The following is a 72,089-nucleotide window of genomic DNA, read 5'->3' as shown; positions in this document are numbered from 1 at the left end:
GAATTCTCTACCACAAGAGGTGGTTTCTGCGGGTAGTATGGTGGCTTTCAAAAGACTCTTAGACTTACATCTCAAGGATCAGAACATTCAGGGGTATGGGAGATGATTACAGCCACACATGCCTACACAGGTTGAACTGGATGGACTATTGTCTTTATTCAACCTCACCTACTATGTAACTATGTAACTATGGGATGGGACAGGAGGAGGACATGGGGCTGGAGGAGGAGATGGAGGACATGGGATGGAGGAGGACATGGAATGGAGGAGGAGGTGGAGAACATGGGACTGAAGGAGCAGGAGGACATGGGATTTGAGGAAGAGAAGAAGGGCATTGGACTGGAGGAGGACATGGGATGGAGGAGGCCATGGGACTAGAGGAGGAGGAGAAGGAGGACATGGGACTGAAGGAAGAAGAGGAGGAGGACATGGGACTGGAGGAGGAGGAGGACATGGGATGAAGGAGGACATGGGGCTGGAGGAGGAGGTGGAGGACAAGGGAGTGGAGGAGGACATGAGAGTGGAGGAGGACATGGGATGGAGAAGAACATGGGATAGAGAAGAACATGGGATAGATAAGAACATGGGATGGAGAAGGACATGGGATGGAAGAGGACATGGGACTGGAGTAGGACATAGGACTGGAGTAGGACATGGGACTGGAGGAGGACATGGGACTGGAGGAGGACATGGGACTTGAGGAAGGCATTGGACTGGAGGAGGACATGGGGCTGGAGGAGGGGAAGGAGGAAGAGGAGGACTTGGTCCCAGAGAAGGAGGAGGACGACAACATGGTGGGATTGCCAGTGGACGGATTCAGCAGGACGGCGAAAGGGCAGGCCCTTGGGAGTTTTGGTTATCAGGTCTGGGGGGCCCAGGCTTAAAACTGTGTAGGGGGCCCCAAAATTTCTGATGGCTGCCCTGATTATCATTTCTGAATGACGATATACACTTCATGAGTTCTTATTGTTTCTCTCCTCCAGTCTTCCTGACCATCAATGTAGAGAGGCACTTTTCCACTGATCCCCATTGTAAGAGGAGCACTTTTCCACCGGCCACCAATGTAAAAAGACATTCCATTGATCACTAATATAAGGAGGTATTTCTCTGCTGACGTCCAATGTAAATAAACACTACAACTTTCGCAGTCTCCAAGGTTGATTTACTAAAGGCAAATAGACTGTGCACTTTGCAAAGTGCTGTTGCACTGGGAAATTTTCTTCCTTAGACGAAGTCTAAGATAGGCTTAGACAAAGGGGTTGATTTATCAAAGGTAAATAGACTGTAACCCTTAAAGGAGAATTATAAAAAAAAAAAAAAGATTAGTTAAACCCACAAGTGTTTTATTTTTTTTTACCACTACGGTTCCTTTATAATGGCTTTTACCAATGCAGCAATTTAGAAATTGGATGAAAGGTTTAGCACTGGGAAACATGTTTTGAAAGATAAAAAGTGCATTTTATATCCAACTATATCCACTTCAATACAGGGCACTTTCACCCCCTTCCTGCACAGGCCAATTTTCCCCTTTTAGCGCTGTTGCATTTTGAATGACAATTGCGCGGTCGTGCAACACTGTACCTACTGATGGGGTGGCACTGATGGGGTGGCACTGATAGGCGGCACTGATAGGCGGCACTGATAGGCACTGATATGTGGCACTGATAGGTAGCACTGATATGCAGCATTGGTGGGCACTGATAGGTGGCACTACTGGGCACTGATAGGCGGCATTGATGGGCACTGATAGGTGGCACTGATGGGCACTGATAGGTGGCACTGGTGGGCACTGATGGGCACTGATAGGCGGCACTGATGGGCGGCACTGATGGGCACTGATAGACGGCACTGATGGGCAATAATGGGCACTGGTGGGCGACACTGATAGATGGCAATGATGGGCAGCACTGATGGGGAGGGCAATTGTGGCTCCCTGAGCCCTGATTGCCATCCCTGGTGGCCATAGTGGGCATCCCTGGGGTCATGGTGGGCATCCCTGGGGTCATGGGTGGGCATCCCTGGCGGTTCTAGTGGCACCCCCCCCCCCCCCCCCGAGGGTCTGCACTGGTAATCAATGATTTGATTACCAGTGCCGACCCCCCCCCCCTGTCGGGGGAGCCGCCGATCGGCGCTCCTTTACTCGTGCCTGTCAGGCACGAACTAAGGAAAGCCGATCAATGGCTCTTCCTGTTTACTATGTGACCAGCCGTGATTGGACACGGCTGGTCACATGGTAAAGAGCCTACGTCAGTAGGCTCTTTACCGAGATCGGAGATGCAGGGAGTCAGACTGACACCTCGCATCACCGATCGCCGGGGGGCGCGCAGAGCTGTATTATCCTGCCGCCGTCATATGACGTCCGGTCAGGATAATACAACCACAATCCCGCCGTCAAACGCCTATAGGGCGGGCGGGATGTGGATATAGATCAGACCAAAATGAGGGACAAATAAAGAGGAAAGAGGGACTTTGTTACAAATCTGGTACAGTCCCTCGAAATCAGGGACAGACAGGAGCTATGCCCAAAGTAGTTGCTCTCTTTTCTGTATTCTCTGTGCAGGGACGCACAGGAAGAGAACAGAAAGAATAGGAATAAAAGGGAAATAATTACAAGTAACATACAGCAATATAACACTTTTTCTCAGGATTTATTGCAATCTGGGTCCCCATAATGCAGTTTTCCTCTGACTTCCTGTCCATGCATTAGCTGTCAGATAAAAAAAGGAAGTAAATGTAAATGTCCCCTATGGGGACACTGCTCAAAAGGATTCATAATTCTAATAGTGTCTTGAGATAACAGCCTAAAGAGAGGATGAGTGTACCCAGTCCCCAGCATGTCCTGCAGTCCAGGCTGTAGGGCTGTAGCTTAGGTTTCCAGAGATTTGTATATTTATGTGGAGCCTCCACGCAGGCGGAAGTGGGCAGTGCAGAGGTCGAGGCGAATGCTGGCAGATTGATAACTTACATGAGGATTAGGCTCCCCGCAGGTGTCTGCAGACAAGCAATTGTTAATTTAGAGCTTGGGTTTCCATGTACCCACCTGATGTAACCACCATGGGTGGTCTGAGAGGACATTGCAGGCTCACAAGACCTCACCTACTGAAACGTCTATAAGGAACAATGCCTGTGTTGTCAGTAGCAACTAAATTCTCCCCTTTATGTTACAAGTGTAAAATATTATAAATTTTACTTATTATTCCTGTGAAAGTTGTGCTTCAATTCTGGCAAAAAAAAAAAGCAGTGTACATCTGCTTGGCTGGAGTACCGCTTTAATATTGAGCCTAAATAGGGCATGAATATAATGTATAACCGCTCTGCAATCTGCTGCGTAATCTGTCACTTTCTGTATGTGTTTCCTGCACCGCACATGAACGCATTGCCCTGCAAGACGCACATGGGTGCCAGGTGATTGGTAATGGCACCCAGTGCCGGGACAAGGTCCTCTAGAGCCCAGGGCGAACATGTCAGGCCCCTACACAATCCCCCCCCCCCCCCCAAAAAAAAAAATGTTTCCCCCCCCCTTCTAGCACAAATCTTCTACCACTCAAATTTCCCCTCCAAGCACAAATCCCCCCACCCACTCCAGCACAAATTCCCCTCCCCCCAATCCCCCATCCTAGCACTAACCCCCCCCCCCCCCCCCACAAGTTTCCCTTCCTGTCACATATACCCCTCACCCTCAAACTGTTTCCCCTCTATCCTATTCGTTTTATGGCACAAACCTCCCAAATCCCCCTCCTAGCACAAATTCTCTTGCCCCCAACCCCCGTCTTAACATAATTCCCCCCAAATCACCAATCTTAGCACACCTCCCCAAATTTAGAACAGTTCTTATCCCCAGCCGCCCCCAAATTTCCCTTCTCAACACAAATCCAGGGCTAACATGCCAAATTGTGACCCCCCCCCCCCCCCCAAATGTATGAGCATCATGTATCAGAAAAATTTTGCACTAATCTGCATGCTTAACTCCTAAGCACCTAGCTCAAATCCTCTCTCCCCATATACCTCCTGCACAAATCCCCCCCCCCCCCCACACACACACACACACACACACTCACACAAATTTCCCTCACCCTCCAAAAATGTTTCCCCTCTATCATATTATTTTTATGGCCCAAACCTCCCAAATCCCCCCTCTTAGCATAAATCCTCTTCCCCCCATCCCCCTTCCCAACACAAATCCCCCCCCAGCAAAAATTGAGCACTAATCTGCATGCTCAACCCCTAAGCACCCAGCTCAAATCCTCTCTCCCCATATACCCCCTGCACAAATCCCCCCCCCCCCCAAAACATTTCCCCCCCCCCTTCTAGCACGAATCCTCTACCACTCAAATTTCCCCTCCAACCACAAATCCCCCCCCCCCCACTTCAGCACAAATTCCCCTCCCCCCAATCCCCCATCCTAGCACTAACCCCCCCCCCCCCCCACAAATTTCCATTGCTGGCACATATACCCCTCACCCTCCAAAAATGTTTCCCCTCTATCATATTACTTTTATGGTCCAAACCTCCCAAATCCCCTCTCTTAGCACAAACCCTCTTCCCCCCCATCCCTCTTCCCAACACAAATCCCCCCAAATGACCACTCCTAGCACACCTCTCCAATTCTGCTCTCCTAGAACAATTCTTACCCCCAGCTGCTCCCCAAATTTCCCTTCTTAACACAAATCCCCTTCCCCCAATCTCCTTGTGGTACCCCCCCCCCCACCTCACATAATACCAAAGTGCCCAGGGCAGCCACCCCTCCTGCCCACCCTTGTCCCTGATGGCACCCCCAAAATCAGCATGTTTTAAGCCACCAAATCGCAGGGTACCGCAGTACTATGCAGTTTTGTGCAGTGCAATTTGCAAAAGTACTACTTTTTACATGTTCCAGTGTGCCTTGCAGCCAATTCAAATGAATGGGCTGTCAAAGCCAGAGCACGAGGGACTGCATGGGAATACGGCATGCCAATGCTTTCCAGTGTCAACATGGCCCTAATGCTATATGTAACATACAGTACTTTACCATCCATTTCAAAAATGCATGGCACTGTGCTGAGCTTTTTTTTTTTTTTTTTTTTTTAGAAAAGCACCCCAACGTACAGTAGGTGCTAGCAGACAGACACTGCAGACGCGCACTCCATGGTGCAGGTGCCATTTTGTTTCATTGACATCCGTTAGCAGTTCATTCGAAATAAATGTGCTGCCTTAATGCAATGCACATTTATGAACATTCTATTTTTGTCTGGAGAGGGGAAACTTAACAGGGACACAGACAGCAATAAGATCCCAACAGAAGCTCTAACCCTTGCTTGCTCTATCAAAATAAAAAACAATTTGGTTGGATTTGCGCTTTAACTGCAGCTCCATTACAGCTTTTCTTCTTTTTTAACCACTTCTGGACTGTAAGGTTTTACCCCCTTAATGACCAGGCTACGGCACTGCGTTCATTTAACGGACAATTGCGCAGTTGTGCGATGCTGTACCAAAATAAAATTTATGTCCTTTTTTTCCCATAAACAGAGCTTTCTTTTGGTGGTATTTGATCACCTGTGCGATTTTTATTTTTTGCGCTATAAGCAAAAAAATAGCGACAATTCTGAAAAAAAAAAAACAATATTTTTTACTTTCTGCTATATAACAGTCCCAATAAAAATATAATTAAAAATCTAATTTTTTCATCATTTTAGGTCAAAATTTTGTATTCTGCTACATATTTGTGGTAAAAACAATCCCAATAAATGTATATTGATTAGTTTGGGCAAAAGTTATCGTGTCTACAAACTAGGGGAAAGATTTATGTCATTTTTTAAAATTGTTTTTTACTATTAATGGCGGCAATCAGCGATTTTTAGTGGAACTGCGACTTTGCGGTGGACAGATCGGACACCTAACTGACGTTTTTGACACTTTTGAGGGAACTTAAAGCCTTAAAGAACTGACTTACTGCACACAAGCAATTAAGTTGAGTTTCACTGCAACTAAGTGGTGTCTCCTTCCACGGGCTCGGAAAAAGGCCATCTTGACAAGGGGACCACATTTCCCCAAGACCCCCCAGGGTCATGGGAAATTTGTAGAGACGGTTTTGTTCATCATAATACATACATTTTTTATTAAAACACGCAGAGGTTACCTTCACTGAAAACCGCAAAAAAAAAACGATCAGAAGGACCAGCGATATACAGCTGAAGTTCTCTGAAAATCCTGAAGGTAAAGCTTGGCCTGCCCTGTCCTTTTTTTGTCAATGAGACAATCTTTCCAGTAATGGGGTATAACAATATTTTTTACTTTCTGCTATATAACAGTCCCAATAAAAATATAATTAAAAATCTAATTTTTTCATCATTTTAGGTCAAAATTTTGTATTCTGCTACATATTTGTGGTAAAAACAATCCCAATAAGTGTATATTGATTAGTTTGGGCAAAAGTTATCGTGTCTACAAACTAGGGGAATGATTTATGTCATTTTTTAAAATTGTTTTTTACTATTAATGGCGGCAATCAGCGATTTTTAGTGGAACTGCGACTTTGCGGCGGACAGATCGGACACCTAACTGATGTTTTTGACACTTTTGAGGGGACCAGTGACATTACTACAGTAATCAGTGCTAAAAATATGCACTGTTACTGTAATAATGACACTGGCAGGTAAGGGGTTAACACCGGGGCGATCAAAGGGTTAAATGTGTCCCTAGGGGGTGCTTTCTAACTGTGGGGGGGTGGGCTTGCTGCATGAACACAGAGACCTGTGTTCTTAAATAAGAGGAACACAGGATCCCTGTGTTCATAACTGACAGAACAGCGGTCTGCCGTGTTTACGATTGCGGGTGCCTGGAGGCAATCGCGGCAGCCGGACCCTCTGATTAGCTTCCCCTGTGGCAAATGGGTGCATGCACCCCCACTAGCAATCCCGCGAAGCGATGTACAGGTACATAATTTTGCGGGACAGAGCCGACCAGCCGCAGTATATGTATGTGGCCCGTGGTTAAGGGAATCTCTTGGGGTCCCCCAGGTCACCAGAACTAACTACTTCATAGGAAGACTTCCCCTCTCTTACTTTTCTGAGGACAACCCAAAATTTGGGATTTTCTTTTCAATTCACTTTCAATGATAATGGTAAAGGCATTGGTCACATGACATTGGCAATAGGCTCTTTAGAGACTGATGTTCAGGCAGAGCCAGCCAATCAGAAACTCTGCTTGAATAATCTCTTGATATGCGTCCATCATAATCCCCCACGTCCTGCTGGGCTTTGTAGTTTTTGCACAGACAGCGGGCATCACATTGATGTGTGGTTAGTGAAATTCTGGAGGTCTTCTCACTGCTTGAGCCTGCTGTAATCTCAGTATCAGGCATTGAAAGGGTCCAAGCACTAACATCTGCAGCGCAGACAGACAGGCTGGGAGCTGGGCAAGGGTGGTGAGGCTCATTAGTTTCAACAATCTGAGCTGCAAAAAAGATGAATGCCTCATTAATCCGTGCTAATGAACACCTCTCCATTAACGAGCGCAGACACAGTGTAGGGCCGGGGGCCTGGCATTCATACCTAGCTGTGTTTAGCCTTAAAGAACTGACTTACTGCACACAAGCAATTAAGTTGAGTTTCACTGCAACTAAGTGGTGTCTCCTTCCACGGGCTCGGGAAAAGGCCATCTTGACAAGGGGGCCACATTTCCCCAAGACCCCCCAGGGTCATGGGAAATTTGTAGAGACGGTTTTGTTCATCATAATACATACATTTTTTATTAAAACACGCATAAGCAGAGGTTACCTTCACTGAAAACCGCAAAACAAAACGATCAGAAGGACCAGCGATATACAGCTGAAGTTCTCTGAAAATCCTGAAGGTAAAGCTTGGCCTGCCCTGTCCTTTATTTGTCAATGAGACAATCTTTCCAGTAATGGGGAATAAGGATGGGGTAGGGATTGGCTTTTACAGAAAATCAGGACTTGCATATATTTTTTACAGATAAAATTGACATTTACCCATAACTTCAGTAAAGAAACACCGCTCCTTTAAAAATAATCCTTGTTGAGCACAGAGAAAGGGTGCTGGCTCTGCATTCATAGCATAGAAGAACAAAAAATGTCTGGATGGCCGCACTCCAATGCAACTCTCATTTATTGAAATGAATAATATCTATACAGCATTGTAAAGGTACAGGAACCAAGTCATCTGATGCGTTTCGCACCTATCAGTGCCTCCTCATCAGTGCCCACCAGTGCAGCCTCATCAGCACACATCAGTGCAGCCTATCAGTACCCATCATTGCCACCTATCAGTGTTATGACTAAGCACTAATGTAGGTGCGAAACACGTCAGCTGTCTTGGTTCCTGTACCTCTACAACGCTGTATGAATTTTATTCATTCCAATAAATGAGAGTTGCATCGGAGTGCGGCCATCCAGACATTTTTTTGTTCTGCTCATAACTTCAGCTGATTGTATCTCTATATTTACTGATCATTTTGACACACTGGGAACCATTCACAAAGCAGTGTGTACCACTTTAAGAAATGCCATAAAATACTGCATTGAGTTTTTCAAAAAATTTTTTGGCATTCACTTATAAAAACACTTTAAAAATACCGCATGTGTTATTTTTCCAAAATATGTGGTATCTATCTCATGAAACCATGCAGTATTTTATCTCGTGCGATATCCAGTGGAATGGATACAGTAGAGAAGAATTAGAACCAAGCAAATCACAGCGGCCCTTTACAATGTGATCAGCTGTGCCCAATCACAGCTGATCACATTGTAAATAGGATTTGCTGGTTATCAGCAGTCCTCTCCTCGCGCTGACAGCATGGGAGGATAGGAGAGGTGGTAAGAGGCAATCCACATGGGACATGTGCCCTGATTATCATTGCAACCTTTCAGTGCCCATCAGTGAGGCCTATCAGTGCCCATCAGTGCTGCCTTTCAGAGCCCATCAGTGCTGCCTACCAGTGCCCATCAGTGCTGTCTATCAGTGCTCAACATTGCCAACTATCTTTGCCCATCAGTGCCACATATCAGTGCAGCTTCATCAGTGCCTCCTCATCAGTACCCATCAGTGCAGCCTCATCAGCACAAATCAGTGCAGCCTATCAGTGCCCATCATTGCCACCTATCAGTGCCACATATCAGAGCAGCCCCATCAGTGCCTCCTCATCAGTGTCTCCTTAACAGTGCCCATCAGTGCAACCTCATCAGCACACATCAGTGCAACCTCAACAGCACACATCAGTGCAACCTCATCAGCACACAGCAGTGCAGCCTATCAGTGCCTATCAGTGCAGCCTCATCAGCACACATCAGTGCAGCCTATCAGTGCCCATCAGTGCAGCCTCATCAGCACACATCAGTGCAGCCTATCAGTGCCCATCAGTGCAGCCTCATTAGCACACATCAGTGCACATCAGTGAAGTAGAAAAATTACTTATATACAACATTTTTGGTCTTTTTTTTTTTTTTCTTTTTTTTTTCTTAAGCAAAAAAACCCAATAAAAGAAAGCTCTGTCTGTCTCAAGAAAATTAGAAAAAAAATGTAATATGGGTGCAGTGTTGCATGACTGCACAAATTCAAAGTGCTACAGTGCTGAAAGCTAAAAACTGGCCTGGGTAGGAAAGGGGTGAAATTAAACCCTACAAATATGTCAATCCACTAAGTCAGTGCGGTCCCTGCAGTATATGTATTAATTTTTTAAAAAAAGGTGACTAGAATACCAGTTAAAGGTAAGCTAACATAAAATATCTTTATACATGTCAAATATTGAATGGAAATAGTATCAAAAAGCACACACATATATAAATACACTTCTTCCCCCAATAAAAATACAATGTTGTTTGTAGATGCGGTAAAATCAATATACTCTTATTGGGATTTTTTTTTACTAAAATCATATGTAGCAGAATACAAATTAGCCTAAAATAATGAAAACATTTTTTTTTTGTAAATATTTTTTATTTGTAAATGTTTTATAGCAGAAAGTAAAAGAAAAGTGGATTTTTTTTTCAGAACTGTCGCTCTTTTTTTGTTTATAGCACAAAAAATAAAAATCGCAGAGGTGATAACACATACCACCAAAAGAAAGCTGTATTTGTGGGAAAAAAAAGGACATCAATTTTATTTGGTTACAGTGTTGCACGACCGCGCAATTGTCAGTTGAAGTAATGCAGTGCCGTATCGCAAAAAAATGGCCTGGTCATTAAGGGGGCAAAACCTTCCGGTCCAGAAGTGGTTAAAGAAAAAGAAAAGCTGTAATGGAGCTTCAGTTAAAGCCCAAATCCAACCAAAGTGTTTTTTATTTTGATAGAGCAAGCAAGGGTTAGAGCTTCTGTTGGGATTTTATTGCTGTCTGTGTCCCTGTTGTTTCCCCTGTTAAGTTGGTCATTAAGGGGGAAAACCTACCGGTCCAGAAGTGGTTAATTTGCAGGGATTTTCTCTCACTTCCTGTTTGGCTATGGGACAGGAAGTGAAGGGAAATATGTGGTAGGCGGTTGGCAAGAGGTTAAGCAATGTAAAAATTTAAATTATGAGTAGTCTCTGCCTTTTTGGATCAGTTCTCTCAACAGTAATGCATAGAAACCTAAATATGGAAATCATTGGGGACATGGTGTGCACAGCCTATTGCATTAGGGTGTGCACCCCAAAACTGAAACATACATGCCTTTTTTTAAGCCACAGCTGAACGGGGCAGTAAATGAATGGGAAGTGCTTTGTGCTGAGTGGCTTCTGGTCATTCCAAAACGGAAGCATAGTAAACGCAGTTTACTATGGTTCAGTTATAAATAGACACAGTGAGCGAGTGTGTTCACTGTGTTCATTTAAAAAAGGGACCATTTCCCCTGCTCTCCATCCTGAAACATCCCCCGCAGCAGCCAGGGGGAAAGGGAAGGAGGGAAGCCGGGCGGGAATCCAACAGGGGGGGGGGGGGAGCCTGGAAGTAGAGGGAATCAGCAATGCACATAGTGATTAGGGTGTGCCCAGGAGGTCAGCTCTATTGTGCGAAATCGCATACCTATACGTCATTTTGTGCAATAGCCACTAGGTGGCACGGAGGCGTGATCGCACACTGATTGGACACAGGGGTCCTGATGTCCGCTGGCCATCCGCGATCGTTTTCCAGAGAGTGCTAATCTGCATATGTAAACAAGAGAGATCGCTGTTATGACAAGGAAGAAGATAGAGATCTTTTGTTCCTGCTGAGCAAGAACAAGGATTTCTGTCTTTCCCCACTCAGAGCACCTCCCGCACACAGTTAGCACGTACCCCCTAGGGACACACTTAACCCTTTGATCGCCCCTGATGTTAATCACTTTCCTGCCAGTGTCATTAGTACAGTAACAGTGCATATTTTTTAGCACTGATCACTGTATTAGTGTTACTGGTCCCCCAAAAAAGTGTCAGTAAGGTGTCTGATTTGTCTGCCGCAATGTCGCAGTCCTGCTAAAAATCGCTGATCGCCCCATTACTAGTAAAAAAAAATACCGCATGCCTGGACCACTGCTTAATTACCGCATGCATTTAATTATTCATTTCCTTCTATGAATTGAGTTTAACGCCTTTTCATGTGATACTAACCAAGCCTTTTCATCGCTTTGCGGTAAACACTGCAAAACGGCATAGCGAAGTGACAGTTTCAGGGTTGCACGCAATATTTAGGGAAAATGTGGCCGGACACCTAAATACCGCATGCTATAAGGAACGCTTACCAGCCGAAACGCGTCAGTTCCTGCCATGTTGCCACTGCTGTCAATGCTGGAATAAATTTTTGCAAAGAAGAAGCTTTTGTGCGCCGGCTTTTTTTACATTACACATGGTTTTGGATGTTCAGCCTGAGCACCGACACTCAGCTCTCTATTTCTTGACAGTGCGGTGGAGCTAGGGTGAGTTGTTGTACTTGTCATTAAATACTGCATGCTACCTGATTTAGAGAATGGAGCCCATTGTCTTTACTAAAATTAACCTATTTTATCCTGTGTTTAATTTCCCAAATTTGGAACATCTTTTTGAAAATGGTTCCACCAGGGCAGATCTGTTTTGATGACTACTTCACTTTGTATGTGGAAGGGAAGATCAGAAAATAACATACAAGTTAGTTCATCGTTAGAGAAGGATTGTATAAAGAGAGGTCTAGCACCACCTTAAAGGGTTCACCTTTTTTATGGAAAATGAAAAAGTGAATTAATCCTGACCACCCTTCCAGATCCCACTGCACATAGCCCTATGACAGGAGCGGATCTGGGCCCCCACCCCAAGAAAATAGTGAGCTGGCCGGGGGGCAAGCAGGCAGGCCGGTGAGCAGGCCGGCGGTTGAGTGGGCGGGTGGGCAGACAGACAGGTAAGCGGGCAGGCCAGTGAGCGAGCGGACAGGCAGGTGAGCGGGCAGGCCAGTGAGCGAGCGGAAAGGCAGGTGAGCGGGCAGGTGGGCAGACAGACAAGTGAGAGGGCAGGCCAGTGAGCGAGCGGAAAGGCAGGTGAGCGGGCAGGCCAGTGAGCGAGCGGAAAGGCAGGTGAGCGGGCAGGTGGGCAGACAGACAAGTGAGAGGGCAGGCCAGTGAGCGAGCGGAAAGGCAGGTGAGCGGGCAGGCCAGTGAGCGAGCGGACAGGCAGGTGAGCGGGCAGGCCAGTGAGCGAGCGGAAAGGCAGGTGAGCGGGCAGGCCAGTGAGCGAGCGGACAGGTAGGTGAGCAGGCGGACGGGCCAGTGAGTGGGCAAGCAGGCGGGCGAGCGAGCGAGCAGAGAGATGACATCACCTCTCACTGCCCGCCCTGCATCCCTGCACTTCAGCTTCTGACAGAACACCGCCCTCACTGTGCAGGCGTGGACACCAGAGAGATTACATTATCTCTCACTGCCTTCCCCCACTCTGGGACACAGCTACTGGTAAATAAAAATCCACATCTTGTGGCAAGTGGCAATCTGCTCTGGGTGGCAAGTGACAATTCGCTCTAGGTGGCAAATGACACACTGCTTCTGGTAGCAAGCCACGTGGCAAGTGAGAATCCGCATTTGGTGGCAGGTGACGTGGCAAGTGACAATCCCCATCTGGTGGCAGGCGATGTGGCAAGTGTCAGGCTGCATCTGGTGGCAGGTGACGTGGCAAGTGACAAGCTGCATCTGGTGGCAAGTAACATGGCAAGTAACAAGCCCCATTTGGTGGCAGGCGACATGGCAAGTGACAATCCGCATCTGGTGGCAAGTAACATGGCAAGTGACAATCTGCATCTGGTGGCAAGTAACATGGCAAATGACGAGCTGCATCTGGTGGCAGGCGACGTGGCAAGTGACACGCTCAGGGCTCCCACTGATTCTGTATCATGGTGAGTTGAAATATTTCATTTTCTATTACAATGTAATAATAGGAATAATGCGCTTCAATCATCCTGACATCATATCAACCATGGTGCCATGATGATTGAAGCGACAACACCAGCCATTGCCCCGACAAATTGCCCGCAAAAAAAACACAGTGCCCCTCCTGAGACTGGACTCTGGATCTGCCCCTGCCCTACAATTCCTCCTGCTGCCAGCGAGGTGTTCTATAAACTGTGCACTGCAATACACAGAGTGAGATTCCAAGATGGCAAGCACTCATTGGTCAGTGATTGCACTGACCAATGAGAAGCACTACTTTCTTTTGGGACACCTTACTGGAAGAGGGGGCCTCAGATGTTTTTCTGATTGGTGGATGTGGTAATGTGGCTGCACTCACCAATGAGTGCTTGCCATTGCAAGAAACATGATGGTATCCAAGGGTATTGTATTGTACAGTGTACGGACTGCTGCAACAGTAGCATATGGCAACACAGCCATTATGTGCAGTGGAGTCCTGAGGGTGACCAGGATTTCTGGAGTTGGCTCACCTTTTATTTATTCACGAAAAGGTAACTTAACCTTTAAGGTGAATTGAGTGTGTTAAGCCTCACTGACATCAGTTAGTGATCACCAACTCTAGAAGGATGACTTCCTTTGCCGATGATCGGCTGAAGTGCTACCAGAAGGTGGGCACCATAATCAGGATCTAGAGGATACAGGGCCCTCCTGCTTCAGCTGGAAAGCTTGTTCCACCAGAGTTTTCCTGATGGGTCTATGTTCATAGAAAAAATAATTGTTGGAGCATTTTTCGAGTACACTAATTTGGTTCTTAAGCCCTTAAAATGTCACCTAGGGTTGCAATTTAAATTGAATTCCAAACATATTAAACAGGTTTCATTACAAATGAAAACTGCATTCAAAATTTTCCATCCTGCTCCTTTGAATTTCCTCATCACTACGGTTGAAAACAAATGATGATTTGATTTGACCCCACTAACTAACTCTGATGGAGTTTCAGTGCTTTGGGCATTACTTCTTTATTAAAAGCCTTAGGCTGGCCATATATTCAACTTTAGATTTACCTTCAACTATGTAGTGCAAGGGCCTGCCTGATTACATGCATACAAATTGAACGTGTTTCGGTTTGACCTCAAGTTATACGGTTGTGGTAAATGTAAAGAGAAATTGTATAATGTATGGCCCCGTCCTAAATCTTCTTCCTCCAGATGCCTCTTCCCGACCCCACCGCCGTAATGTTCTAATGTTCTGGTGCGGTGAGGTTAATAGATCTAAAGGGTTCTGTGATGGGCACTCATCAAGAGAGACCAACTATGCCCGCCCTTTCTGCCTACAGTTTCTATAAATGAACATGATCTATAAATGGAGGAGGTGTATCTATCAATCATCCGCCCATCCCGTCCTCGTTCATGGATCCTGTTTCATTCATAGAAACTTTAGTATAGTTTAGCCAGGCTGCCAGGTGTAATCCTAGACTCTGACCTGTCCTTTCAGCCCCAAATCCAATCACTGTCCAAATCTTGCAGACTTCACCTCCGTAACATCTCCAAAATACAGCTCCTCCTAACTGTCGAAACCACTAAGAAACGTATTCGCTCCCTTGACTATTGTAACTCCCTCCTCATTGGCCTACCTCTCCTCAAGCTATCCCCTCTTCAGTCTATCATGAATGTTGCTGCCAGACTCATCCACCCTACCAATTGTTCATTGTCCGCCACGCCTCTTTGCCAATCCCTCCACTGACTTCCCATTGCACAACGAAATGCCCGAACGCCATTTATAACTCCTCCCAGTTCTACATCACCAATCTTATCTTCAAATATCACCCAAACCGTCCTCTCCACTCCTCCCAAGACCTCCTGCTCTCTAGCTCACTTTTCTCCTCCTCCCATGCTCGCCTCCAGGACTTCTCCAGAGCCTCTCTCATCCTCTGGAACTCTCTTTCTCAATCTGTCCGGCTATCTCCAAGTCTGTTCCCATTTACAGTATCTCACAAAAGTGAGTACACTCCTCACATTTTTGTAAATATATTATTATATCTTTTCATGTGACAACACCGAAGAAATTACACTTTGATACAATGTAAAGTAGTGAGTGTACAGCTTGTATAACAGTGTAAATTTGCCGTCCCCTAAAAATAACTCAACACACAGCCATTAATGTCTAAACCGTTGGCAACAAAAGTTAGTTTGTCCAAATTGGGCCCAAGTGTCAATATTTTGTGTGGCCACCATTATTTTCCAGCACTGCCCTAACCCTCTTGGGCATGGAGCTCACCAGAGCTTCACAGGTTGCCACTGGAGTTTTCTTCCACTCCTCCATGATGACATCACGGAGCTGGTGGATTTTAGAGACCTTGCGCTCCTCCACCCTCCGTTTGAGGATGCCCCACAGATGCTGATGTAGCACCCTCCCAGGTAAGCGCTAGGTAACCTATTAGCAGGGTCCAATTGTTCAGCTAGGCTGTCATGTGTTCTCAGGTGTGACTGTTGAGTTGGGGAGTCTCCCCACTGTATCCAATGAGAGCTCTCATTGGACAGTGGAGGAAACCTGACTAATAGCACACCAGGGCTTGTATCTATCCCAGATGGCAGATTCTGCTGCAATGCATGCTGGGAGGGGGTATAAGTCTGTGGGAAGCACATGACAGGACATCTTTGGTGGGAAGCAGAGTCCCAGGTCGGAGGTGACGGCTGTCTCTCCTCCTGTCAGTGTGAGGCGGGTGTCCTAGGCAGTCGGCTTAAGAGGACGGACGGTTAAGCTGGGCTGCAGAGAGGGATCCAGAGTGCTGAGGACCAAGGGGAGCTGTTGGGGGCCGAAGTTCTCAAGAAAGCAGTGTTGTGAGTACTGTGAACTGCCCCGGGGTCTGCCTAGGATAGGGGACCACTCCGGAAGGTAAGAGGGATCCAGGAGCCAGCTAGCCGGTAGAGAAGGCTTAGAAAAGGGGGTGCCAGAGTCTAAGTCCTGCAGAGAAAGAGGGTGCCAGTGTGGGCCCTGAAGCGTTAAGAGCGCAGCAGTATACAAGTAGCTACCTCAGCCAGGAAGGCTAAAGGGAGCAGTACAAAGGACTTTTGAGTCACAAGGAAGTGTCAGAAGTCAGTTCAAGTTCACAGACAGCAAGTCAGCGTTAACAAGCACCAACGGGCGTTGTCCGGCATTCAGCCAGCGTCAAGTCAGCATCAAGAGGCATTTTTCTCAGTGTCCCATTCTATGTGTATAGTTGAGCCAGAGGAGTATCCCACTCATTCCCTTCTCCCTTCCAAGTTCCTAAAATAAATACAAAAACCAAAGATGCCGGACTGTTTGATGTCTCAGTGCTCACACTTGGGGAACATGCTTAAATGTGCTGTTGTTGCTAGCGGTAACCCTGGCGGACCCACATCCAGCAAAACGGCTAGGAATCCTGCTACACTCAATAGGGTTTAGGTCTGGAAACATGCTTGGCCAGTTCATCACCTTTACCCTCAGCTTCGTAAGCAAGGCAGTGGTCATCTTGGAGGTGTGTTTGGGGTTGTTATCATGTTAGAATACTGCCCTGCGGCAGTCTCGGAAGGGAGAGCACCATGTTCTGCTTCAGTATGTCACAGTACATGTTGGCATTCATGGTTCCTTCAATGAACTGTAGCTCCCCAGTGGCGGCAGCACTCACACAGCCCCAGACCATGACTCTCCCACCACCATGCTTGACTGTAGGCAATACACGCTTGTCTTTGTACTCCTCATCTGGTTGCCACCACACACGCTTGACACCATCTGAACCAAATAAGTTCATCTCATCAGACCACAGAACATGGTTCCAGTAATCCATGTCCTTAGTCTGATTGCCTTCAGCAAACTGCTTGCAGGCTTTCTTGTGCATCAGCTTTAGAAGAGGCTTTCTTCTGGGATGACAGCCATGCAGACCAATTTGATGCAGTGTGCGGTGTTCTGAGCACTGACAGGCTGACCCCCCCCCACCCCTTCAACCTCTGCAGCAATGCTGGTAGCACTCATACGTCTATTTCCCAAAGACAACTACTAGATATGACACTGAGCACGTGCACTCAACTTCTTTGGTCGACCATGGCGAGGCATGTTCTAAATGAAACCTGTCCTGTTAAACTACTGTATGATCTTGGCCACTGTGCTGCAGCTCAGTTTCAGGGTCTTGGCAATCTTCTTATAGCCTAGGCCATCTTTGTGTAGAGCAACAATTCTTTTTTTCAGATCCTCAGAGAGTTCTTTGCCATGAGGTGCCATGCTGAAATTCCAGTGACCAGTATGAGAGAGTGAGAGCGATAACACCAAATTTAACACACCTGCCCCCCATTCACACCTGAAACCTTGTAACACTAACGAGTCACAGGACACTGGGGAGGGAAAATGGCTAATGTTGAATGGCCCATGTATATTGATGTTGCTGCGTTATGTAAAACTATTAGTTTATGGATTTTTTTTACATTTTAAATTGGGGTGCCTCGAATGTGCAGAATTGTTAAGGGTGCCACAACTGGAAAAAGGTTGAGAAACACTGGTATAGACAGACTTACCTGTGAAACGGATCCCTCCAGTAGCGGGCTGTTACTACTAACAGGGAGTCCACCTTCACCTGATCTTACTACCGGGTTTGCACGCTTCAGCCGTTTGACTAGCCGAGATGACATCACTCCTACACGTGGGCCGTCCATTGAGAGCACATTGCGCATGCGCTGGTGACATCACCGGCTGCTTCACATGTAACTATCCCCTAAACAGTGCATGGTACTGTACCTACAGGTAAGACATATTGTAGGTTTACCTGTAGGTGCAAATCAACAAAGGGATTTTACTCCCACTTTAACCCCCGCCGCACTGAAAAAATACAGCAATGGGGATTAGGGGCATCGAAGGAGGATGATTTCAGCAAAACGACGACACAGCAGCACAAGGGACATATCACATGTCCCTTGTGCTGATTTTTTGTTTTATGTAAACTCAGGCTTTAAAGTGTTACTAAACTTACAACAGTAAAATCAGTCTAAAAAGAATAAAGAGCAAAACCAAGACCTCAGTCCTGTTTTACCCACTCAGCGCTTGAGGTATGTGCGACCGATAGGTGGCAAAATACCACCCTTGGATGAACAATAGAATAAATATACTTGAACAAGCTGCAGCTATACCAAACACAATATATATAAAGGTGTATATATAGAAACCAAGGTCTCATAAATACACTAGCTGCGCTAGTGAGCTCCTCTCCAGGGGCCCCAAATATATTTATTATCAAACAATTACTAATGAATGGATCAAATATTGACATAAAAAAAATGGTTACTAATAGAGTCTCTTCACTAAAACAAATGTGGTGCACAGTCCCCAAATAGATATCCTCTTCTAATACCCAGAAGATGAAAGAAGCCTCCACCACACCAACGTGAATCCCCTAGGTAATGGGCACATACCCTTGTTTTGAAGGTCAGGCACTTTGTATAATTAAAGTGCATCCCCACTTCAAACCGGCAGCAACACACCCTGGTCCTGGAACAGGCTGCAAATGGAATCACCACCTCTCCTGGTATCTCCTCATTTCCCAGATCACATGCAATCAAAACAGGGGACCCATAGTGTAATACGTAACACACTGGTGATATTTATTTAAAGAACAAAACTATTGCACTCACATTAGATAAAAGAAACATAGCATGTAGTAGTTGTACCGATGTATCCCGCTGCTCCCCACGCTACCCGCACGTACTCTGTTGCCGAAAAGATGGACACCTCCGCATCGGACTTCCGGGTTCCAGAGCGCATAGGCGGCATGACGTAGGACGCTAGTCGGGTTTCCAATGTAGCCGTGTTCTCACGCACTGACGCGTTTTGTCATCACGGACTTCAACTGAATTGTGTAAATAGTGTATTTATGAGACCTCGGTTTCTATATATACACCTTTATATAAGTAAAATCAGTCTGTATATGCAATAAAGCATGCTTGTTCTACTCACTGTGAAACCTAAGGGAATAATCCTCTGTGTTGTGAAAAAGGCTGTTTAATCCTGTCTTCTCTGATCCTCCCCTTCTTTTACTGTCCCCAATCTATTTGCTGCTAGTACAGAGCCTTTGGAATCACTCTGCACATGCTCAGCTTGGTGTGTATTGCTAGAGATTTTTTTTTTTTGGGAGAGTGCATTTGATCAGCACAGGGCCAATCAGCGATGTCCAAACAGAGGGTTAGGGGTCATGCAGCCTCATAGGATATTCAGAGAAGATTGGAAACTCCTCCTACAAGCTTTAACCAGTGCTCGGCCAGACACTAATCCTCACCTTCTTTTACTGTCCCCAATTCATTTGCTGATAGTACAGAGCCTTTGGAATCACTCTGCACATGCTCAGTTTGGTGTGCATTGCTAGAGAGTTTTTTTTTTTTTTGGGAGAGAGCATTTGATCAGCACAAGGCCATTTAGCAATGTCCAGACAGAGGGTCAGGGGCCATGCAGCCTCATAGGACATTCAGAGAAGATTGGAAACTCCTCCTACAAGCTTTAACCAGTGGTCGGCCGGACACTGATCCTCACCTTCTTTTACTGTCCCCAATTAATTTGCTGATAGTACAGAGCCTTTGGAATCACTCTGCACATGCTCAGTATGGAGTGTATTGCTAGAGAGTTTTTTTTTTTTCTTGGGAGAGTGCATGTGATCAGCATAGGGCCAATCAGACAGAGGGTTAGGTGTCATGCAGCCTCATAGGACAGTCAGAGCAGATTGAAAACTCCTCCTACAAGCTTTAACCAGTGCTCAACCGGACACTGGTCACAAGACTGCTTCTATACTGCTGATAAGAAAAGCTATTTAGCAATTTATTTTTACTAAAAGAATTGCATTTCCATGTTCTGTGTACTGTGGGAGAGCAGATATAGTGAATGCAGACTCCTGGGTTTAGTAACACTTTAACTTGCAGTATTCTCGTATATTCTTTGACTTTCATCCTTTTTTGGAAAGGACCAGTTAACAATTTCCAGGAAAATTGATCCTATAAATAATAGCAATTATTTGAACTTCCAGCATTTTTTTTTTTTTTGCATATTTCAGATCTCCTTCAATGACTTACTAAAATCTTTGTTGGATTGAACAAAAAATTGTCTCGTCTAGCGAATTAGCTGGCAGCACAAAGATGTGAAATGGCAGCGGCAGAAAACGATGTACTTTATTATGTAATAAGATCAAAATCTTTGTTAGCAATCTGTTTTTTAGCCCCGGGCCTGAAAATGACACACAATAGGGATCTCAACAATAAACAGCACAATACTTTGTCTCTTCCATTATTTACATGTCGGGCCTTGTTGTTTTGCATATACATTAGGCCCCGGGGGCGGCAGCAGAAACAGATGTATGGCAGGAATATGCAGCCAAAATGTCACAATTACAGGAAAGAACTTTCTGAAACTTTTTTTTTTTTAATCTCCTCTTTCCTGTCAAGTGACTGAAGTTCAGCCTGAAAAATGTCTCAGATAACGGAAAAACATCAAATTATTTTTTGAGTTTGGTTACTGCAGGGGGCATTAGAAAAGTCTTAGTGAAAATATGGTTTTCTCCCCTAATGACCAGGCCATTTTGTTGCGATTCGGCACTGCGTAACCTTAACTGACAATTGCGCAGTCATTCAACGCTGTACCCAAATAAAAATCATGCCCTTTTTTCCCCCAGAAATAGGGATTTCTTTTGGTGTTATTTGATCACCTCTGCTATTTTTATTTTCTGCGCTATAAACCAAAAAAAATTGACAATACTGAAAAAAAAAAAAAAACAATATTTCCTGACAGACTCCATGGCAGCACACGTATGGGTAGGCTCCGCCTCCTCTCCTACCCTATAGGACCCCACTCCCATAAATTTTTGCTCCAAGCCAGGAGCCGTGTTCCTTTTTTGTCCTCCTTCCGCAAGAGAAGTCTTACCTTATAGGATGCGTTTTCTTACATACCTGGTGGCGTGTGGCTTTCCTGGATGATGCCTTTCTACCTTAGTCCAGCAATCTCAGTACTACTGGGTGGACCCGGGCAATTTGAAATGATGCCGGAAGATGCCATAAATCCTGAATGAGAGGTGGGCTGCATCGCTTGGCCAAACGTCCTTGCTACTAGCGGGAGGCCCTTATGCCCTGACGCACACGCTAGTCTCCGGTTGAGGAGCGTTCCAGGTCCTTCTGTCGGTATTGGTGGTAATGTATTGCTTACTTTATACTTTATATCGTTTTGCTTCCTGGTTAGTATGGCGGCTGGAGCGCTCCTGCGTTCCAGGCCGTCGCTCTCGGCTCCTCCCCCTGCCTCCTGATTCCCAGTTGGGTGTTCATTGCGAGGCTTGGTTCCTAAGTGGTCTGCGCATGTGCGCACGCCACTTCCGGTCCTCCATGATGCGGTGGCGTCGGGGGGGGCGTGGCTTTACGGCTCCCGGGAAATTTAAACAGCTGATGGAGCTGTCATTCTTGGGATGTCTGTGGGCTTTTGCGGCGGCCTCCCCACGCTGTGTCTCTGCCTGTGTTTGGTAAGTCCTGTGCTGGGTCAGTCCTGCTTGAATGGGGGAGGGGAAAGGCGGCTATGGGAAGGTAAGATTGAGTTCTTACATCCTTCCTATTGCAGGTTATCTCGCTGTGATTTGCAATGGATGCCTCACCGCCCCCCGGTGGCCAGTCCCTGCGCAACAGGTGAGCTTTAGCTTTTAACTCTCGCTTGTCTGCCAGCTGGCTTACTGTAGCCTGAGCTTTTCTTTCCTTTGTTTTCAGCCCTTTTAGGTCTGACCAACGTCCTGCATCGGGATCAAAGGATAGATCACCTTCAGGCCATCACCATGCATCATCCAAATCCAGGCACCATAGATCCAGGTCTAGGTCTAGGCGCCATGATGATTGTCCAAGCCGGTCTTCCCGACATGCTGACCGCCCCGCACACAAATCTTGCTGGGGTTGTAGGGCTGTAGTCCCTGAGGATAGATCCTTGTGTGATGCCTGCTATTCTCGGGCAATCAAGGAAAAACAAGTCCCAGATCCACCAGTGGAAACCCTGGTCAGGCGGATCGTGCAAGAATCCTTAAGGGATTGGGATTCCAACCGGCTGTCTGGGCATACAACCGATACTCCAGTTCTCCCTCAGAGGGAAGACGTAGAGCCAGGCACTTCCCAGCCGAGTCGCTTCTCGGATTCCTCTGAAAGTGAGGATGACCTAGAAGACCAAAGTTCAGGTTTTGATTTTGCCATGATCTCTCCGCTAGTAAGAGCGGTAAAAGAGGCGTTAAAATGGGAAGAGCCAGCAGACTCCCCAGCAAAACAGAAGAAATACTTTAAACATCTCAAGAAAGAACGGGATCATTTCCCTTTTCTGAATGAGCTGGGGGAAATCATTACAGACGAATGGCATGGAGTTGAAAGAAAGAATTCCTTATCGTCCAAATTTTCCAGGTTATATCCTTTTAAGACCGACAAGGTGAAGCATCTTGATTCTGCACCTACAATAGACGCAGCCTTGATGAGGCTAGTCAAACACGTTACCCTACCTTTGGAAGATTCCGTCTCATTTAAAGATGGTCTGGATAGACGAATTGATACGGATCTCAAAAAGATCTATCTGTTAGCTGGTATGACCTGCAAGCCAGCCCTAGCCCTTGCAGCCACATCCAAAGCTATGGAGGCTTGGGTAGATAACGTGGAGACCACACTGAAAGGTGTCTCAGAAGAAGCAGCCAGAAGCTCGGCTGTGTATGAACTAAGGTTAGCAACGGCCTTTTTGGGAGAGGCTTCCATTGATATCATTCGCCTGGTGGCGCGGGTCATGCTCTCTTCTGTCACGGCCAAACGTGCTTTATGGTTACGTCCCTGGCTGGCCGATCCTGCTTCCAAACAAGCCTGGTGCAGGATTCCGTTTGAGGGTGCGTCCCTTTTTGGCAACAAGCTGGACAGTGCCATTACCCGTGCCACTGGTGGTAAATCAGGTTTCCTCCCTCAGGATCGCCGTTTGTTTGACCGCAGAAGATTTCAGCACAAACCAAGTTCGGATCGATCCAGAGAAGCTCGTTCTTACAGGCCTGGACGTGAGTTCAGAAAGAATTGGAAAAGATCTCAACCTACAGGTCAGAAGTTCAACAAGGGAACACCTTCTAGTGGTCGGGAGACCACAAAGTCTTTTTGATATCAGGCCTGCTCAAGCGTTGCGAGTAGGCGCTCGTCTACGTCAGTTTGCGCACGTTTGGGCAGCCTTGATTACGGACCAGTGGACCGTCAAGACTGTGTCTCATGGTCACGTTTGGTCTTTCGAAGAAACTCCAATTCTGCGGTTCATCCCTACGGCTCTACCTCGCGTGGAAGAAAAGAAGTCAATTCTTCTGTCATACGTAGATTCCCTGATCTCTCAAGGTGCTGTCATCCCAGTTCCGGCCGAAGAAAGGTTTCAAGGCCTTTATTCACCTCTATTCATGGTGCTAAAGAAAAACGGTTCTTGGAGACCGGTCATAGACCTGACTCATCTGAACTCTTTCATAAAGAAAGAGAGGTTCAGGATGGAGACACTCTTCACTATCCGCCAAGTGGTGCAACCAGAAGATTGGATGATCTCCATAGATCTAAAAGATGCCTATTTCCATGTCCCAGTGGCAGCAGAACTACAAAAGTTTCTTCGCTTTGCCGTGGGTCAAGTGCATCTCCAGTTTACCTGTCTCCCTTTCGGGCTTACCACCTCACCTCGAGTCTTTTCAAAGGTCTTACTGGCTATTGTAGCTCTGATCAGATCGAAAGGGATCCGACTGTTTCACTACTTAGACGATCTGCTTCTTCTTTCTCAAGACCAAGCACAGATTCTGCAACACAGATCTCAGGTAATCTCCACCCTTCAAGAATTCGGGTGGCTCTTGAATCTGGAGAAAAGCCATCTGGATCCGTCAAAATCCTTGATCTTCCTGGGGGCACTCTTCAACACCTCCAGAGGCACCATCTCTCTTCCAGTGGAGAAGATTCCGGTGATCCGCAGCAGAATACAACCGGCAATGTCAACTCCTTATCTTCGGGCATCACAGTGTCTGAAAATAATAGGGACCATGGTCTCCACGGCCCCCATGGTCAAGTGGGCACAGTGGAGGATGAGGCCCTTTCAAATCGGTTTCCTCCGCCAATGGAGCTCTGGGAATCCAGACACTCCTGTACGGATAACATCCTCTATGAGGGCGAGTCTGTCTTGGTGGCTACAACGGGAAAATCTCCTGAATTGTCATTCGATCGTTCCCGTTCCTTGGATCGTTGTGACATCGGATGCCAGCCAGACGGGCTGGGGTGCGCACTGCCTGTCAGAGGTGGCCCAGGGCAGGTGGGACTTTCCCACCCTCGGGTTGGTCTCAAATGTCCTGGAGCTTCGGGCAGCTTTTCGTGCCATCATGGCTTTCCGTCACTTGGTGAAAGGGTCCTCGGTCCTTCTACGGCTAGACAATACGACGGCAGTCGCATATATCAAGAGGCAAGGGGGCACCCGCAGTTCCTCCCTTCTGGAAGAAGTGAAACCGATCATGGCATGGGCCCAACGGAATCTTGCCAATCTATCAGCTGCTTATCTTCCAGGAGTCCAGAACGTTCAGGCAGATTTTCTGTCAAGAACCAATCTAGACAACAACGAATGGTCTCTTCATCCAGAAACCTTCAAGTGGGTCATCTCTCTGGGGATTCTTCCGGAAGTAGACCTGTTTGCCTCTCCAAACAATGCCAAACTGACGAAATTCTACTCGAGATGGCGTTATCCCCAAGCCTACGGGGTAGATGCTCTGACGGACCACTGGAAGTTCCACAAAGCATATGCTTTTCCCCCGGTCCCAGTGATATTCAAGTTCCTGCAGAGACTCAGGAGAGAGAGGGTAGAAATCATAGCAATTCTTCCGTTTTGGCCAAGGAGGCCCTGGTTTCCTCTGCTGCTCCAACTGAGCTTTCGGGATCCTGTTCCCCTGCCATTCAGGTCGGACCTTCTATCTCAGGGTCCAGTGCTGCATCCATGCCCAGCGCAGTTACATCTCATGGCATGGTCCTTGAGAGGGAAAGACTAAAAGCTCTTGGCTGTCCAAGTGCGGCAATGTCCACAATGATGAGTGCCAGGAGACCGGGCACCAACAAAGTCTACGAGAGGATCTGGTCTAAGTTTGAGGATTACATGTCTAATGAGTTCGATTTCATCACTAATCCTAAGATCCATCACATTCTGGGGTTCCTCCAGACAGGCTTAGACCTATCTCTGGCTGTTGGCTCTCTCAGAGTACAGATCTCAGCAATCTCTGCCTTCACGGGGACCTCATGGGCAAAACATCCTCTGGTCCGGCAGTTTTTCAGAGGTGCGTCAAGAATGAGACCTCCCAGGAAACCCAGGTTCCCCAAATGGGACCTTCCACTAGTCCTTGAGTTTCTCTCAACAACAGTTTTGGAACATGGAGATTCCTTCTTCCTTAAGAATCTGTCTATGAAGACGGCCTTTTTAGTAGCCATCACATCGGCTAAACGTGTCTCTGAAATTAGTGACCTAGGTTGCAAAGAACCTTTTCTGACATTTTTTCCTGATCGGGTTGTCCTGGTCCCTATGCTAGGGTCCAATCCGAAGGTAAATTCAGTTTTTCATGTCAACCAAGAGATTGTTTTACCTACATTCAAGTCTCAAGATGACCAGAGTACCCATCCGTTGGATGTGGGCGAAGTCCTTCAAACATACTTGAAGTTCACAGCTTCCTTTCGCAAGTCAGACTATCTATTTGTTCTCTTTTATGGAAAGAACAGAGGCAAGAGGGCTTCTTCCAGAACAATTTCTAGCTGGATAGTTCAGACCATCCAGTGGGCATATAGAGCCAAGGGACTGGCTCCTCCGGAAGTGGTGACGGCTCATTCCACCAGAGGGATTTCTACGTCTTGGGCGGCTTCCCTTCATGTTGCACCAGATGTCATTTGCAGAGCGGCCTCATGGTCCTCAATTAACACTTTCATGTCACACTATTGTGTTGAACCTGCTTCTTTATCCTCAGTTGATTTTGGTTTAAAGATTTTGTCTGTTGACGGTGCAAATTAAACCTATTTCTGTTTGACCAGCAGTTGCCCACCCGGGTGTGTATGGCTAGTTATTTCCCATACGTGTGCTGCCATGGAGTCTGTCAGGAAAACGGAAAATTTATATCAATACTTACCGTAATTTTCCTTTCCTGATAGAACTCCATGGCAGCAGGAGTTCCCTCCCATCTGCTGGAGTAGTCTATATATGGAACACGGCTCCTGGCTTGGAGCAAAAATTTATGGGAGTGGGGTCCTATAGGGTAGGAGAGGAGGCGGAGCCTACCCATACGTGTGCTGCCATGGAGTTCTATCAGGAAAGGAAAATTACGGTAAGTATTGATATAAATTTTCCGTTTTTTTACTTTCTGCTATATAACATTCCCAATAAAAAAAATTAAAAATCAAAATTTTTCATCACTTTAGGCCAATTTGTATTATGTTACATATTTTTGGTAAAAAAAAAAAGTCATTTTTATTTATTTATTATTTTTTACTAGTAATAGCAGCGATCAGCGATTTTTAGCGGATATTACGTCGGACAGATCGAACACCTAACTGACACTTTTGGGGGGACCAGTGACATTACTACAGTAATCAGTGCTAAAAATATGCACTGTTACTGTACTAATGACACTGGCAGGTAAGGGGTTAACACCAGGGGCGATCAAAGGGTTAAATGTGTCCCTAGGGGGTGCTTTCTAACTGTGTGGGGGATGTACTTATGGAATGAACACAGGGACCTGTGTTCCTAAATAGGAGGAACACAGGATCCCTGTGTTCATTGCTGACAGAACAGCGGTCTGCCATGTTTACAATGGCAGACCGCCGTTCTGTCTCCAAGGGGAACGATCGCGGGTGCCCGGCAGCAATCGCGACCGCCGGACCCGCAGATCAGATTCCTCTGTGTTGAATGGGCCCCCACGAGCGCTCCTACGAATCGATGTACAGTTACGTCATTTCTCGGGACAGAACCGACATGCCGCAGTATATGTACTGCTGGCGGTCGGCAAGTGGTTAAAGTGACATTAACCAATATCCTTATTCTCCAAAAATAATCCATACACATCCATTACTTAAGGGCTTAATAATCCATTTTTCGTAAATATTGTTTCTTGCTGTGTTATTCTGCCTCCTTGTAACGTCCTTCCTGAGCTCCCCACCCTCTCCTTTTCCTCTCAGTACTCTATGTTTGTAACAAGCAGCGTATTTCAATTATTGTCATGTGTACTGCTCTATGCACACTACAAGTCCCATAGCCCATAGTCCATCTCAGTAATGACATCCTATAGGATGAAATGCGTCGGGCGGAGCTATAGCTTTGAGATCATTATGCCTGCCCAGGTGTAGACCGGCAATTACTTGGGTTTCTATGCAATTTATGTTTGTAAGCAGTTTTAACTTTAACCACTTGCCATTAAATAACGTACCTGGTGGCTAAGAGTGGCAGATTGTATGGCTGAATTTGCATCGCATCTGGACAAAAACTCATGCAGGACCCTTTTTTGGTCCATACCAGAGTCAAATCACATGGGTGTGAACATCTATGCGATCCGATTCCTGTCCGAATTGACAGTTGGCACTGCGATATGAGAACTAATCTGGGGGTGTCATTAACTTTGTATTGACACCCCCTAGCATTTCGCATATGGCAGTGTGAACTGCCTGCGAGTTAGGTGCGATGCAGGAACTCGCAGTGGATTCGCAGGGTTCCCACATCGCAGCAATGTGAACTGAGCCTAAAACCTGAACGTTGGTTGGTTACTATGCACAGCTGCAACCGATTCTGTGTGCACCAGTTTTAGTAAATCACCCACACTGGGGGTTATTTCCTAAAGCTGGCGTGAAAAAATAGGGTTCTGTTCCCTTCCAAAAAACGGAACAGAACTGAAAGGACGCAAATCGGATGTCAGCGGATGGTCATCCCCTGATTTCCGCAATCCCATTGACATGCATTGTGTCCATATATCACCTGCAAACAGATGGGGTGATATATGGACATACGGAACGCCCGTCTGAAAGAGGCCTATGTCTTTTCAATATGTCACAATTACACCATTGCAGAAACTATGCCTGACAAATGCTTCTGTAAAGCAATCCACCACAGATCGCTTTCCAGAGATGCGGCAATAATAGTTGCTTATCCATCCTGAAGCTGGGTATAGACTAATAGAATTTTGCTCTACATTTTTCATTGTAAGAACATTGGCTCATTTTTCTAATCATTAGTGGGGTCAAATTGACGATCTTTTTTGACCGCAGTAACGGGAAAATTTGAATACGAGATTTTTTTCTTCAGTGTATGAATTTCTAGCAGTTTATGTGATTTTTGTTTGGTAAACTCCATTAATTCCAAAATCAAATGTTAAAAGCAAACAAAACCTTGAACTACTTTCAAGCAACAGTCGAATATACTGAGAATTCTTCATACAAATTTTCCCAAGAAATTTCGTACAAGATTTCATTCTGTTAGTGTATACCCAGCTTTCGCCTAAATGATTTGCCCTAATCTTCAACATTTAAAGCTGAACATCAGGCAAATCGTAAATACATCGGTGGAACATGTAGTATATACATTTTTTTACACTCAACATATATATATTATGGTTATTCTAGCATAGGGAGAAAACTGTTCAGTCTCTGGTTGCTCAAGAGAATGTGTCACTCAAAGAATTTGGAGAGGCGTTTTAACCTTAAACTGTGTAAGGGGTTCTTTACTGTTAGAATGGTAAAGATGTGGAAATCCCTTCCACAGTTGGTGTCAGCGGGAAGTATTAACAATTTAAAAAACTCTTAGATGCATCTTTGCGTAACCAATATACAGGAATTTGGGGAATGTTAAACCCCGTACACTGAATGTTGGGCATCATTGGCTGGTTCAATAAAAACTTTCTGACATTCAGGCTCGTGTGTAGGGCAGCCAGTCCGACAGCATGTCAGTCCGGATGAGCATGCTGGAAACCATAGCCAACCGGCTTCTGTTCAGCCCTGACCAGAGTGTTCTGGCGGGGGGAAGGGGGCATCCCCCTGTCAGAACCGGAAAGAACAGCAGAGCAGATCGCTGTACTAACTTTGAATCATTAGTACAGCGGCTCCGACCAGAGCTGTCTGATTTTTTTCGTCCAACCCGCTGGGCTTTACACACACCCACACAGGTCGAACTGAATGGACTGATGTCTTTCATCAACCTTACCTACTATGTAACTATATATGGGAGCAACTTTACCTACCACATATTTCTGTCCAGCCAGTTCTGAGGTTTACACAGTACAGCTAAGCTAGTGACCTAACTTTTCTCCACTGCGGTTAGAGCAATACAGGATGGTTACCTCTCTGTTAACAGCCTGTGAGTGAACAATACAGGACCTGCAGCAGAATCATGAGGTTATACCACTACTAATTTTAGGCCCTTTACACACAGAGAGCCTCCATTGGGGTCCGCCTGCTCAGCGGGGAATCTGTCCACTGATCCCCGCTGAGCAGGCGGATGTCTGGTCTGTGTCTGCTCCACTTATGTAGGGCGGACACAGACACAGCCCGCTCTTCTTTATGGGCAGGCAGATGTGAAAAGACCGCCTGTCCGTTTACCCCCGACTGCCATTCGATCCACCAGATGGATGGGGAGCGGGATCCTCATTCATCTGTTTCTACCAGATAGAAACAGATGTCGGCGGGTGTCAACTGACACATGTCCATTGACTGCCGCCGCTCCATAGAGGAGAGGGTCTGATGAAAAACTGACATGCGGACCCGATCAGTCCGCTAGTATGAAGGGGGCCCTAGGCAGGACATACATGGTTCGAATCTCAACCAGTTCAGCAGGAACCACATGAGATTCGAACCATTAGTGGTCAGGCTGAATTTACCAAGTTAACCAATCAATCAACTTGGGTACAATCAGCAGCCTGCCGGATTCTCTTGCGATTATCGCTAGCGGCTATAGCAGCTGTCTTGTCCCAGCGGGAAGGATTCCCATGTCAACACTGTCTGGGGGGAATCATGTTAATTTCTTTCCTGCAATCCCTGGATGCAGGAAAGAAAATCCCAACATCTATGGCCGGCCTTATTTTTTCCACCTATCAGCAGGTTCCCTGTTAGCAAAAGTGTATGCAGTATACTTGATTGTCCTAATTTTGCCCTTCTGTCTCCCAGTCTGAGTGCCACTGTACAGGGGATAACAAGAGGCAACACCAAGTGAAATTCAGGTACTTTCACTAGCTGCTGTTACTCTAAATTTGCTCAGAGTTCAGGTTTAAAGTGTTACTAAACCCACAACAGTAAAATCAGTCTTGTTATACACACTGTGGAACCTAAGGGGTAATCCTCCGCATTGTGTAAAAAGGCTGTTTGATCCTATCATCTCAAATCCTCCCCTTTTTCCACTGTCCCCTAATCATCTCCTGATAAGACAGAGCCTCTGGAGTCACTCTGCACATGCTCAGTTTCGTGTGTATTGCTAGAGTTTTTTTTTTTTTTTTTCTTGGGAGGGGTGAATGTGATCAGCACAGGGCCAAGCTTTAACTATACACTGATAGAAGTCACAAGACTGCTATATACTGCATTGATTGCATTTACATGTTCTGTGGAAGACCATATGTAGTGAATGCAGGGTCCTGGTTTTAGTAACACTTGGAGCCCTAACACCTATCACCACCCTTCACAATCTAACCTCAACCCAAATGTGACCTCCTAACCTTTGACTTCTGGTCTTACCCTAGACCTTTAAACAATTAAACCTCAACCCTTAAAAATCTGCTTTTACCTGATTGGCACCAAACAATCCTGCTTTGACAACTATCAACTTCAAAGGCGATCTTGAAGGCAGCCTACATATTTATATAAATACGGTGAACTGAGGAAAAGCTAAGAGCCGGTTCACATAGAGGCGACACGACTCCTTACTTCTTCGGGGGCGACTTGTGCATTACCGTGCACCACGACTTTGGAGCGACTTGCAGGGACTTCACATAATGGAAGTCTATGCAAGTCGCTCCGAGGTCGCCCCAAAATAGTACAGGACCCTTTTTCTAAGTCGGAGGGACTTGTGTTGCTCCTATTAGAACGGGTCCTGTAGCAGTCAATGGACCGCGAGGGAGCGCGACTTGTCAGGCTGACAAGTCGCCTAAAAAGTCGCGCTAGTGTGAATGGGCTCTTAACCTTGCTATAAGTGTCCAAAAATAGCAAGCTACACTTTCAGTTTGCAGCATCATTTGTCTGGATCTCCTAGAGGGCAATAATGACCCTTCATTAGTAAGAGGACTTCCAGTTCGTAGAATGTGCCACTTTTTTGTAGCTGTTTCCATCAGGGAAAGTTGATGAAGGCCCTTTCTCTTCCCAAATGAGCAGATAACATCCCACTGATTGTTCTCAGAAAATCTATCTTTGACCAACCTTGGTGTACCCAGGTATGTAATGCAAATGTAGACAGATACGTAAAAACCTAAGGTGATGCTTTTCTTTTGGTAGCTCAAGTAACAGGTTATATTTACCTTCACATTGCTCCCTTTGAGAAGAAAGTCCATAAAAGCTGCAAATCATGATATGGAGCCTACAACGGTCTGAAGACTTGCCCATCAGTTATGTGACAGCATAGCGCATGACTGGTCAACCACAAAGCTTCTGTTACATCAGAAGATGGGGAGCAAGCCACATGCTCCCCATAACCAGACGTAATAGACATAATAGACATTTTTTGCTTCCTTTGGCCAAGCAAAGGAAAGGTGAGAATGTCATGCTACAGTGGTGAACTTTTTGCTTTGCCCTGCATAGTTGAACACCAGGTTCACCTAAAGGTTGAGATGAAATACACCCCCTGGTCCATCCAATAATGGTGGGGTTGGGAACTCTAAAATCAAAGTGAGGACCTCTTGTCGTGAAAAAGTATAAATAACTACAAAAGCATCACTGCTCCTTTAAATAAATCCTTTTTCAAGTCTTGTGACATTGATTATTGCCTCATAAAATATAGAACAAAAAAACACATTTCACATTTTAGTTCTATCTATTCACTTTTATTGTAACAACCAGATAAAACGTTATCACTGCAGCTTCCCAGCATGCAATTTTTAGGCAAGTCTTCCTTAAACATAAATTAAACCATTCTCCAAAGATACAAAAATATTTATAGAGTGCTAACGGTGTACGCAGTGCTGTATAGGGTTCCAAAGAAAGGGTAGTGAGCATGGCGCCTACAACTGGTGTAGACAAGGGCTGGGTTGTATACATCCAGCTGCTGGTGGGCTACAACTTCCAGTATGTCTTTCCAGCTTTTGGGGGGTATTGGTTTAGATGGCACGTCCAGCGGAAGGACACATTTTCCAAGCAGTCACCAAAAACAGCTTTAAAGAACTTAGCCAAGGTCACTTTTTTGCAACTCCCTAAAAAGAAGCCCAGGGGTGTAAAATGTATTGGGAATATTTCCAAAGCATTCAATTTTTAAGGTATATGAATGTGATTGGATTCCAACTTGGAAATTGAATTTTCATTTTTGCTAGAGGGTTTTAAACGATATAAACATTCGGGGAGCCATATTTGCTCATTACATATGCATGTTGTGCTTCCTGTTTTGCAATGCAGCAGAGTGATATTTCTATACCCCTATTCTCATCACAGTGCACATTAATGGACTGAGCTGTCAGTGGACTTTCATTGAAAGCCATGAATTTTGTAGGAGCCTGTCCTGTATTTTTTTCTTTTTTTTTCACAGCAAGGTGACTATTGCTGACATACAAGCAGCTAGACATCTGTGTAAAGATAGAAATATGGAACAAGGGGTACCGACTGAAAACATATGTTTCTCTTTGAAGCAGACAGACTGAAGTTGGGTTTGCTTTTATCACATGGGTAAGTAGGGGGGCAAAAAAAAAACCTGTCCCAGGTCTTGAAGCCAGTACATCGGGTACATTGACCACTAACAGCTGTGGGCAGCGACTTTAGAGTCTTTCCATTTTTAATGAAGACTTTGTTGCTGTCAGCACTCAAGTGCGCTCATGCAATGGCTTCAGGTCACATGATCCAAGTTTAAAAAAAAGCAGTTTAATAACCCTGCTGCTCCCTAACCCCTGCCTGTGTGATTAAAATAGACCCAACATTATGGGTAAAATGCCCTTTAAGATAACCCAAACTTCCTAAATCATTTGATATTGTAAGGCAGGATATGAACTAATCAGCTTTGTTATCGTGTTTTTTTGAGTGAGCTAGAGTAAGGTCAGAATAGCATGCCTAATCTGTTTTCAGATTTATTTTTGGCCAGTTTCTGCCCCAAGTTTCTGCATTGGCGATGGAAAATGGAAGAGGAGCTGTACACAGGAAATGGTGATCTGCACCTTTAGGCCTACCATAGCTATATGTTATCAATCAATTATTTTACTGTGGAAAACTATAAAAACTATGCTGAAAGACATCTGCTGTTTGATCTGAAAAAAAAAAAAATATATATATATATAATTTTTTCAAAGAACTAGAGCAAACCTGACGAGCAGAGCAATAGGCTTAGAGCCCATGTTGATGAGCTTTTGTTCGCTTCAAGCAAGTTTTGCATTCTTACAAGTGTATAGAAATGCACCCACCTGAAGCAGGTAAAATGCAGGTAAGGGGGAGGTTAACTGCAAGACAATTCACCTATGAATGAATTCTAAATGGTTGCAGAAAAGTCTCAAACAGATACCATCAACACGTCCAAAGTCCGTCCTCAGAGGCCCTAACTTAACCTCTGTCTTCCCCACCTTCACTTTCCTTCCCTCTGCAGTGATTGGCCATCAAAAGCCCTGTGTAAACTCTAGGTCATGAGCTTACACAGGGCTGATGACTTGTTCCCCACCTCTCATGTGACAGTGCAGGGTTCCTCAGCAGCCAATTACCAAGAATTAGTGCGGCCACTTTGGGGAGTAACTCACATTCTTCTCTATCCCGGCAACCAAACACAGCGGTAAGGGAGCAAAGGAAAGGTGATTACATTTCGCTGGGGAGGGTGACATTTAAGTGAACTTGTTGCTTTGGCCTTAATGGGTAAAACTGGGATCGGTTTAGAACCACTGTGTGGCTTTTATTGCTGTGTCCCTCTTATGTCTCGTACACATGATCAGATAATCGGACACAAAAAGTCCCTTTCGAATTGATCGCACGATAATCTGATTGTTCGTACACAACTTTTGACAGCCAATCACGACATTTCGTCCAACAAAATCCGAAGGGACAAACACTAAACCTTTTGTCGTACGATAGCCTAGCGAACGACAATCATTTAATCACTACAGTATGCGTCCGCTAAAAATCGATAGACAAAGACCACACATGATCAGAAACACGAAAATAACCTGGAAAAAGCCTGGCTGCCATTGTTTTTGTTTTGCACTATCCGATACATAAACCAGGAAGCTTTTCCAGAATCGTACGAAAAAAAATCATACGTTTAGTACACATTGTTGAATTCGACACTAGTAAATAAGCAATGAATAAGCACAAGGTGTGAAACGCGTCTGCTGTCCAGTCTGTCTTGCAGTCTTGTCTGATGTTGTACCTATGATTTGAAGAAATAAACTCAAGTTTCCAAGTTCCTGGGTCTGGAAGTGCCACTTTCTTCTTCATTTACATGAATTCGACACTAGTATCATGCAACAAAATGCGTACGATTATCTGATCGTGAGTACGAGGCATTAGGAAGATTCTCGCTCTAACTGTTGTGATCACCTGTGTCGCTGGAAATAAAAGGGTAAATGCAAAATTTTTAGTTGCCACCAGAACAGGAGTAGAGGGGAAATCCTCCAATGGCAGCAATTGGTATTTCCCTCACATTGGAAAGATATCCTCTCACCTCCTGTTGAGCCCAAAGGACGAAAGGGAAAGGAAATCTCCCTAATGAGCCACAATTGGCAAAAAAAAAAAACTGACATCAGTTTTAGAGCTTCCCTACTCTATCCAAAATGAAATAAAGCTTTGGCTTTAGTTATACATTGAATGATGGAATTTTGTGATTGGTGACACTGAGAAAGATGTTTTTGAAGCTTTACGATCCAAGGGCTGGCCATAGACAATTATCTCATCAAGAACAAGTGGTGAGACATCCATCTTTAACAGCATTGTTGTGCCACTTGGATTCATTACTACACTGAAGTGCCACCAGGACCCACCACAACAATTGTGCTGATTGGTGCATATATCACACACATGCTGATATCTCTTTATGAGAAAAAGGATCATTCCAAATATGCTCAGACTTTTTACAGTAGAGAAGCACTATACTGAGTGTTGCCCACAGTTGGATGTTCTGGTTATTGCCTTTATGCTACATGAACTCTTCACAAGTGATGTTTGCATCCAACACACAACTTGTAAAAATCAAGCCATGCATAGTGACCTTTACATTTTCAAATTGTTCAGCTTGCAAGCAAAATCTGAACCTGCCATTTGGCCCCAGTGGATTCTTTAGAGCTTGTACAGGCCTAGTAGAAAAATATGGGTAATAAATACAATATACAAAGTTCCAACTTCACTAGCCTGCCTTACAATATCAATTTTGTTTTCAGAAGGCTACAATCATGCTTTAACCCACCAGCTGTGATCAACATAGTGCAAGTTGTACTAATAAAACGCATCCTTCAAATCTTCCCAGATGCCTCGGGTTTAGACATTTTTGATACATGTCCTTGAAGGCCAGCGGCCAGGTCCATCAAGTGTCCACTGAACCATACAGAATCCACTTTGCCTCATCTGTGGAGACAGGTAACATCGGCCGCTCGTCACTGGCTGGTCTGTGCTGTAATATCACCAGCGATGTCCAGCGTTGGACAGTTTACAAGTCCTGTATAGAAATTAACTTTTCAGCTTTTTTTGTCCAAAAAGTTTTAGGCTGGCTGTACTTTGCAAAATAGTTTTATTTTACAGTTTATTTACAAGTTTTTATCCTCCTCCAGTTTTTAAATAGTCCGTGTCAGGAAGAAAGGACGTGTGCCAACACTGTACGTTGATTAAACTTAAAAGGAGGAAAATATATATTTATGTATATAATATTTAAAGGTTTTTTTATATATGCCAACATTGTGTCTCTGATGAGTTATGAACAGAAGGCACAGAGGATGGACAGCTTGCACTTCCTTAGCAAACCTGGAAGAATAAAATAAATAGGGTTTAAGAATAAAGTTTAGACTTGTTTCCTGTGAACAAAAATTACAATTAATGATTTTAAAATAAATTTACACCAAAAACTTTTTTTAAATTTTACATACAGCCATGACGGTCTTGCAGAACAGTTAGACAATGCCACAGTGATTATCCCCTCCCTCCTCCTCTAATTCACAGAATGCATAGGTTTAACACTTCAAAAGAGCCGTTATCCCAACTCAGAGAAATCAGAAACCAGCGCTTAGGCCTGTGCAAAGCTGTAAACAGCTGAGTCCTGGCAGGATGTCTGTTTCTGCTGTCCAGGCCTATCGTAAAACTATGACCATGCCCTAAAGGATACCCAGAACTAATGGGGATTATAAAAGGCAATCAGAGAGCTCTGTCCAATTCAAAACTTAAATACACACACGATTCATAAATTCAGACAGGAACATGACACTCTAATATTAAGTATATATTTGAATGAGAAATGTCGTACTGAACAAATTAAGGTCATTCATGACCACACTAGCACATATAGAAGGGTAGATAGCTGTCAGATGCCTCCTGGGTGACCAGTTTATCTGAGCTACCCTGTGTTTAGTATCCCTGAATGTGAAATTCAATGCCAAACAATAATCTATAAATTTCAAGAATGCAACCGGTACATTTTGGAAGATATGAATAGTAGTATAAAACTGTTGCTAAGGGAGGGACCTGATATTGTCATAAACCCAGGACAGCCCATGGACACGTTTTATTAGTCAGGGGCCTCTGTCAATACCCATTTGGTCCTAGAGAAAAAGGGACATGCCTAACCAGTTGAGAGTTCTCATGGTACCATTAAAGCAGGAACATCTGTCAAGTTTGAGAATCGATAACACCTGGTTCATCTACTGAACTCTGATAACACCCAGGACATTGACATTCCTCCTCAATTCTACCTTATTTTGCTATTGCTTAATGATGTCTCTATTTCTTTGAAACACCTTTTTTCTGTAAATATTTAATTTGCACCAACTTTCACCTTTTCATTATTAAAACCTTATTTTGAAAAGTGTTAACCTTGTCCCTAAGCTCTTAATGCAAGCTAACAAAGATCCTGTCTCTTGAGGAGTGCTACTGTATAGGATAAATACTAGGAACATACCTGTCTGTGGTGACAGTGTGTGTTACAGTCGATTATTCTAAAATCATAATTGGTATTGCTAGAATTATGATCTTCCTCCCGTTCTGAAAAGGTGGTGGCATTTAAAGGGTTAATTGCTTTATTAGCCCAGTGACAACCGCTCTCAGCCTGCTGGCACCTAGAATATGGTCCCGCGAGCTGGAAAATCTTTGGGCAGGGTGCAGTTAAGAGTGGCATTGTTATGTAAGTAACAGTGTGGTGTAAGATTGGATGGTCCTTTGTCACGAGTTAGTGAGAAGGACAGGGATCTGATACCTGCCTCCGTCACAGATAGGACAGGAACATCCAAAAAAGTGGTTGCGACAGTCAGGAATTATAGCAGGGAATTCTCCCTGTTTATCCAAGACATTTAAAAAGTCAGAGGATGGCTCAGCCCACCTTATTCCACCTATAACTAACTAAAATATCAATTTTGATTGGACTGGCCCTTTAATGAAAAAGGTAGCTATAACAAGGGAAGCTACAAAAGCATTTAAAACAGTTGGTATAATAATACGATTGATCTTAATCCCATCACAGAATGTGAACTCACTTTCTGGTCAGGTAGCATGGGGCTACTCTGAAGCGGGTTGCTCTGAAGACTGTTTAAGTGTCCATTCAGTAAACCGGAAGGCCGGTCATGTTCGCAGAAGATGGTGCCATTGACGTAGTGAAATCGGTCTCCTGGAACGAGTCTGTTCCTGCATGTGGCACATGTGAAACACTGAGGAGGGAAAATGAGAAAAAAAAATTACTAATTGTATACAGATATATAATTATGGACATTAGTGGCAATTAATCGGGAATTGCAAAGCTACAGTCAGAAAGTCCAGCCTATCTGTCTGAACTAAGGAACCAGAACTGATGATAGCAAGGGCTGAATATATTACAATTGGGAATTAACTTTAGAGTAAACCTATTTTTCACTATACAGATATTCAGTATATTCTTCTGGTTGACTTTAACAATATGTTTATCGCCTCCATTCTTCTAGTCTGGAAAAATGTAAACTATAACATGATTAGCTGCTAAAAGCAGTCTTTCTTCACTCACTCTTACAAATGCATCTTACTGTAATAAACTGACCAAACTGCCCCCTACTGATCATAGCCTTACCTTCAGGTGGTATACGCTGCCCTGTGCCCTCATCACCATTTCGCTGGCTGGTATGGACTGTCCACATGCACTGCATGCCCCACTGCTCCCAAATAACCTAGAAGAGAAAACAGGTAAGTTATTAGCTACCATAGGTAAGTTATTGGCTGAAAACATAAAATTCACTTTAAAATACTGTAGCCATTTTGTTTTTTTCCAACAGTTTTCACAAAATCACTTCTATCTTTAAAGATTTCTCAACAATATCATATTCTATATCACTTAACAGCAAGTCTTTTCAAGTACTTCCAGGTATTTAATGTACAACAGTAGTCCCCTAAATTTGTAGGCATTTTCCAAATAAAAGTTCTATACTTGATAATAAATGACTACATGGAAGAATTAGGTGTTAAACCTCTGCACCCCATGGGCACATGGTGATAGTTTCGCTATGTGGCCTATGTCAGTGTGCTAAGTGGAGGTTATATACATCTTTTGGTATCCTTGGGTGTAATGGTTGGGAACTATAGACACCTGAAAAAGGGCCTTCTTTATCCTCATTAATATTACTGGCCCTTCACTTCTATAGGACAGGCGGACGATGAATTCTTGCATAGCAAAAAGCCATTTTTGAGGATTAAACAGACATGGTTTTCATGTTTTAACCAGAACTGTATAAGTATGTAGTAAACAGATATCGCTGAAACACAAGGGAATGGTATTCAGATTCATGGACCCCCTACAAGGAGGTAGAGCAGCCTCACATCTTCATGGGGGTAACACACACACAGGGATATAGTTATGTTATCTAGAGATCTAGCTAAAAATAAACAGATAAGAATTCATAGCTACAGACCCCCTGCCAGTTTGATCTTCGAGTGGGAGGTTTCATAAGCTATTTTTTTTTAAACCATCACCATCATCTCCAAGCCCAGTGCCAGGGGCATCTACTTGCTGCATAAACATGGGTTGTCAGCCAAAGCGTTCATCCTATAAATGTTTATAGATCATAGATCTTCTGAGCACATCTCACATCTTTGACTAGCTGTATTTTAAATGGGAAGCCCTGGAAGACCCTGTGGAATTTTCTTAGTCCCTCAACAGTTTTAGGCTGGCATAACAGCTCCAGGACTTCTACACATAAAAGGGGGCCCAGACACCATCACCCAATTTCCAACTGGACTGAATGCCTTCAGTGCTGTTGTTGTGCATGAGAAGGTTGCCAGGGGGCAGAAGGTCGAAACCAGTCCACTAGGGTGGCCACCTCATCCCTTTAATCCAGGACACATATTAATTACACAGGTTCTGAGGCGAATATAATGCACTTAAGGCACTAAGTGAGTTTAATTACCACCTTAATCAGCCACAGACACTGTGTAATTAATGTGTGTCCTGGTTTAAAGGGATGAGGTGGTAACCCTACAGGTCACTCATACAAATGTTTTGAATCTTTGCACCTTCAAGAAGTATTTTAATGCCTATGGGGATTATGGGGCCTATTTATTGGAGAATGATTGGTTCAGAAACCATTAGTTTATGAATGTTTTTTGACCCATTTGCAAAAGTTTTGAATTGCATTTGTTGCCTTTAGGTTTGCATGAATGATCTCCATTCACTGAACATGTCGTTTTTCCATTCATCAGGAACTCCAGGTCTTAATAACAGTCTCTGTATGTCTAGCACTAAGGCCTTGTGCACACTGGGCATAAAAAAATGCTGCTTGTACAGGCGTTTGGCATTTTTTTCCTTCAGCCTGTAGAATCAATACTGTGATAGCCAATGTGTCTATGCACATTTGGGCATTTACAGGCATATTTGTAGAGGTACGTTTACAGGCTGGAAAAAAACATAAAAAATCATCACAAGTGAAATTTTGAGAGGAGTTTTTGGGCAGAAAAAATGTTTGATGTGCCCAAATACGACGTTTAAGTGCGTCAAGCATTAAGTGCACATTTTCTCTAGTGTTTTGGGGAAAAACGCTTACAAATGCATGCGCTCGCAAACGCGTGTTTAATATGGTCCTTGGGCACATTTTTAATTGCTGCTTTTTTTCTGCCAGCTTTTTTCTGTTGCCTAGTGTGCATTAACCCTTACTAATGTTTTACCCGTCAGACTCAATCTTATTTTGATGTTTCTCATTTGGACATGTTAAGTTATTGATTTTTATCAATGAATTACCAATTGACTCCCTGCTTGGGGATCACTCCCACATCAGACATCCATCAATGAATTACCAATTGACTCCCTACTTGGGGATCACTCCCACATCAGACATCCATCAATGAATTACCAATTGACTCCCTGCTTGGGGATTACTCCCACATCAGACATCCTGTTAGCTAAGATTTTACACTGGCCATACATGTATGGAGTTTTGATTTTCTTATTGAATCTACACTAAACCACCGTTTTAGACATTCAACCAATTAAAAATGTATGGAAAGGTCAATCACGTGGAAAATAATAATTAGCCCTAGAATCCATGTTTGCCTTCCCTTGTTTGCAATCCACAATAGTTTTGTAACATGCCCTATTTGTACAGGGTGAATGTGCCCAGATTTTACCTTTTGTTATTAAAGGTCCCTATACTGTCCTCAGTGATTGCTAGTTTGCCTTTCAAACACTTGCACCCTCTCTTTTTAATAATCTGTTTGCAAGTCATCATGTAGGTGATGAGACTTTAGAAGTAGATGAATATTGATTGATGCTGCTTGATTACACTGCACACTTAATCCCCAGCCCTTGCTACCCTGTAGCACTAACTCTAATTAATTGGAAAGACCTGCACACTATGAAGAGTTTGTCCCAGGAGGATCGTAAATACCAAATTCCGAGGGAAAGATGAGCAACAAAATCAGTTCCAGTGTAATTATAGGAGAAGCTGACTTTTGGTCTGTTAGGGGTTAAACCTGGCAAAGCAGATCAATCCTGAAACGCTGAGTGAATGATAGGTGATCATTAACCCTTTCTTGACCGCTAAGAGAACTACATTGCAATAAGCTGGCACTTCCAGTATCAAGGTGGACATCTACATAACTGCTCAGTGTCCTCCTGGTTATAACCCCACACACCCACTTTCTATAGATCCAGAATATCTCTTCTCTCAGCTCGTGAACAATCATTCAGCTGCAGTCATTTTAAAAAAGAAATGCTGAGTTGACATGGTTGCTTTATCGACAGTGGGCCATAAGCCACCAGTAAGAGGGTGGTCTGAATAAATTTGTGATTTCAAATCGGTTCTTCTAAAAATAAGACTGTTGAAAGATCTGTCAGCACCAGAAAGGTGGATCTATGGCATAGCTCCCAACTGTCCCTGATTTGTAACAAAGTCCCTCTGTCCCTCTTTCCTCCTCATTTGTCCCTCATTTTGGTCTGATCTATAAAGTTATATATAAAATGTCTTTCAAAAAGTATTCTCCAGTGCTAAACCTCCTTTCATCCAATTGCTGCGTTTGTAAATTTCGAAAGCCAGAGTAAAGTAATAGTAGCGGTAAAAAAAAAAAAAAAAAAACACTTGTGGGTTTACTAATAATTTTTTTTGTATAATTATCTTTTAAAGGGGGTATGGCAGGGGTGTGTGTCATCTGTTTTATGCCTACATACTTTTGCTAATAGGTGTCCCTCTTTCCCATCTGAAAAAGTCGGAAGGTATGCTATGAAACTAGACTTTATTCCCATTTTTATATTTATCTATCTTGAGTATACAACATGTCTCCTGTACTCAGGACCGGGACAAGGGGTAGGCAGAATGGGAGGCTGCCCTGGGCACAGCATGTATTGCAGGGATGGGGGCGCCACAAGTTCCTTCTACTGTAAGGTTGGCAGGAGTAGTGACAGTGGCATCACTACTTCTGTCAGCCCAGTGCTGGGAGCTGCAAGGAGAGGAGGAGAGAGCCGGGAGGAGGTGTGGGCTGTGCTTTATCTCCCCCTCCTCCTCAAAAGCTCACACATAAGGAAGGGGGAGGGGGTGAGCAATTTTACATCTTTGCCCTGGGCACTAGATGATCTTTTCCTGGCACTGCCTGTACTTTATTATTTTCGGAGACAAATTGGCACAGATACGTTTATTATGGTTTCCTTGAACAATTCTAAGAAACATTATTACGTTGAGTGAGCACTACTATTCATCTATGAGCAGCCACACACACAAAACATTCGCTGTCCTGATTTTTGAAGAAAGAGGGAGAAAACTTGGTCCAATCACTATTGCCCATCTTACACCGGGTTATACAGCCCTGCACCGGTCTGCCCAAACCGCTCGTCTCCTCCCTCGTAGGGGAAACGTGAAGGCTGTTTTTGCTGACCTGCTTGTGAAAATATGTGTTGCTTGGCTATCATACTGCCCCTCTGCCTTTCATACTTTGAGTAAATGACCCAGGAAAAGTATGCAGTAATGAACCTCTGAATTTTTTAAAACTTCCCTAAAAAAAAAAAAAAAAAAAAAAGAATATATATATATATATATATATATATATATACACACACACACACACTGAACAAAATTTTAAACTCAACACTTTTGCTTTTGCCCCCATTTTTCATGAGCTGAACTCAAAGATCTAAGTACACAAAAGGCCTATTTCTCTCAAATATTGTTCACAAATCTGTCTAAATATGTGTTAGTGAGCACTTCTCCTTTGCTGAGATAATCCATCCACCTCACAGGTGTGGTATATCAAGATGCTGATTAGACAGCATGATTATTGTACATGTGTGCCTTAGGCTGGCCACAAAAAAAGGCCACTCTAAAATGTGCAGATTTACTGTATTGGGGGGGGGGGGGGTCGTAAAACCAGTCAGTATCTGGTGTGACCACCATTTCCCTCACGCAGTGCAACACATCTCCTTCCTGTAGAGTTGGTCAGGTTGTGGATTGTGGCCTGTGTAATGTTGGTCCAATCCTCTTCAATGGCTGTGCGAAGTTGCCGGATATTGGCAGGATCTGGAACACGCTGTCGTATATGCCGATCCAGAGCATCCCAAACATGCTCAATGGGTGACATGTCCGGTGAGTATGCTGGCCATGCATGAACTGGGATGTTTTCTGCTTCCAGGAATTGTGTACAGATCCTTGCAACATGGGGCCGTGCATTATCATGCTGCAACATGAGGTGATGGTCGTGGATGAATGGCACAACAATGGGCCTCAGGATCTCATCACGGTATACTGTATCTGTGTATTTAAAATGCCATCAATAAATGCACCTGTGTTCGTTGTCCATAACATACGCCTGCCAATGCCATACCACACCGCCATCATGGGCCACTACATCCACAATGTTGACATCAGCAAACCGCTCACTCACACGACGCCATACATGCTTTCTGCCATCTGCCCTGTACAGTGAAAACCGGGATTCATCCGTGAAGAGAACACCTCTCCAAAGTGCCAGACGCCATCAAATGAGAGCCTTTGCCCACTCAAGTTGGTTACGACGACGAACTGCAGTCAGGTCGAGACCCCGATGAGGATGATGAACATGCAGATGAGCTTCCCTGAGACGGTTTCTGACAGTTTGTGCAGAAATTCTTTGGTTATGCAAAACCGATTGTTGCAGCAGCTGTCCGGGTGGCTGGTCTCAGACCATCTTGGAGGTGAAGATCCTGGATGTGGAGGTCCTGGGCTGGTGTGGTTACACGTGGTCTGCGGTTGTGAGGCCAGTTGGATGTACTGCAAAATTCTCTGAAAAGCCTTTGGAGATGGCTTAAGGTAGAGAAATGAACATTCAATTCAGGGGCAACAGCTCTGGTGGACATTCTTGCAGTCAGCATGCCAATTGCACGTTCCCTCAAAACTTGTCACCTCTGTGGCATTGTGCTGTGGGATAAAACTGCACATTTTAGAGTGGCCTTTTATTGTGACCAGCCTAAGGCACCCCTGTTCAATAATCATGCTGTCTAATCAGCATCTCGATATGCCACACCTGTGAGGTGGATGGATTATCTCGGCAAAGGAGAAGTGATCACTTACACAGATTTAGCCAGATTTGTGAACAATATTTGAGAGAAATTGGCCTTTTGTGTACATAGAAAAAGTCTTAGATCTTTGAGTTCAGCTCATGAAAAATGGGGGCAAAAACAAAAGTTTTGCATTTATAATTTTGTTCAGTATATATATATATATATATATATATATATATATATATATATATATATATATATATTCTAGATTAACTGCTTACAATGTATTGATGACAAAGCATCAGAAAAGCAATCCGGCCAATAGCATTTTCAGAAGGTAGTCAGCAATGGCAGTCCCTATTCTTCTCTTCCAACAGCTGTCAAAAAAAAAAAAAAAAGAGAGCCTCTGGCAAATCAACATTGCGAAGGCTGCTAGATAACTATAAACACAATGTTTTACAATGTATCATTTCCTTATTTTAGGCCCTGTTCACACCTGAGCATTTTTCAGCTCGTAAAACGCTCATCTATAAAGTCTCAAAACGCCCAACAAGCAAAATCTCATTCATTTCAATGGCCCCTGTTCACATATGAGCGTTTTGTCACCTGAAGCAAAACACCTGAAGCTCAAAAAAGTACATGAGCTTCTTTTTTGGCAGATCACAAGCTTTTGTTAGATAAAAATGCCTGCCTCCAAACACCTGCAAAAAATGCCTGAAAAACGCCCAAAAACGTTACGCTCAGGTGTGAATGGAGCCTTAGATCAAAAGAATGAACTTCCGTCTGTGAGTTCACATATATGCAATGCAGGAGCCCTGCGAATCCACTGCGCGTTCCCGCATCGCACTTAACTCGCAGGCAGTTCACACTGCCATATGCGAATCGCTGGGGGTGTCAATACAAAGTTAACGACACCCCCAAATCAGTTCGCATATCGCAGTGCGAACTGACAGTTCGGGCATGAAACGGATCACATAGCTGTGAACACCCATGTGATACGATTCTGGTGCAGACCCAAAAAAGGGTCCTGTGCGAGTTGTGTCCGAATGCGATGCGAATTCAGCCATACAATCTGTATGGCTGAATTTGCATCACACAGATATTGAATGCAGAGCAGTGCGCTCTGAATCACATGCGATGTCTGTCATCGCACATCACATATGTGAACCGAGACTAGGACTAAGTGAGGGCAGCTGAACCTCTTAAAGACTAAGCCTTTTTCTGACATTTGTTGCTTACAAGTTAAAATCGGTATTTTTTGCTAGAAAATTACTTAGAACCCCCAAATATTACATATGTTTTTTTTTTAATCAGTATTTTTTGCTAGAAAATTACTTAGAACCCCCAAATATTATATATGGTTTTTTTTTTAGCAGAGACCCTCGAGAATAAAATGGCGATTATTGCAATCTTTTATGTCACACTGTATTTGCGCAGAAGTCTTTCAAACGCAAAAAAAAAACACTTTAATGAAGAAAAAAAAACGACAGTAAAGTTAGCCTAATTTTTGTTGCATAATGTAAAAGACGATGTTACGCCGAGAATCGTGAGTGAATCATGATCTTTATCTTAATTAGTAAAAAAATTGTGATTCTCATTTTATTCAGAATCGTGCAGCTCTAACATATATATATATATATATATATATACAGTATATATATATATATATATATATATATCATCATATATATATCATATAAATAACACTATCTATATATAGATATATGTACTATCCCCACCAGCAAAGTCAAGCTACCCTTTAGCAAATACGGGCAAGAGAAAGTGGCTTGAAATTTACACAGCTTTCTCCACCTTCCTTCATATCACTTTAAGGAAAGAGAAAAAAAAAAAAGACCTCTATTAAATGAGCTTCTGCCTTTATTAAATGTTTTCCCTCCGTCTCCTTGAAAATCTCGTCTGAATCGGCCGTGTAATTGATGTGAGTTTGCCTTTAATATCCTGTTCTCTGGCTCTTTGACACAATCCTAGCGCAGCCGCCAAACTGCCGTCCAATCTAATAAAGAGGCCCCCGTAATGAATTTTCGATCTTAATTTAAACAGTAATTTAAGCGGGGAAGGAGGGGGGGGGGGGTGGACAAGAAAGCCTTGTTATTTCTTCCAATCGAAATGTGTCTTTCAGAGAGAAGACATGAGAGGGGGGGGGGGGGGATAGGACAGCACTGGTCCATGGAACTCAATCAGTAGAGCGCTCACACCAGTGCCTCGTCACGGGAATAGAGCGGAGTTAATTAGCTTGATCACCGTTTGTCGCTTACGCTGTTATGGAACAGTGTCAGTCTCTCACAAGTGGCAACCCGTTGTCTATACACAAAGCGGCCAGTTGATGATATCACATTTCAGGTTGTGGCTTTATTTGATAAGACAAATTAACATAGAATTCTAGACCTCTGCTCTCCAAGTGACAGACTTAACCAAGCGATCGCTGCATACGTACGCACTCTTGCGCTACCCAAATGTTCATGTTTGTATACAGAGGGAAGAGGGGCAGACACGTCCAGGGCCTTCCTTATCTTAGGGAAAACACCTGTAATCTGCCTAAAGAAAATCCATTTCAGCTGATTGACTCGTATACATGAGCGCTTGGCGCAGTATTTTATTATCTGTGCCATGCTAAAGGACCACGGACAGCAGCATCTGCCAGGACTGGCACTATAGGCCTTGTTTAGTTCATTGATTCTAGGGGGTCTCCTGCAATGGAGCAAAAGATAAACCTGGGTATGAATGTTTTGTCAGTGTAGCTGGAAGTGCTCGGGGGTCTCAGCTCACAGTCTACAATGATCATAGTACAGTCAACCACACTAAGTCTACATTTCCACTAGTGCGACTAATCAATGGCACCCGTTCTCATGTATGTGACTTTGAAAATCAGCGACCTTGAAAAGGTACCTGCGCTACTTTGATGCAACTTTTGATGCAACTTTGATCCAGAGAGTGTAAAATTGGATCAAAGTGGCACTCTAAATCGCAATAGTGGAAACGTTGACTAAAGCTCTGTTTCCACTAGTGTGATTTGTCATGCGACTTTGGACACACAAAGTCACATGACAAGTCACAGCCTATTGATTTCAATGGCACCCGCTCCCATCTATGTGGCTTTGAAAATCAGCGACCTTGAAAAGGTACCTGCACTACTTTGATGCAACTTTGATCCAGAGAGTGCAAATTGGACCAAAACTGCACTCAAAGTTCCACTCCAAAGTCGCACTCTAGCCTAGAGACTACGTTTCCATTAGTGTGACTCTTAAGTTGTGCAATTTAGAGTACGACTTTGAGTGCAGCTTTGATCCAACTTTACACTCTCTGGATTAAAGTAGTGCAGGCACCTTTTCAAAGTTGCTGATTTTGAAGTTGCATAGATGGGAACAGGTGCAATTGAAATCAATGGGTTGTGACTTGTCATGCAACTTCATGTGTCCAAAGTCGCATGACAAGTCACACTAGTGGAAACAGTGTCTAAAACTCATTACTCACATGTAATGAGGAATAGAAATGGATCTGTATCCTTGTTTCTTTCATATATTGCGCCCCCCTCTCCCTTTCTCTCTTTTCAGGAGAAGCTGCGAGCCTAAGCAAGGCTATGAAGACAGGAGGAGATCATGTTCTGTGAAGGATAGGAGGGATGGGGGTGAAGCATGGCAGGTCTAGGCATGTCTGTCTAAGAAAGACTGACAACCTTTTCAGGAAGTGAAAGGCAGCTTAGCAAATTCAGATAAAGGGAGATAGCCTTGTCAGGGAAGAAGAGGAAGAAGCCGTTTGTCTAGTTTAGATGAGACTTTCTAAGCTACACAAGCTGCTAGCCAGAAAATGAATAATATCAAAAGATAAAGCTATTTAACATACTATTAATAGGAGCAATTTCATTTTTGACTGGAGTTTCCCTTTAAGCTTAAACCGCTTCTCCACTAATCTCATTGTGTGGCCACACATCTTCTTACATTCCCTGAGACTAAATAGTTTCCTACCTACACTAAGATCCCCATTTAGATATTTGTATATTGCTATCATATCTCCAGAAAGCACAGCAAGTCTCACACATGCACAGTAGGGAGCTGGCTGTGAAACACCAGGAAGTCACAGCCAGCTTCCCACATCCAAGATGGCGGTGCCTAAAGATCAATGAAGAATCAGCCTGGGTGAAGACAGCACTGGATCTCTGAGCTGGTAAGTGGCTGTTTATTAAAAGTCAGCAGTAACAGTATTTATAGCTGCTGACTTTACATTTTTTCTGAAAAGACCATAATTCCTCTTTTATGTCCACATTCCATGCAATCCTTGGGAACAGAATGCAGAAAGCATTGTACAGTACCACTTGGATGGAGTAATGAAAAGAAATGAGGCGAATGAGGATAAAGACAGCAATGAATACCTGACAGAGCTTCTAACCTCTCCCAGCTCTAAAAAAGTGCTTAAAGTGGTTGTGGCGGCGCAGTGGTGTAGTGGTTAGTTTTGCCTAGCAGCAAAAGGGTCACTGGAATCACACCCACAACACTACCTGCCTGGAGTCTGCATTTTCTCCCTGTGCCTGCGTGGGTTTCCTGCGGGTACTCCAGTTTCCTCCCACACTCCAAACACATGCTGGTAGGTTAATTGGATCCGGTCTAAAATTTGCCCGTCTATGTATGAATGTGAGTTAGGGACCTTAGATTGTAAGCTCCTTGAGGGTAGGAACTGATGTGAATGTACAAAGTACATGTAAATCGCTGCGTAAATTGACAGTGCTATACAAGGACCTGAAACAAATATAAAATAAAATAAAAAAAAGGCTAAAGGCTTTTTACCTTTATGCATTCTTTGCATTAGGGTAAAAAAAACCTTCTGAGTGCAGCTCCCGCCTATATGTACCCGAGCCCCATCAATCCAGCACTGTGCACGTGAGCAGTGGCTCTCTTCCCTCTCATAGGCTCAGAGACAGCAGTGGGAACCATTCGCAGCCAGTGAGGAAGGGGTAGGGCAAAGGCACACTCTGTGTTTTAATGTCTATTAATGCTCAGAGACCTTTTTAGGTGCGAGCCCGCATATGTGCCCCCATAGCCAGTGGCTTGCTATCGTGGGCACTTGGCAGGGGGGAAGAGGAGCCAGGAGCGCTGGCGAGGGACTCGAAAAAAGGAGGATCAGGGTAAGTATGACATGTTTGTTATTAAAAAAAAGTAAATGTGGGTTTATAATTACTTTAATCTGTGTACCCACTGGATGGATTTCCAGTGACACGGTTATGAGGCAGGTTCCAGATCCCAACTTTTAACAGCTTGGTGCCTTTACTTTAAACTTAGGACAGATGAACAAGCAGGAGGGAATACAGTCGGTGATGAGACAAGGATGGAACCCAAAACTGGTTCCAGGAATTCATTTCAGGGAGTGAGGGGGTTGAGAACAAGGACAGGCCTGTGGACCAGTGGACCTTAAGTGGTTGTCTGTCTTTAGGTCAACTTTAAGGTTAAGGAGTAGGTCTTCCTTGTTTACTCCCACACATATGAAGTGCATCTACAAGCTGTGGACCAGAGTATAAATATCATAGCTGAAAATCTCCCCCTTCACCTCTTCAAAGAGGTTTGCAAAAACTGCTGACCAGTAGAGTTTTTCACACTCACACTCCTGCCAACTGGCTGTCCAACACAAGCCATGAAGCATCTGCAAGGCCACTTTTTCGTCAAGCGCCTCCATTTATTTCAAAGTGAAGTGGTCTGGTCTTGAAAATCATGTGGACAAAAATGGGTACAAGAAATAAGGGTGGGCAATGCTGGAAAATCAACGAGATGCTCAAGGAGGAAGGATCCTAAAAAGCTGATCCACAAGGGTGTGAGTGAAGTATCCATTGTCATCAAACAGTCTCAAAGAAGCACAGGGACCGAAAGCCTTTGAGGTAGAGCTACCCTTTAGGTTTTCCGCAGCTGCAACTTCTCTGCAGATTTCTACGATCTGGAGTCAGAACTTGACAGGAAGGGAAGATTCGATGCTGCCCAGCCATGCACACAAAGGGTTAATACAGCTCGCTTCAGGGAGAGGAGGAGATGGTAATTTTGGAGGTTTTTCGAGCCCTCCTGGTGAGGAACGGAATTGAACTTAATAGAAAATAACAGCGGCTTAATTGATGCCATATGTTTCAATAACGCCAACAAGTAACTTCACCTGCCAAAGGGCTGGGGGGGGGGAGGGGGGGGTTCGGTTGTTTCAGAATTAATATCCAAAGACCCTTTTGTGTTGATGTGACTAAGCTAGGAGTGCAGCGTTTCAAATGAACTCTGCAGGATTTAATACAGCTGGGGGGGGGGGGGGGAGCTGTGCAAGTTTAATACAGCAGTACAGTACAAATTCTATTACACAAGCATGGATGCACCGCTATGAGCAGTGGTGCTATCACAGGGCAAGCCTTTCAATGGCAATTTTCTGCCACTGAACAACACACTCGTTATTCAATTGGGCCTTAAAACCGCACCTGACATTTTTGTATATAATATCTAAAAGGATGAAGTAACAGAGCAGATACCAGAAGCTGCCACATCATATACAGAAGAGTAAATCCTAGCACCATCATAGGAATCAATAACCTTGCATTGTTTTAAAAAATCCACATATTATTATACAAAAACATGCATTTAATGTAACGTGATTGCACGCATTTTCTATGCCTTGCACACCCAGGCATTTTAAGTAATTTCCTGTTTTGTCATTTTTCTACTAATGACATTGTAAACACTTTTGCACCATGTTTTTTTTCTTAGCATGACCTTTCGCAGACCAGTTCCAATGAAAGCAACTATTTTATATACACATATATATATTTATTTATTTATTCATTTCTTTTTTTAATTTTTTGTTAGTCTATGCCTTGTGAACTGCAGGAACATTAATAAAAAAAAGAGATAGCGGAGAAAAGCAAACACAAATATGTTACGGTGCCAAAAATTGGATGCCTGGACAGTAATGGAACATAAATAATTGACAACATTAATGTAGACTGATGACCAGACACAATGGTCCATATTAATGAAAAGGTCCCCCCGTCAACTGTTGTTACTGCACCAGGGTGCAGCTTCCGCCCATACTCTTCCATTCAGTTTTCCCAGCTTGCTTATTCATGTCCACCTGGTGGTCACAGGCGGTACAGACGGCACAACCTATGGCACTGCAATACTGTTACACCACCAAGAGTGAGATGTCTTCCCTTGTAAGTGACTTACATTTTTATCAATAAAAGAAGATCATCATTATTTACTTCACTTTGAAACACTGGTTTTCATAGGTGGACTGGCTTCTCAAATTGTTCCTTTGGTGCATTTCAATAGAAAGTTATTGCAGTCCACACCAGGGAAATGGTGGCTTATTGTCACAATCATATCAACATCTATTGCCATTTTTTTCCTATGTATGCCTGGGAACATTGACATAATATATGATATATTGGTCACCGCTGTTTCATTGGTGGTCCAATCTGGCGGTTATCAGGCTATTCTCAGTAAGTCTGTGGTTCCCACTGAATATGAGTGCCCTGAAAGTTTTGTACAATGGGAATAAACCAAAATCAGCACATTTGCTTTAAAAAATAATCACAGTAGGTTTTTGGTGTGACGTTTACAGTGAGAAAATTGGTCAAACCAGAAAGTGAATATCTCCTCACCTATAAAGCGAACTCTTGACTTTCATGTTTAAGCTTAACTCTTAATTTGGAACTTAATCCTTAAACTTAACTATACCTAACCATTATCATGCCAAAACTCATAACAGTATTTAGTAATTATATTAAGGAGGAGCAAGAAGAAGCTATGCAAATACGGACTTTAACACAGTCAGAATTTGCACAGAAAGATTGGATGTATGAACCACCAAATGTGGTAAGCTGGGCTGTCAAGTGACTTTATGAAGCCGGCTATATAAGTACACCCTTATGTTATATTCCCTTTACAAGTTTTCCCATGTGACGCAAGATTAGTGTTTTCTAAGAAAGTGGCAAAGTAAAAATGTATTGACTTTACCCAACTTTCTGTTCAGTATTCCCACCATCCCACAATGCACGCAGTCCCTCGTGAGCGTTCTTCAGCTTACAGTGCTGCCCTTCCTATCATTAGATATTCAAACAAATATCTCCAGTTATCTATGCATACGGGAAAAGTTACATAAATATTTGCATAATTTGTATTCACTGTTCTGGATGTTCTGACACAAGAGTACATTTTATTGGTTGTCACACCCAAACTTTGCTTGAGGGCTGAAGGCAGCGTACAGGAGAGGCAATAGACATAGAAAGTCTTCTGAGTAATAGTGCCAGGATCAGCAAGTGCCGTGTTTGCAGTACAGAGTTCCTAGTACCATATACAATATAGAACTCCAGGGCTTCTATATCCATCTATCCATAGCTATATCCCAGCTGGCTAAGGCATACACTCACAACTGATACTTCCTAGCCTTGGAGTAAATTATGTGGTTGCTCATTAGTTCCACATGAAATCCTTGGATTGATCTGAAAATAGATTTGTAATTATATTCTGCCCGGGGTTTAAAGGGCCATATAAAAGTTGAGCAACACCGCAGCTGCTGTAGAATAAGTTCCAGCTTGCCTGTGGGAAACAAATCTGGAACCAAAAGCAGAACTCCAGGCTAATAAAATTTTAGTCCATGTTTAAGTATTTTTCCGCAATCTCACCCACACCAGAATGGGCAGGCCAGCCATGTAAGCCAATCAGGTTTTATTGTACAGCAAAATTGTGTTACTCAATCTTTCAGGCACTGGGAGCTTGAGGTTTTTAAAGGGCATATTCTAGTTTGGTGATACTCATGTATAGTTCAATTGGTTGGCTGGAGAAGTAAGAGAGGTGCAGGCTGAATGGTGCTGTCACACCAGCTACATAGTGTAGAATGGATGTAGGTAAACCACAAGAGTGGCTGAACTCAAGTAAATGTTTTGTATGTATTTCTACTGTTCAACATATGTGTTAAGCCGCTCAGATTAATGGACCATGTCCTCCAGAAAAGCAAATCATATTAGCAGTTTTGCTTTTCACGAGGACATGGTCCATTAATCTGAGCGGCTTAACACATATGTTGTATAGTATTTTGCCCTTTTTATAGCAGCAGCTATACCCAAATAGGGTTTCTTATACATTTATGTAATTTTATTGGTTTATCGTTTATCCATAGTGCTGGGTGAGTGAGTAATGGTAGTTTTAGTACTATTGGACCTTACTCCATTTTGAGATTTCTATTGTTCAGTTAAGAGTTTGGCTGGAGTTCCACTGTATATACCCAGACTGGAATTACATGGCATTATAGCTGTACTCGTCATTAGCTAAATAGGGCCACCCAAAACTCAGCTGCAGACTGATGGTGGTAGATGGATTAAGATGTCAAGAAAAGACAGCCCCCCCAATATCTGCTCCCCAGAAGCTGGCTGGATCATGCAACTGCTCAATGTAATGTTGCCTATTTTTGACAACCACATACTATAGGCCTATGGGTCTGTGGTTAAATCACAAGTTTTTCCACCATCACAGGGGGAGCATACTATGCAGAATGGTCCAAACTCATTTATACCTACAGACAAATTGTCACATCTGTCCCCATTAGAAAGAGTTTCCCCCGTGGCAGTACTGGAAGGGATGGGAAATCTCTCCAGTCGGGATACAAATAGCAACAAAAGATGATGGAGAAGGGTTAGAAACTCTGTCTGTTTATTTTTGCTGTACCAGTGGCAACTACTCTTCTTATTTCTTGTCCTGCTGCCAAACAGAAACTGAGGTGACATCTCAGAAGGGTATTAGACTGAAAAAAAAAAAAAAACACTAGACAGAGGTATTTATTGTCCTCAAGTCTGTCCGCAACAGACAAATGAAAAGGTCCCAGCTGCAGTTGGGCTTTAACTTATCAGTTTGTTACAGTCATACCAAAGTGCTTAAAATAACACAATAATATGAAGGTATCCATTGTGAACCCCTTCACAAAATACTAGCTGTCTGGTTTTCATGGCAATTCATCAGATTCAATAAATTGTAATAGTTTTAGAAAATGGTAAAAAATGACCAGTGCCATGTGTTCCTTAGTACAGGTTTCCATAAAATAATATCAGATTACACACTATTTTAGAAAAAAGATTAATAATCGCTTCCAAATAATAATGAATTAAAAAAGTAAAGGATTATTTATATCTTTAATTTTCAGTGGGTAGCTAATATATTTACAATTTAATGAATTTAAGGGAACGTATAGTAAAAAGCGTTGAGCAAACTGGCAGCTTTATCGGACAGTTAGGTATCCAGAGCTCCACTACAGAACCTACGCAAATATCAATATACTATTTAGTAAAGCTTGTCGCCCACTCTTGTGGCAATGTTTAGGTTGGCAGATCGGTAACGTAGTCATCGTGCATTGCTGGATGTAGGTGGGGCAGATGTGCTCATTCTACGCTGCCAGTAAGTGGAAGTCCTTCAGCCAAAGTGAACGCTGCCAATTAACTTGATGCACAGGTTGACTTCAGTGACTTACTTCTCAGTAAAGCCAGAATTGCAACTTGAGTGTTGTAAAGGGAAATAAAAACGTTACAATCTATCCTTTGTGTATTTCTAATAGATTTGGATAATTTTGTCCCATTAGTAAAGGTTTGGCCCAACATGATATCAGTAAGTGCTGCCATGCTGCCTAAAATTAAAGTAGGTTTTAATTTTTGCAGTCAAATTTGAGAAACCCCCAATTATATGTTTGTTCTATGTTCCCATTTACACAGCATGCCTAAAAATTCTTTCTGAAGAAAAAAAAAAAAAAAAAACTCTTACCTCTCTAGTTGCTTCTTGGAGCAGGTTTATACATAGGAATTTATAGACAGCTTAAAATGTTTTTAAATAGCTTGAAATGTGCAATTAGAGGACAGTTGTAGATACAGATTTTTTAAGTGCATTAACATACAATTATACCACTCAAGCCTTGAGATTTTTAACCCTCTGTTAGGACGAGAGTGTGCACTTCTAGTTTACAATTGATAATGAGATCTGCCATTACAGGCAGGGTTAATTAAAGTATCTAAACACAACTTGCTAGCCCTTTTTTCAGGAAGAAAAAGGAGAAATCAGGGAGGATTTTAAGCAAGTAAAAAGTTAGTATAAAGGTAAGCAAAAATGTTTAAATATTGGTTCAACTTAGGTTAGGCGAATAAGAATATTTAAAAAGTAGGTGTAGGTGCAAAAGTGGAAATACACTTCTTTCTTTCTAAAAGGAAAAGCCAAAATAATTCACGGTGTTTAAGTGCTTCTAAGAATTAGGCTAGGTTGCGGAGCGGCTTGCAGCAGGGGGTCTGGTGCACCCCGTTCATTGTTTTAAGTCCAAATTCGGTCCGCATTTTCAGCTAAATTCGGACCTGAAACGGACCAGAAGGCACACATGAGTTTCCTGCAAACCGCTCAGCGGCTGTCCCGAAGCTATGTGAAAAGGCTCCATTGAGAACAGGCTCCAGAAATGCGAATTGGATGCGGGAAAAAAATTCACATCCAATTCGCACCAGTGTGAATCCAGCCTGAAAACTATATCATGCTGCAGTTTTGATCCTGGCTATCTCCATCTTTTTAGACTGACAGCCAGGGGGGAGCAGATTACAAATGCAGGATCAATATTCGGCCTTTCGGTTTTCGGTAGAAAAACTACAGAAAGCAGAAGACCACGAAAGGGAACCAAGACCTAAACTAGTGTAAATAGCTGGTTCCTTTATTTCTTCTTTTACAACAAAGCAAAGAGAGAATCATATTCAAACTCATTATTTATTAGGATCTGTTATCTCTGACACTGTTTAATTTTCACTCACCGGATATAGTCGTTTCGGCACAGGATCATGCCGCTTTTTGTGTAACACGAAGTGCCAATTTCCCCCAGCTGAGCCTGGCAACAGGAACACTTCAGGCACCGAGTGTGCCAATACCGATCCATGGAATACAGAAGGAACCTGTCGGCAATTTTCCCCCCACAGCCGGCGCAGGCTTTGGGAGGGGAAGTGTTACTTGTGACCGCCGTGGTGCTTTCCGATGTCCGGTTATTCACCATTCCTGATTCTGTAAGAGAACATAAAAAAGAAAGAGGTGAACATGATTAAATGCGGTTCCCCAAGCCTGTGCGGCCGAGCTGCGCTACTGTTGTAATTCTCCTGTTACAGTTTACACGGAAGCATAAGTGATTGAAAGAAGCACTTTGCTCAAGCACCAGAAAATAGCTTATTATACAGACATCCCCTGAGAGCACAGCTAATCACCCTTGTATCAGCTCCCACAACCCATTTTGAGCAACTCGTACTGCCTGGAGCGGTAAAGCTCTAGCATGTAACCCATTACTATGTACTGCTCCCATCTTGCCAAGGGGCTGCAGTGTGACTGTATCAAGGCCTTCTTGGGTGTACCAGGGACATCAAGGGTGCTACATGTTAAACAAAAACTCGAACTGAAAAAACAAGCTATTATTTTAATATAAGTGACTGTTAAAAATCACGAAATGACCGGTTAACACTACTTGTATTAAGAAAATCATGCAGTCCAGACACACGGAAACATTTTGTGCTCACCCCCTCGGTTTCATCATACACATTTCCTAAAGAAGAATTGACATAAAGATATCTGCCTGACTTTGGATGGGAGAACAGATGGATCCTCTGGCAGGATATTATTCCTTTATGAGTAGGTGTCCTTATTGGGAAGATTTTCCATAATTGGGAGGCTGTGATGGTGAATTGTCTATAGGGACACAAAGAGAAAACCCCTCGCCACTCTATCCCAAACAAAAATATGTATTCAACTGGAGCTCCAGTTTAAAGAGGCTATATTGGAAATGCAGTGCATCCTGATTTTAAAATACAAGCATCAGATTTGAATATTCAAAAAGGTGCTGTCACTTTATGTATACTGAGGCATTGGTCACTTGGGGGTTGATTTACTAAAGCTGGAGAGTGCAAAATCTGGTGCAGCTCTGCATAGAAACCAACCAGCTCTCAGTTTTTCATCAAAGCTTAATTGAACAAGCTGAAGTTAGAAGCTGATTTGCTTCCATGCAGAGCTGCACCAGTTTTAGTAAATCAACCCCTTGGTCTCTCGATGGGGAGGGTCACTGTTCAGGCAAGTCCCTGTGGCAAATCAAATGATCAATGATGCCTTACTGGTCATGTATTGGAGCCCAGAAGGAGCCCGGTTTCCTGCACATTTCTACTGAGAAGCTGCAAATAGAGTATAGGTTTCTTGTGGGATAAGTGTCTCCCATATTTATGAAGATGGATCTACCAAGAGTCTTCATTTTCCAATGGGGCATGAAAATCGGTCTACCAATATTCTTGTTGTGTCAAGGTAGCATGAGACTTGGTTTACCAATATTCTTCTTGTGCCAAGGTAGTATGAAAATTGGTCCACCAATATTCTACTGTGCCAAGGTAGCATGAGAATGGGTCTACCAATATTCATCTTGAGCCAAGGCACCATGAGAATGGGTCTACCAATATTCCTTGTGTCAAGGTAGCATGTGATTGGGTCTACCAATATTCTTCTTGTGCCAAGGTAGCATGAGTATGGGTCTACCAATATTCTTTTGTGCCAAGGTAGCATGATAATGGGTCTACCAATATTCATCTTGTGCCAAGGCACCATTAAAAAGGGTCTACCAATATTTGTCTTGTGTCAAGGTAGTATGAAAATTGGTCTACCAATATTCTTCTTGTGTCAAGGTAGCATAAGGTTCTACCAATATTCTTCTTGTCCTAGTGGGGCCTTGAAAATGGGTCTACCAATATTTTTTGTGTCCCAACGGGGCAAGAAGTGTGGCAAATAAAGAAGTACAAAATGGCAGAAACTAAATAAATGAAAATCCTTTAAGTATATCTGAATCCAAACATTTATTATAGCTTTGTATAGCAGGAAATGGTTAAAAGCCATTTTAGGTTTTCTTTTTAGTCTGTGGGTTCCTCTGAGAAGATTTCCCTCCACTTCCTGTCCTAGGCACACAACAGGACAGAAGAGGAAATCCTAAGATTGCAAAGTGTTTCCCTTATATAGTCTCCATAGGTAGCACTGCCAATAACCTTCTTTACCTGTACAAATACTGAGGGTGATGTCATACCGGATTTCTATTATATCTTTCAAATTAAAAAAAGCTCACTTGAACTGTACAATCCACAGCAATCTGCCCCCGCTATTCCAATCATTTTCAGTTCTAAGTGGCCAAACAATAAAAGCTGGGGTAATCATTAATCAAATGTTCCAGTTGAAAGGAGTTTCAATCTCCACCCCAAATTTTAATTATTTGGTCACTTGAAACTGGAAATGAGCACATCTGCAAAGGGCCATTGTGTTTTCCATCAATAGCTCAAGGCTGGCCTCCCTTTATGCCCAGCCTCAAGATAATTGGAAATGTCCCAGCTTTAAGGTGTCATGTAGCCCCTGATTAGTACAGCGTTGGTACTCATGGTTGGTAGCTATACAAACTTCATGCTATGCATAGAAGAACGTTGGTGGAATCAGAACAATCACACTCAGTTTAGTATTGCATGGACAAAAGCAGCAAATACCGCGCTAGGTCTAAGATATAACGCTCTTTTTTTAGCAGTAGGAGCTGAAAATAATGATTATTACTGCAAATAAGATGTGTGCTCTTAGTGGAGTGGGTCTTTAAGTATGTAGATTGTAAAGGGGCACTGTAATAACATGAACAGCTGGCAATTACCAATCCTTTTATTGCTGCTGACCAAATAACTGCCATGAGGCTGGCCTCTAATTAGTTAGGAATCCTTTACATGAGTGATACATTTGTGTGCCACAATTGCGCTATTCTTTAAGGCGCTAAAATAATTGTGCAGTACTAGTAAAGGAAGCCTGTTATGACAAAGATAACAGAGTCTGCCTTCACTAACATTCTTTTGTAAAATGCCTAGCTGTTATGTCAACTTTCTGGTTTTACCGTGAACACAAATGGTGGTCAAGATAGTTGACTTCGCTTGCAACATGCATGTTCCAAGTTGGGGACTCAGAAAGTGTTGGAGTATGGCAGCTGGGCAATAACCATTTTCAGGATTAGGCCGTCTGCGGCAGCTTCATCTCTTTATGACAGGGTACTTTTAAAAGAAAAAAGAATGCTTCTATAATTTTTTTGCCTCCTCTGTACATGGATTTAGTCTGCATTTTTGGCCTGACTGTTTTCCTGGGAAACGCATGTACAGGTTGACATACTAAAAATAAAACCCAGCTTTTTAGAAAACGAAATTACAATGAATCAAATTTTCCCTATTTTAAAGTGCTAAAATGAATTCTAGACTATCATTGCACTTCCCAGGGCAGCCACACAGTGGCACCAAATTTGTTCCCCCCGTAACTAGCATGCACACATGTATTCATGAACTTTTCTCCAGGCCTTCAGCAGTTTATCCAGGGCTAATTATCACCTAATTCCTAGTAGCTGATACCTACGTTACAGAATCACCCCCTAAAACGGCAAAGCTTAAGAGAGATTTGCAGAATCAGGAAAGGCATTCGGATTTCAGATTGTCTCCTTTACGCCAATTAAACAGATTTGTTGGTATCCTGCATGGTAATCCTGGGCCAGATGTGATAACTTGCTAATTTAGCCATGGCGTACGGCCTGATACCCAAGGTGCTTGCTTCTGTGCAATGTCAACGGACCTTAGCTGTAAATCTTACATATTCCACAATCTTATAGTAAGCTTTAATACGTTCATAGTGGGCTCCAGCAGGGCAGGATGTGTTGGCTGATGGTTATCATGATACAGTAGGCAAGGGGTTAAAAGAAACTGATGCCAGGAAATGTTTCAAAAAGTTTGCGCCAATCTTTCAAAATGGTAGCTCAATAAAGAATTACATTTTAAAGTTGGTAGGAGTTAAGGATCTAGGCTTTAGTAGTGTATAACATGCCAATTTAGAGGTTTGGACATATGTGCCTGGACATGTGTACCCCAAATCTTTTTCCTGTATGTTAAGGTACGCATAGTCCTAAGATGGCGACCTAAACACTTGACAACTCTACTGATATGTACAATATATGTCCTGTGGACACCCCCATAAATGTATGTCTTATCTCCCATAGAAAAGTGACTGGTCAGGAGTCCATCCTGATCTTCCACTGGCACAAGCTGGGGGAGTCCAAAGATGTCAATCAATCTCCAATTGGACACTTATCTCTGACAAATGAAGAGTTATTCAACTTTGCTCCAATTATCTTGCTTTTCTCACATTGCTGGTAATTCTTACTTAATTTTGTTGCCTATAAAGTACTGAAAACTTCCACAACATTTTTACATGAGATTCACATCAATATATGCCCCCTTAAAAAAAATAATGTTTCCTGGGGCACTTTTTTTTATATTAGGATGCGGTAGAAAAACAGGAACATCTGGAAGAAAGACACACACACAAAGAGAACATATAAACTTATCAGCCAATTCTGAAATTTCAGTTAAACAAACAAAACCTCAAAGCAAGCAGCTTTGCTACTGAAAAACCATAGTGCTCTGGGTATCCTCTGTCACCTATTAAATGTTTATTTAAAAAAAAGCATTTATGGAGTCCAAAAATAAATGAAACTGACCCAATAAAAAATAAAGTTTCTTTTTAACATTATATCAGTAAATATTATATCCCGTCCCGGACTTCAGTAGCTAAACACGATGTTGGAACTCTATAGGACTCTTATACAATGGCCATAATTAGACCAGTCCATGCATTGTTCTAACAACGTAACCAAACAAAACTATTGAAAATAGTTGGTTTATCAGTTAGCAATAGTCTCAATTGATCTTATGTTTCTCCAATATCATCTAAAACACCAACATCTAAACATTTTTGCCCATAAGACTTTGGTAGGTACAGTATTTTCCCAATTCTGCACTGTAATAAAACTGAACAGTGAAGGTACCATAACTCAACCTGAATGGTATATTGAGCTCTGCACTTGACCCATGATGGTTTATTATCCCTATTCTAGGTTTAGAATTTATAGTTTACTATTGGATTATCAACACAGTATTAAATAAACACTGAAATGTAGTTATAATATAGAAGCATATGCAAAAAAAGAAAGTATTTATTTTCTTTAAAAGGACATAATCTGTAATATAAAAAATCTTTTCACCATCACTTTTCCCAATATTACCATACATAAACATACTAAATGTGGCCAGTGTTTAGCCCTGAGATGTTAGCGCACCCACACACAAATAAAAATATTAGCTCTCTGGACATATTCAACAATATTGGGGACAACCAAGCACAGCAGGCATGCTTGGAATATCCACCATTAGGAGACTGATTGGTCTGGCTGAAATTTTTGGCCAGTACCCTATTCTTCTTCCTCTGCTTCACAACACACGCTGCCCAAATTAGCAGTATGTTTGTGTTTGCCCAGAAAAACTGACCAACCTCCAATTTCGATTAAAAAAAAAAAAATACAGAGGATAGTAAATTCTCGGAAAAATGACAGGGCATCTGTATTCTCCACAAATATTCTGATTTGGGTGACTGTCTTATGACACGAATACAGATTAAAAAAAACATCCCGTTTTTATGGACAAAGTGGAGTGATCGATTTTGGGCATGTCATTTTAACATGCTAGAGGATATTATACTTATTTTTTTGCTGTATTATTTGACTGGCCAAGCTATACTTGAATTGTTGCACTGTGGAAGAAATTTAGGCAGTGTATGGCATGCTTTAAAATCTGTTGAAATGGTCACACATGTTCCAATCAGATTGTACAATCTTCTTCAGATTGATCAACAGCTGACGTAGGCTAGAGCGCACCAGTTATAAACCAAATGCTACGTAGTCGTTGACAAAGCTATCATACAAGACCATTCAGTTAGATTGTAACACGTGTGGCCAACTTTAGGCTGCTCAACAACCAAATTGATCAGTCCAATGGTTATAGGGATTTAAAAACGGAGAAAGAACCATCCTGTATGGGCTCAGTGCTCCTGACAGCTGTTGTAGGCTATGATATTTCATACATAGAGTATAGGGGTTATTATACAACTCTGCTCTTCTTACCAAGTCCTGAAATTTCCAGAAGCCATGGTAAATGCCTTCATTGGTTTAAATCCACCATAATCATTTCACATGTGTTATATAGGGTTAACCTGGGACATACTGCTAGAACAGAAAGTAGTTTTGCCTTGTGTGCCCAACAGCTGGAGACCCACACAGGGTGCCCCAGTGTCCTCATTAAAAAGCCATCACCATCAAATACAATGGGGCACAGTGGTCAGCTCTATATGCCATATGTTTGCAAAAGTTTGCAAGAATGGTGAAAGATTCTGCCTACATCTAGTACCTAAAGAATATACTGGGGGAGATCTACTAAAACGAGTACACAAAGAATCTGCATAGTAACCAATCAGATTCCAGGTTTTATTGTCAAAGCTTAATTGAACAAGCTGAAGTTAGAAGCTGATTGGTTACTATGCACAGCTGCACCAGATTCCAGTTTTAGTAAATCACACTCAAACTTTGTATTTTAGACTATTAGGACTGTCTATACCAGTGTTTCTCAACCTTTTTTCAGTCAAGGCACCCTCTTAAATTATGGACAGTCTCGAGGAACCCTCTAAAATTATGGATAGTCTCGAGGCACACTGTTAAATTATGGACAGTCTCGAGGCACCCTCTAAAATTATGGACAGTCTCAAGGCACCCTCTAAAATTATGGACAGTCTCGAGGCACCCTCTAAAATTATGGACAGCCTCGAGGCAACGTTAGAGGCAATTTGTTCTTCCAAATCCAATATACTTTTTGCACAATGGTACTGACTAGTAGTCCAATGTTCTCTTCTCCCTCAGTTCTTCTCCATCACTAAGTTAATGTGACCCCAGCGCTGATCGTCATTGGTTATTAGGACGATGGTGGCTAGAAGGTCATAATGGTGCGCAATGAAAACCTGTGGCTTTGTGTAACTAAAAGGAAGGTTTCATCCATCTGCTGGCTTGTACAGTATACAATTTTGGGGCAATTTTTAGGCATTTTGCCAAGGTAGCCCTGAAGAAACCTCAAGGCACCCCCCAGGGGGCCTGGGCGCCCGGGTTGAAAAAGGCTGGTCTATACATATTTGCAGATCTATAATTATTTCTGCATTTTATTTTTTGATAGGCGATTGGAAATTGTTCAATATTAGATCCACAGTGGTTAATGCATGCTTATTGCTTGTTAGCTAGGTAGGAATGCAAATTTACAAACTCACAACAGCAAAAGGCATATTCAGTAATGTAGTCAGTGATGTACAAAAGGCAAGAACATAGAGCAACCAAACTGGATTTTTGGTTGTCAGTGCTGATTGGCTGCCAATGGGTACTAGTAATAAATTGCGCATCACTGCCTTATACTGGGCACTTTGTGAAATGGTGTATTTTATAGGGATCTATCCAGCATCCTGTATTTTTGGATAAAAAGCACAGAAAGGAAAATACTTTTAATTTTGATAAAGATTATTTCTAATCTTATCGAGCGCCCACTGGAAGGCTATGTTGCTTTTATAGCAAAGGGTCCCCCAGCTTCATGGAGTACCGGGTTACACTCACCATACAAATGCCGAATTCTTTGCAGTTACCCCAGGGAGCCCTCTTTGCCCCTATTGAAGCACCCAGGTCTTGTACAAATATAGATCACCTTGTAACATAATCATCCTTGCTAACCCTGGCTCCTACAAAAAACTGCGTTCCCTTTTCAGTACTGGGCACCTCTCACTGGCCAACTCAAGGCCAGCATGCCAAGAGTTAAACACTTAGGGATTTCGGTACAATTGCCCCATTATCTCCTTGTTTCTCAGCCTGCGTGAAACAGTTGCAGCTGCTTGTGAAACACAAGAAGGGATGTATAGATTCCCATTTCTGGCAAGAGAAGCCAGGCTCTTCTCCCAATTCCTTCAATCTCTCCAAATAATTACAAGCTTTAGGCACAGCAGTTAGCATGTTTACAGCGTCGGCGCTGCGGTCACTTTACCGCTCAAGTTGGTTAAAAAAGGGTCGGGATGACCAGAAAATGTGTCAGCTTTTATACAAACCCCAAAATATTTCTAATTTCCTTTTTTTTTTTTTTAACTCTATACAATAAACCAGCACGATTTTGTATTCACGTCACCATTGCCGCACCAGCAAGCACAGCAACTTGACCTCAGCAAAAGCATGGTAATATTTTTTATTTAAAATAAATAGTTGCTTGGATAATTCCCAGCATCCTGGAAAATTGTTGCAAATGCTATTTGCTTTGTGCGCACGCTCATAGTGGAGTACCTGTATGCGCTGACTGTAAGATTATTGCTAGCTATGGCTATTTACTAGATGGACGGGGGCAATTATCGAGCAATTTCACCACTTTCAAGCTGTAGAATGGATCAAGTCAACACACCAACAGTTTGTATATTTAAAAGACGAAGATGTTGGTAGCTTGCCTAGATCTGTTTAGTCATTTTTCGTAACCTAAAACTGATTGAACTTATAGATATATTATAACAATATGCAATGGCCAGTGGAAGAGATTCACCCACCAATGGCAGCCATCAGACAAAAGCGTTAGACAGCGCATGGCGATAAATTGTGTTTTCAGATGTTTTGGAGCATTTTATGTCAGTGAGCGCCGAACATTTTTTTTCTATAGAAAAAAAGGCAAAGGGCACCACTGGTCAGGCACATGTTTTACTGCCCCATCACTTCCAATGGCGACATATCATATGCCCAACTCCAGCCAACCTAAGAAGTGTATTTAACCAGGTAGTGTCTATGAGCCAAGATGAGCGCTAACCAAAATCAACCAAATTTCAACAAAAGATAAATCGGTCACTATATTTTTACACGTCGCGCCTTTTCTTTACGCTGATCCATAAAGTGTTTACTGTTTTACGTATTCTTTGATAGAAAGCAGAATGGAATTTACTAAACAATACAACATGCATCTTTACACTGACCTAAGTGTTTACTACTGATCCTTTGATGGAAAGCAGAGTGCAATTTACTAACAATACAACATGCATCTCCATATCTATTGGAACCATCAGCCTGCATTCACACCCTGCTCCGTCTAGGCTTTGAAGGGGAGGCTCTATGACAAAGTTAGGACAAAACCATTAAATTACATTTTGTGAATGCAAAGACAAGGGGAAGCCCCCAACCGGCACCACAATTCCCATTTACAAGTCTATTTTATTTTCACTGTTGTGTTTGCAACGCTATTTAAATAAATAAATAAATAAATAAATAAATAAATAAATAATAATAATAATATAAATAATAAACAAAAAACATTATACATATAAATGTGTGTGTGTGTATATATATATATATATATATATATATATATATATATATATATATATATATATATATATATATACATAAATATATTTTATTAGTAAAAATAAATAATAATACTATTAATAATAAATAATAATATTATTAATACTACTAATAATAATATATAATATTAATAATAATAATGTATATATAGATATATATATATATATATACACACACACACACACACATTTTTTAAACCCAGTGTATCTATACCATCTAGGTCTAAATTTAGGGCAAACATGATCTGACAACTTTGTGTATTTTATGCTGTTACCCTACACTTTCCATTAGCAGTTTACACAACCATCCACACAATAAACACAAGCACATTGTAATGCAGTCCCTACACAGATCTAGTGAGTAATAATACAAAGTCAGCAGCACAACTCTTAAATATTTCATTAAAAAAAAAAAAAAGAAGTGAAAAGTGTCTTGGCTGAATGCACACAGCTATAGCAGGGAATCTGGGTGATCTTTACCTGGGAGCTGATCCTGATCTCTCACAAAGTGTCAGTAAGATCCACTAGATCCACAGGCTTTTTGCACTGACAAGAGTCCAAGCACACAGACAGGCTCCTAATCTCCAGCAGCACAAGATCTCTCTCTTACAAGGGAACATCCACTGAATGCAGCTGCTTGCTTGCCTCTGTCTATATAACCAGCCTGTGACATCGGCAGCAGCCCCAGCAAGCTGCCAATCCAGCTGCAGAGGGGCGTGGCCAGTGTCAGAAAGATAGATGGATATTTAAATAGTTAAAGGGCCTCTTTCCTGCCCTCATCAGGCTTCTTGTGTAATATTTCTAGAGCAATCACCTTCTGCTTCTTCTTTTTTTCTTCATCCTCCTCTTCCTCTCCATCATTTCTATTATCATAATAATAATTATATTGTCACATGAAATGAATGAGCACCATCACTGCCAGCTGACTATAACACTCCCTATTACACAATCATTACTTGTAATATTGTATGGTATTATATTATATATATTTTTTTTTACTATGTGCACATTAGTATTCATAGAATCCTGGGTGTCTGTTATGAATGCATTATTAGTAATATGAGTATAGGAGCTAAAAAGGATTGCGCCTTAAATATTGCTAATGAGAATTTTCTGGTATTATCATTAACACATGCTAAGAACAATTTACAACACTATCAGCCCTGTGGTGCTATATCATTTTTATACAAATTATATTTCTTTTTAAGGATTTTTCTAATAAATCCATTCATTTGTTAATCAGTACGTGAATACTTAAGATAATATTGTTTTAGGGACGGCAAAGGTAGTAAATGACTTTGTAATACCGTATAACAGTTTATTGGTGTTTTTTTTTTTTTTTATTTCAATTTTTGTAGGTTATTGTATTCTTTTTTTTTTTTTTTTTATTTCAATTTTTGTAGGTTATTGTATTATTTTTTTTTCTTATGGTTTATAATATAATGCATTCACTGGAAATAAAACAATACTTAAATATGTAAAATAATAAAATTGATGCCAGCATAAACAACAGACACAATGTTCTTATTTGTAATGTTGATTTTTACAACTTTTTATATTTTGGTTTTGGTTTTTAGGATATGTAGGTTCATTTTTTTTTCTTTTTGCTTTTATATTTGTCAATTTTATAGTTATCTTTATTATCAGAAATAGTTTTATTGTCATTATAATTTTTTGCAGCATTATCAAGTATAAAAAGTTTTTACAACTTTTTATATTTTAGTTTTGGTTTTTAGAATATGGAGGTTTATTTTTTATTGCTTTAATATTTGTCAATTTTATAGTTTTCTTTATTATCAGAAATAGTTTTGTTATGATTTTTTTTTTTGCAGCATCTGATTCCTACTGTAATAAAGTGTATTGTACTTGTACTGTTTACCCTCAAGTTGTAAACTGTCGGCACTATATAAATCCTATATAATAATAATAATATTAAGTCTTCTAGATTTTCTTGTCCATTTGGATATGTTAGTGCACGTACATAGTATTAACATATAGGGTTTAAAGCTTGTTTGAAGTCATACCCTTTTTTTTTTAAGAGTTGGAATCAGGTCTTTTAATCCAAAGGTTTGTAATTGCAAAAAAAAAACAACAAAGGAGCCCAGATCTTACTGGGTAATTGCCTATCAGAGGGTGCCTTGCCTCTAAATTTTGCTTTACAGTTAAAAAGATTTGACAGTAGGTTGAGACCAGCGTTTCTTTATCTGCAGTAGGTACACTTCCAAGGATTCTTAGAGCATGTCCAGTTGAAAGCTCTGACTGTGAAAGCAGAATTCCAGCCAAAACTTTTTTATTTATTTATTTATTTATTTTTTTAGCTAGAGAATGGAAGATTTAAAATCCCTGTTCGGTCTTTTTTTTGTACTGTTTATGCACTTTTTGGGGAGATTTGTCCTTATTTCCTGTCCCAGTAATGGTGGTTTTAATCTCTCCCCACTCTGTCCACAGTTAAAGTGGAGTTACACCCTTAAAAGTCATTTTTCCCCATCTGCTTGCTCTCTTTCACCTGAAAAATAAATGGATAATCACACATTTTTTTTTCTTTACTTACCTTGTTTTAGAAGAAAATATACTCACCTTATTTCCTCTTCCTCTCTCTTCGGCCGCGCCCGCGCCGTCACTTCCTGCTCGCATTTATTCCTGGGAGCTGAGCGTCATCGTTCCCAGGAATCAATGCGCCTGCACCGGCCCCACTCGTCACTTCCGGTGCAGGCACGTCATTTACTGCTAAGCTGTGCAGGAATGACATGCCTGCACCGGACATGACGAGCGGGGCCGGTGCAGGGCATTCTGGGACGAAGAGGACACAGAAGAGGACGCCGAAGAGGACGCGCTGGCTTCAGCTGCCCACACCTGAGATGGCAGCGCTGGACAAGACATTTTCAAGGTAAGTATTTTTTCTAAAAGGTAAGTGCGACCCGGAACAGTTCAAAGGCTATCCATTGTGGAATGCACTAGCCCTGACTGTCCCAGGGGTATTTTTATTAAAAAAAACTTTCCGAGGGTGGAACTTCGCTTTAAGAAATTTTGGCTGAAGTTGAGCTTTGATTTAAGCCAGTTTAAAGTAATCACAATAAAATGTAGACATAGTCGAAAGTCAGTCAAGGTCATTTAGAATCCTAAATGTATCACTTAACATTTTCAAGAATCTTTTTCACACACAGTGGAGTCCCAATATGTCATGAAATAGCAAAGCTACATAAACTTTATTGTTTGCTAAACAAAATGTGAGTAAAAGATTCAAACATTTGAGGATGCACAGGCACTACAAGTGCATGATGATTTTTTCGAATCCAGGCAGTTTTGGGATTTTTTTTGGTAGCCATCAATTTACAGTACAAGTGAACTGACCTGCTTTAAAGTGGGAGTAAATGCCCTTTGTTGACTTTTACCTATAGGTAAGCCTATCATAAGGCTTATCTATAGGTACAGTACAGTAAACATCTTCTTAACATACAGCATATCTGTGCCGTTCCTTCAGAGCCCTGTGCCGTAAATGCACAGGAGTGACGTCATCACGGCTCAGCCATCCATAGCCCGTGAACTCGAAAGGAAGACCGGGTGAGGATGGAAGCGCCTACAGGGGCTGCAGGCGTTGCAATCGCAACCAGGCCCCATGCTCCAGGGGGTCTGTGTGGCTCCCCTGTACACCTGGATAGGAGGGGTGGCGGGGGCAGCATGTAGAGAAATCACTGTCCTCCTTTTTCCTCCTGTAGCCGAAGGAGGAAAATGGAGGGGACTGGTTTCCCTGTATGCTGCCCCCGCCACTCCTCCTATCCGGTTCACTTGTGTTCTGCTGTCTCAGGGCCCCTGTGTGTTCCCTGGTCCCCCCCCCCCCCCACTGTGCTCCCTTCCCTCTCCTGCCGGCTGCTGCAGGGGATGTGTCACAATAGAGAACCAGGAAGGGGTCGGTAAATATGTAATTTACCAGCTCCTTTCTTTTCTGAATGGACAGAGTCATAGTCAGTGATAATTGGACAGGACTAATACGCCAACCCTGATGCAGCAAAAAGCAGGGGTGTAGCGAGATACAAAATGGTGGTTCTTCCCCATCCGTGGGTATCGATCTGCGGCTTTATGAGGAACACTAGGAGGATGCGCTGCACGTTTATTTTTGCCGGAGGGAGTGCTCTGGACTAAGCCCTTCAGCTTATGCTATGCTATGTTCTGTACCGCAGTGCGTGCTCTCATGAGTTGCCTCAGCAGGTCGTCCCTCGTGATTACTAACATTCTATGTTACTCTTTGGCTACTTCTTTGGCGCCCTATTGTCGGCTCCAGTGACATTCCACCTATACAGGGAACGTGTATCCTAACAGCTCCGGAAGAAGCTTGAACATCAGGCGAAACATGTAGAGCATCTGGCTACATGAACCTGTTCCTTTGTGCAAGTTGTACTTTTACTGTTGAGGACGCTCTGCGTTACCCTGGATCTCAGGTGCTCCCCGATTGTAGCGTATAGCGCCCTCACCTATCAAGTTGTGATTTTTATTGTATTTTTGCCAATTCTTCTTACCCTGAATGCCCTATTGGCAGGGTTTATTTCACTGTGCCACCTGTATTTTGACTTATTGTCTCCGCCCCCTAGGGGATGGTTGAAGAATTTTTTCTGGTTTTATGCTAATCAACAATAAAGTGTTTTTCCTTTTACGTATGGTGCCTTGAAAGTCCATTTTTCCCCCTGTTCCTCTTATAGTCAGTGATAATGTAAAAAAATAACATAAAATGATAAAAAATAATACAATTAAAATACCAAAAAATAAAAACTACTGACACCAGTGGGTGAACTTCCAGGATCGCAAAGGTCACACTTGCGACCGGGCCCTGGCATTCCACCAACATGGGGAGGCCCCAAGATGGCAGGAAGGAGGCCCACTGCAGAATTTGTGAAAGGGTCCCGCTGTGGGACCATAATAAAGGGCCCCGCAATGAGAGTAAAGGGCCCCAGGATCAGTGGGAAGAGCCCCAGGCCTGAAGGGAAGGGCCCCAGCCAGGGGTCCAGGGGGCCTTTCCTGGTTTCTTGCACTGGGGCCCTGAAGGTTCTAGTTAAGCCTCTGTACAGCGGTGACAGCGTACGACTCGAGGGCTTCGTTTTCAGGGAAGTCTGCCATAATGTGCTAGTCTGCAGTGCATACTAGCACATTATACACACTGTTCCTCAAGCACTAAAGCATATGGATCAGAGAGTAGTAAAGATCACCATCCGGGACCAGTGCAGCTGACCAGTAACATTTGGAAAAATGTAGCATAAACAAAACAAGAAGATGGACAGCGCTCAATGGATAGGGTAAAGTCTTGAGAAGAGGCACAAGAGTCAATCATGACATGGGAAAGACAAATGTTTATTCCTTGATGAGCAAAAATATATGTGTAAAAGGTTGAATAAATTCAAATAAAACAGCCAACCATCCCACGCTGGTTCCTATGGGCGTTGAGGGGCTAGCATCCTTCAGCAGACTAGATGGTGGCATGGAGGGGCGCCGGTATCCATGCTGTGGAGATGGAGGATTGGTCCAAGAAAGAGGGGGGGAAAGTGCCCGAGAGACCTCAGAGCACAGGCGTGTGTGGAAACTGTGGCTGCCGAGGGCTGCAGGATGGTATAAGTCGTCCAGGGAAGGAGGCTGGGGGATCAGGTCCCACTGAGGAGATACTGCGAGTCGAATGGGAAGCCAAGGTGAAGGTAAGGCGCTGCAATTGAAGAGACAAGAACTCACTGCTCACGGTGGTGTAATTGCCTGATGACTCACACCGGTGCATGCCTCGGCTCGCCTCCGTGGAAACTTGATAAAGGAAAAGGAATTGGCAGCACTCCAGGTTGAGTCAAAATCCAGATTTATTGACTGGACATCCAAATATGACAATCGTGACAAGGTAGACGCGTTTCACACACTGACTGTGTGCTTAATCATTACTTATTACTGATTAAGCACACAGTGTGTGAAACGCGTCTACCTTGTCACAATTGTCATATTTGGATGTCCAGTCAATAAATCTGGATTTTGACTCAACCCAGAGTGCTGCCAATTCCTTTTCCTTTATGAAGGTAAAGCGCGCCTGGATAACGCGACTGCTCGGTGCCAGCGAGAAGGAAGAGGGATGAAAGGCCGGAACCAGCGTGGAACGCAGGCTTGTCTGTTGCCGTGATGACGCGTTTCATGCGCATGCACTTTGTCAGAGCCCGTGGAAACCAGTGTGGTACTGTTGG

General features: G+C 43.0%; 1 protein-coding gene across 1 annotated transcript; it reads right to left on the bottom strand.

Annotated features, from left to right (window-relative positions):
• Nucleotides 1-35,570: 35,570 nt before the first annotated feature.
• On the bottom strand, nucleotides 35,571-66,522 carry LOC309559296 (LIM domain transcription factor LMO4-A). Its single transcript, XM_082262523.1, has 5 exons — nucleotides 66,367-66,522; nucleotides 56,373-56,616; nucleotides 38,693-38,789; nucleotides 38,130-38,300; nucleotides 35,571-36,411 (listed from the first exon to the last, which is right to left on the bottom strand). The coding sequence occupies exons 2-5, from the start codon at nucleotides 56,606-56,608 to the stop codon at nucleotides 36,403-36,405; spliced, it is 513 nt and encodes a 170-aa protein (XP_082118649.1). The 5' UTR covers nucleotides 56,609-56,616; nucleotides 66,367-66,522; the 3' UTR covers nucleotides 35,571-36,402.
• Nucleotides 66,523-72,089: the final 5,567 nt, after the last annotated feature.

Source organism: Pelophylax lessonae (assembly GCF_965119305.1).
Source record: "Pelophylax lessonae genome assembly, chromosome: 7".
NCBI lineage: Eukaryota > Metazoa > Chordata > Amphibia > Anura > Ranidae > Pelophylax > Pelophylax lessonae.
The sequence above is the reverse complement of the archived record's forward strand: the minus strand, read 5'-3'. Positions and strand labels throughout refer to the sequence as shown.

Bases quoted from the DNA above. Each gene is read 5' to 3' on its own strand.
- LOC309559296 (XM_082262523.1), bottom strand. From the start codon at position 56,608: ATGGTGAATAACCGGACATCGGAAAGCACCACGGCGGTCACAAGTAAC. The intron at 38,790-56,372 runs GTGAGTGAAAAT...TTTCTCTTCTAG, and splicing joins TGCCGAAACGACTATATCCG to GTTATTTGGGAGCAGTGGGG. The intron at 38,301-38,692 runs GTAAGGCTATGA...TTCCCTCCTCAG, and splicing joins GCAGCGTATACCACCTGAAG to TGTTTCACATGTGCCACATG.